This window comes from Saccoglossus kowalevskii, chromosome 22 (assembly GCF_978046115.1).
Source record: "Saccoglossus kowalevskii chromosome 22, keSacKowa6.1, whole genome shotgun sequence".
NCBI classification, from domain to species: domain Eukaryota; kingdom Metazoa; phylum Hemichordata; class Enteropneusta; family Harrimaniidae; genus Saccoglossus; species Saccoglossus kowalevskii.
Window position 1 is genome coordinate 27495904 of NC_140662.1, and position 72089 is coordinate 27567992.

Below are 72089 nucleotides of genomic sequence, written 5' to 3' on the forward strand. Positions count from 1 at the left end.
CTGTCTAATTAATTTATTAATGTTAACTTGGAAAATAGTAACACGTCATCACCTTTACTTCTGTTCAAATGTATGTTGAATTTTATGACCATTTTGCATTTCAGCGTGATGTAAAAAAGGATATGTTTGAAGAGCGATAATTCAGGCTTGCCTAACATTATGAAATTTTCCGTTACATTTTCAATGATATTGTAAAGCCATCTATGGCGGGGATAGTGAGATTTGATGGTTTAAGTTTGCTTTCAAAAATCCTGAATGCTTGCACCATCTGAGTTTAAAATTTCTAGAACATACAAAAGTTGTGAAAACAACTTACCTTGCTTTCCTCTTCAATACTGAAGGTGTTGACTGCACCACTAAGACGAAATATCAAGCTACCGGGAAGTAAATTTTGAAATACAAAGCATTTACAAAGTGATTTATATTAAGTAAATCAATCACTATTTGGTTTACTGCTGGAAATCACTATTCGTCGAGTTGAACGAATCAATGCCCTTTCAACATTCTTCTATGAAATTTCTATAGATATCTATAGACTTTTTTTGATTGTAGAGTTATCGTTTTGTAAAGTTATATGTTTGGGAAGACTACTGGAAATTCTCTGGGTAGATTTTTGGTATTCTTGTTATTTGATTCTACATATTATTGTAAAACCTGACTTTCTTTAATTAATAATAGAAAGATGTTCTGCCATTATTAAAATCTCAGCTGTATGTTTATACTACCGTACAATATCTGTAGATATATGTTATGTTCAAATGTATGAACGGTAAATTTTAGATACTTGATGTATAGTTCAACAAAGTGAATTCAGAAACATATTAACACTAGTTTATATTGCTTTTACTGCTTAATTATTACATTGTATAGAATTATAGAATTTCCATTATGTTGTTTTGATTAAAATACTACAACTTTTAGCCATGACAATTTTAAATGGAATGATGTCTTGAATTTCACTGTATATAGTATCACATAAACAGAAAATACTGGTTATTTATATGTACCCCTCCTTGGAAAGTACTATGATGTGTGACATTTTGGTGGGCTAGGCATATCCATATTAATTTGTTTGATACCTGATTTAACTGAACTGATTTATTTCATTTTTATTTTCATATCTCATTATGATTTGTTGAATGTTAGTGATGTGAATCATACAATACCACTAAAAAATTATCTGCTTGACTGATATATATAGCTAGAAGGTTTTATATTGGAAAACATTGTACAGCTTTAAATCAATACACAAATTTAGATAATTTGGACCCAGTAATTGTAGTAGTATTTCTAACAACAGTACATTACCGCTATATCAGAATTTCTCATTATGTTTATGTGGGCGGTAGATGACTAACACAAGTTTTGTTTCTGGTCCATTTGACTTTATTTTAGAAAAAAATGTCAGATCACAATAAACGGTAGTTATTTTTATATTTTAAATTAGTATTATAATTTAAAACAGTTTAGGCCTTATAAACTGCATAGTCTGGTGAATTAAATATCATATGCGTCCACAAAAGCACATGCATATAACTTAGTAGGAGACAGAATGCTATGGCACAGATGTATACAGGAACAGGAACATCTTCTCTGTCTCTAGGTTGACATCCATACACCAGGCGTCTAAAACAGTTTAGGCCTTATAAACTTGTGAATTAAACATCATATGTGTTCCTATTTTAATGGCCCTGGCTATTTTCTCATATATATATAATCTCTCTATGACACTCTATGATCTTGACATTTTGTCTTCAAATTTATCCCTCAAAGATGACATAAAGAACATTTGGGTCAAGTATGTACCTATTTTTGACCTTCGAGTAATACAGTGGCGGCGCCACAGGGTGGTCTCTCTTCCCGCCCTTTGGAAATGTTTACAAAATTTACTCCTCGCAAAATGCAGGAAATAGCATTTAAACATTTTTAAGGGGAACATGTCCCCCGGACTCTCTAGTAAGGTCGCCCCCTTTGGTGTGAGCACATGCATATAAATTAGTCGGAGAGAATTACTGGAAGATTATCTGACAGAATGCTATGACACAGATGTAAAAAGAAACAGAAACACACTAAATGATACAACATCTTCTCTGCCTCTACGTTGACAACCATACACCAGGCGCGTAACCGACACACAACAATTTCACTGGGCAAAAAAGAGGAAGTGAAAGGCTAAATACCCCTGAATTAAAACCACACTGACCCCGTAAATTGCTTTCAGGTCAGCGGAACAAAAAGCGGCATGTAAGACCGCATGAATGCCTTACACTAATGACAAGCTGACACGCCTAATTACACAAATTCTTTTCTGATACCAGACTGTCAACCTTGCATCAGACACGCAGCCGACACATACTACTAAGAGCATTCAGCAACACGGAAGAAGGAAACAGAAAAGGGAAATGGGCATGGCATAATAAGTCATATGAATTGAAAACAGAGTTCATTGAACGTGTAAGTTTGTTTGAACTAAACATTACATACACTATGTGCACTTTCTTGCTTTTCTGTAAAATACATTGTTTAAATTAAAAACACGTGTACAGTGTATTTAAACAGTTTTTACTGGAAATAAGAACATTATAAATACACAAAGTATTTTAAGTTGATAAAAATGTGTCATTAAACTGTTTATTGATTAGTGACATTAATGGAGTATCTAACCAACTTCATGCAAGTAACACAATAATTAAGTGAAAAAAAAACTAAACTATAGTCAGGATACTAAAAGTGTACTCGTAACTAAACATCATGGTACATATGCAATGACCTAGATAGACGACCACCAAAGGTAACGTATTTCATAATGAGCTGGTCATGATAGCACCTTATTAAGTAATATAACAGAACCAACCCCCACCCCACCCCGTGGCTGTGGTTGCGTATGATTGGTATTTTCATGCGGTGGGTCCTGCGCCCGGTGGGATCACTCTATATTAAAACCTTACACCATGTGAATTCTTGCTAAAAAATAATAGCCCCCTGGGGCTGGCAGCACATTGGTAAACCATACCCCCTGTTGTGGACGCAATGTAAATTTAGTACCCTAGAGCAGCAGAAGAACAAAAATCGTGTTAGAAGTGGCAGGAAAGTCCCGGTGGGAAAGTTCGGGTGGGCGTTTGGAGCCTGGTCGGGCTATGGGTCCGCCAATTCGGGGCCTAGGGCTGTGTATTGTAATGGTGGTTGTTACAGCGGCGCAGCAACCCTGTGAGTTTATTCCTGTGGGCCTATTGCAGACATTAACATTTTAAAGGGGGCCTATTTAGAAAGTGAAAAACATCCCCGTTTCCCGCTAAATTTGGAACGCAATGGGGTAGTGATGGCATTTAGAGTGACTCCCCCACCCCCGGATCCTGTGGTCGCACTATCACGAGCGAAGCATCACGAATGTCAGTGTAGAACATGTGTCACTGTAAAATAATAAAATAATAATAACACATCTAATCTGAGTCACTGTCCAAATGAATAACTCGTGGACTTTTAGTTGGGGTCACAACAGAACTTGAACTGGACGACCGTGATACACAATTTATGTTCAAGTTAAAAGTTCTTCCACAGATCTGTAAATTGGCAATCATTCCGTGCAACTGCGGTACTCTACTGACGGGATGACTTTCGCCGACAGCGGTCGTCGCGTTTGTACTGGTGGTAGATTGAATAAGTCTTGGTCACTGATTACAATGTCGCTCATTTGGCGTTGGTGATCTGTATTTAGTATCGGTTTACACTGCTGAATGCAGTTCATATGTTATAATTATTTTCAAGTTTTAGGATGGCCAACTTTAAAAGTCGGTGGTCGTGCGACATTTGTGTTCACAGACATCGATTTTCCCAAAATCCAATGCGCTTTTCTAATGAATAACATGTACGAGTTTTGCTCCGGGCGTCACAGGCGCTAATTTCCGCCGACGACTCCGTCGATACTTTCCAATCACCAAAAAAGTACTTAATTAAAGCTTGGTAATATCTTGGTAATATGAAACAGCCAACATCGCCATCTTTATTATATGAGAACCATATCTCTCACATATGCGTGGCGCGACTATAGTGTATTTTTCTCCATGAACGAATTTCACAATGTCGAAAACAGAAATGTACCATATTATTTTTATTTAATTAATTCAAACACGTCACAGTTTTTAGTTTCATACAAATCGGGGAAAAACTAAATTTCACAGGTAAACGATTCATTGAGCCAACCGCTAATAAAATTCGGCCGATTCGGTTGTTTTTGGGTGGAAAAATATGAACACCTAATTACTCGAAGAACATAGAATACTTTGCTATTACCACTAGTAAGACACTGACATTGACAATGCGCCGGAAATTGACACACATGAATAAAAACTACTAAATTGTAAGTTGAGTCAAGATGCTCTGATAACAGTTACAGAGGTGTTGTGGTTGATCAACATATGAGGTGAAGATATAATATTAGTTAGTTTTAACTATAAGCTAACTCCTGAATCAGCCAGTGACCGCTCGACTGACATACTATAGTGCTTGCGTATATTCTTCCACAGCTAGATTGTTTCAGTGTGTGATGAATAAGCGATACTAATAAATAGCTTTACACATTGAAGAAACGTGCAATACGTATTATAAGGGAAACCAAATATAATCATTCTACAAAGGATTTGCTTGTTTCATTGTATAATATGCTTCTCCCATATAGAATTAAATATAGCAATTGGTGCTTAGTTTTTACATCTTTAAAGTATCACAGTACATGTCGTAAATGTTTAGATATGTCAATCAGAGCCATAGTTGTTAAAAATAAGGGTGCAGAGGCGTGAAACACGTGCAGAAACTCTTGTTTGTTTTTTTAACTTTGTAATTTGAAACATTATTATTTCTACTGTTTGGTCCTGCACTGCAACAGGTATTTCACTTATTTTTGTATTGTATATTGAATATGTTTTCTTGATAATCCTGTTTGCACCGACCATACATGAAAATATTCACAATTCGTCAAATCAACCATAAGAAAAACATTGCTTTAATATACATCGAGTTATTAACACACATACTACAAATTTAAGATCAGCGTAATCCATGATACAACATGACAGATAGTCATCAACTAATCGACCGTGAACTTAACAATACCCAATACACAAATTGTAGCTAAAATTCTTTCCAACCATATTATTATGCAAGAGTGAAAACGACAATTTATGTTATAATACAAGTATAGAGAAGATGAAACAAACTCTAAATTTCATAACTATACTATCACTGTAGAGGATATATTACATAGGGAAAGCCTATACCCATGGAAAATCACTCACTGAAATTATACATGATTGATCTTTAGAATCATGTTTTAGTTATACTAAGCCTACTGGCAGAACTGAGGCTACTAGCAGAAATAAGGCTACTGACAGAGCTAAGAAACAAGTCCACTGACAGAACTAAGGCTACTGACAGAAATAAGGCTGCTGACAGAACCAATGCACTAAACCTACTGACAGAACAAAGGAACTAAACCTACTGACAGAACTAAGGTACTAAACCTACTGACAAAACTAAGGTTACTGACAGAAATAAGACTACATACAGAACTAAGGCACTAAAACTATTGACAGAACTAAGGGTACTGACAGAACTAAGGCTACTGACAGGACTAAGGCTGCTGACAGAACCAATGCACTAAACCTACTGACAGAACTAAAGCACTAAACCTACTGACAGAACTTAGGCTACTGATAGAACTAATACACAAGCCCACTGACAGAACTAAGATACTAAACCTACTGACATAATTAAGGCTAATGACAGAACTAAGGCTACTGACAGAACTAATGCTACTGGCAGAACTAAACCTACTGACAGAACTAAGGCACTAAACCTACTGACAGAACTGAACCTACTGACAGAACTAAGGCACTAAACCTACTGACAGAACTAAGGCTACTGAGGCTACTAATGCTACTGACAGAACTAAGGCACTAAACCTACTGACAGAACTAAGGCTACTGACAGAACTAAGGCTACTGACAGAACTAAGTCTACTGACAGAACTAAGCCTACTGACAGAACTAAGACACAAGCCCACTGACAGAACTAAAGCACTAAACCTACTGACAGAACTAAGGCTACTGACAGAACTAAGGCGATAAGCCTACTGACAGAACTAATGCACTTAGCCTACTGACAGAACTAAGGTAACTGCCAAACTAGGGCTACTGACAGAACAAAGGCAGTAAACCTACTGACAGAACTAAGGCTACTGACAGAACTAAGGCGATAAGCCTACTGACAGAACTAATGCACTTAGCCTACTGACAGAACTAAGGCAACTGCCAAACTAAGGCTACTGACAGAACTAAGGCACTAAACCTACTGACAGAAATAAGGCTACTGACAGAACTAAGGCACAACCCCACTGACAGAAATAAAGCATTAAAACTACTGACAGAACTAAGGCTACTGGCAGAACTAAGGCACTAAGCCTACTGAGAGAACTAAGGCTACTGGCAAAACCAAGGCTACTGACAGAACTAAGGCACTGGGCCTACTGACAGCCCTAAGGCACTAGGCCTACTGACAGAACTAAGGCTACTGATAAACTAAGGCTACTGACTGAACTAAGGCACTAAGCCTACTGACAGAACTAAGACACTAAGTCTACTGACGGAATTAAGGCGACTGACAGAACTCAGGCTACTGAAAAAACTAAAGCACTAAGCCTACTGATAAAACTAAGGCACTATGTAAACTGACAGAACTAAAACCACTGACAGAACTATGGTGCAGAGCCTATTGATAGAACTAAGGCACCAAGCCTATTGACATAGCTAAGTATACTAACAGAACTAAGGCTACTGACAGAAGTAAGGCTACTGACAGAACTAAGGCACTAAGCCAACTGACAGAACTAAGGTTACTGACATAACCAAGGCTACTGACAGAACTAAGGCACTGAGCCTACTGACAGACCTAAGGCACTAAGCCTACTGACAGAACTAAGGCTACTGATAAAACTAAGGCTACTGACTGAACTAAGGCACTAAGCCTACTGACAGAACTAAGACACAAAGTCTACTGACGGAATTAAGGCGACTGACAGAACTTAGGCTACTGACAAAACTAAAGCACTAAGCCTACTGAAATAACTAAGGCACTAAGTAAACTGACAGAACTAAAACCACTGACAGAACCAAGGTACTAAGCCGACTGACAGAACTATGGTGCTAAGCCTAATGATAGAACTAAGGCACCAAGCCTACTGACATAACTAAGTCCACTAGCAACTAACAAAACTTAGGCTACTGACAGAAATAAAGGCTACTGACAGAACTAAGTATACTAACAGAACTAAGGCTACTGACAGAAGTAAGGCTACTGACAGAACTAAGACTACTGACAAACCTAAGGCTACTGACAGAACTCAGTATAGTAACAGAACTAAAGCTACTGACAGAACTAAGGCTACTGACAACTAACATAACTTAGGCTACTAAGCTTACTAACAGAACTAAGGCACTAAGCCTACTGACAGAACTAAGGCTACTGACAAAACTAAGGCTACTGACAGAACTAAGTATACTAACAGAACTAAGGCTACTGACAGAACTAAGGCTACTGACAGAACTAAGTCTACTGACAGAACTAAGGCGCTAAGCCTACTGACAGAACTAAGACACTAAGTCTACTAACAACTAACATAACTTTGGCTACTGACAGAACTAAGTATACTGACAGAACTAAGGCTACTGACAGAACTAAGTGTACTGACAGAACTAATGCACTAAGCCTACTGACATAACTAAGGCGACTGACAGAACTAAGTGTACTGACAGAACTAAGGCACTAAGCCTACTTACAGAACTAAGTATACTAACAACTAACAGAACTTAGGCTACTGACACAACTAAGTATACCGACAAAACTAAGGATACTGAAAGAACTAAGTATACTGACAAAACTACGGCTAATAACAGAACTAAGGCTACTGATATAACCATGTATACTAACAGAGCTAAGGCTACTGACAGAAATAAGGCTACTGACAGAACTAAGGCTACTGACAGAACTAATGCACTAAGCCTACTTACATAACTAAGTCTACTAACAGCTAACAGAACTTAGGCTACTAACAGAACTAAGTATATCGACAAAGCTGAGGCTATTGACAGAACTAAGTATACCGACTGAACTAAGGATACTGACAGAACTAAGTATACCGATAAAACTAAGGCTACTAACAGAACTAAGTATAGTAACAGAACTAAGGCTATTAAAAAAACTAAGTATACTGACAAAACTAAGTATACTGACAAAACTATGTATACTGACAAAACTATGTATACTTACATAACTTAGGCTACTTACATGACTATAGAGTTGTGACTCGGATTATCATATAATTATTCAAACGAAACATAAAATAGAATTCGAAATACACATCTTTCAATCATAATGTCCTAAAGAATATGCTAATACAACACATTGATGACATGCACATATATGAAATGTTGGGATCATCACATTGTGTATGACTTATGTTTAATTTCATATCATTTCTAAAACTACCTCCTCAACATCATCGTCGTCAGCAAGCCTTAGATAACGCTTATGATGACAAATGTGATTCACTATACGCGATATAAAGCCAACTCTGTGCTGCTCTTGATGTTTTCGAGGCATTGCGGAATATAATTTCTTCCAAAACATCTTCTTCTCTTTTTCAGACCCATCGCTAGGCCATACAAGATAGTTGATTGTGTCTAAAATGGATTTCAACGTAGCAGACATTTCGTCACCCATGTGTGTCACGTCTTTGAATATTATAGGAATCAGCTTATGACGTAATCCGAACATTTCAACTCTAGCTTGATCAACTTCATAATTGCACCAATCACTTTTTATAAACTCAGGTGATAATATCAATATAGTACGTCGACTGTTCTGAATCGCATGTATTATATTATCAACAATAGCTGGAATATAAAAATAAGTATCTAGGTATGTAGAAGTACAAAAAATTATGATTACGCTGTTTTGAAATAACATATTTCATCTGGGCTATAGATTTAGAAAACGTGGATATATACTATAAATTGGTATTTTTACGATCATGATTGGGTTAAGAGCTCTTATTTGTGATTTCTGCTGTTAAGATACGATCATGTCAGTCTGCCGTGTACTTACGCATTCCAGGTGTGAAATTTCTATGATGAATAATCAGTTTATATTCATTAATTTCTTCCAATTCCGGCAATAATACTTTATATACAAATGTTTCGTCTGATGTTTCTCCTTTGACGGCTACAAAGGCATCCCATTCCTTATCATCTGTAAAATTTACTAATAATGACGTTTGACATTGAGGTATAAATATTACACTGATCAGAAACTATGAGACTAATATATACTTACCGTCTTCCTCATATTTACCACATAGTGTTGTATATATGAGTTCAATCTGTCTTCTATACAGGAAACATACAACAGACCCAAGTGTAACTAACACTACCAGAAGTAGTGAAGTCACGATTAATGATACAATAACAGTTTTCTTTGTTCCAATATTGAGAGCTTCCACATTTACACTGAATCTACACAAGGCAGTATTTCCATGAATATCTACTGCTGTGTACAATATGTTGTGTATTCCTACGATAAATCTATCTCCTGATTGATGGTTTGATGTCTGATTAAACAGTCCCGAATTGTCAATGGCTTCAACATTTGGCCACGTGACTCCAGTAGACGATGAACCTTCATCTAATAATGCCGTGATGTTATGTGGACAAAACACAAACTCCGGTGCCCCTACATCTGCATATTGACACAAATTATATTACATATTTGCAAGGCTCTGTGATTAAACTGAATGCAACAACAGTTAGATTTTCATCAGCTGTTCTATAACAATAATATTGACAATGTATTGTTCAGAATGTTAAATATGTGATTGCTATTAACATTTTGCCAACGTTGTTCAGATTCACTTACCTTTTGTGCAATGCACTCCTTCCCAGCCCTCACTACACACACAACCAACTTTACGACTGCAGTTTCCATAATTTTTACAGTCACATATTTTATCACATAACATACCCCAGCGATTAATTTCACATCCTAACAAAAGAATGTTTTAATTGTTTGTATTAGTAATTATGAAATCCATATTATATCTCAGCCAATATTTACCATTACCATTCTCTGCCAACAAGCTTACATTCATTTGTTCCTGCATGTTCATCAGCAACAGAGTATATTTTCATCCCATACTATGATTCCCAAGTTAAGCGAAATCTAGCATATCAAACACAATTATTATTTATGTATCAAACTGGTTTACCTGTCACTGTCAAAGTTAGAGTATCTGTATAAGTATTACCATTTGTATCAACAACCTTACATTCGTATGTTCCTGCATGTTCATCCGCAACAGAGTATATTTCCATTACATATCTGAAAACAGTAGTATAAAACACACAAATCATCCAATTACTATATCTTGTGTAACTTGTTTTAATGAAAAATATTATATCTTTTCTTTATTTGTTATGTCTACACCAAACATGGTTTGGGGCAAAAACTCACCTTTCCTCTCCACTCCATATAACAATCCGAGTATCATTATTAAAATACAAATCATCTGACGTAAGTAAATCACCATTATAATAAAAGCTTCTATTGTATATATCAGAATTGTCTAGGTGATTGAAATTGCAGGCGAATGTTAAAAAGTCACCGACCAAAGCATCATAGGCAGGGAAATTAAAAGTTACTCTTGGAGAGACTGCAAAGAAAAAGAAATATATATATCATCTGATTCGAGAGCAAGTTTGTTCTTGCATTAGTTATTTTGCAATTTTGCAAAGGTATAGGTCACCTATATCACAGGCTATCCCTTTCCATCCTGCTGCGCACTTGCATGCACCATTGAACATGTGACAGGTGGCTCCATTCTGACAATAACAGTCATTTTCACATTTTCCGCCAAACTTCCCATCTGGGCAACCTGCAACAAAATATGACATTGATTTACCAAGTTGGTTAATTTGCATATGAACAGGTGTGCACTATGTTTGACTGATGACGGTTATTCATCATTGTTGTTATTATTGTTGATAGTTACTTTTAACGACAATTAACAAATACATATATATCAAATTATGAAGCGAACTTTGCATCAACCGTGTTATCCTTGAGAATGTCAACTAAAGCAAACATGGTTGGCATGTTCTAGTCATAATATCTATATGCATTATTTTCAGTGTTCGTTATATTGTTTTCTCAGTTGCTTGGTCGCGTGCAAACAGAAAGCATGTAACGCGCTTTGAAGCTCACCAATTACATCTACTTGATAAGTTGCATGAAGTTGCATTAGGTTGTAATCTGGGAATACGCCAAGCAAATTTCTTAAATTACACTCTATACCACTGTGTACTCTCTCTATAGTAGCATGGAAAACGACTTGGAAAACGCCATCCAATTCCCAATATACTATCAAATCATCATCGAATTCAATGTCTTGGTAAATAGAATTCTGGAATTTAATTGTAATGAAAATAAACAAGTGATCTTAACATCGAATTGAGCATTTATTCGTGTATCCTCTTTATTATGTGACAGTAGTAAGATTCTCTGTATTATGTCTATGAGATCGTCTCTGCTGACAACAATGCCTGCGTTTCCTACTATGAATTTATAAATGGGTTTTACTGATACAATGAGTGCATTCATAGCTACATCTGACTGAACATATAAAATTAATAAATATGTTTTATCAGACTCATGTGCCGGTTAACATATTTACATACAGAGTTATGACGCAACATACACAGCCAAATGAAGCACATTCCAAATATGTGTGGAAAAAACAGCAAATCAACAAATACATGAACAAATTGTTACTCACATTACAAACTGTAGGTTTAGTATAGATGTCACCGCCGAATTTACAACCACCGTGCTCTACATCATCAGTGGCTAAAGTGACAAATTTGTCAATTTGTTCAGGATGTAAAGGTTTGATAGTAGAAAATCTACCTGAAGGACAACAGTAAAAATACATTGCCAATTTCATGAGTATTGATGCTTAAATATTTAAATGTAAATATATTATGCGACCAAAGATATATCTATATCTATATATCATATATTTTATGGTCACTGATTGGCCTGTATTCCACCTACAGCTATTTAACGTATTATGCAGAATCAACATAGTTCTATGACTTATTTTTAAAAGCCACGTTAATAATTTTGAATTTGATTTTAGGCATATCTGTGTTTATCATGTATATGTCATACTGACTAAGAATTAAAATAAACTGGATTCCAGTGTCGATGTCCTATTTCTGATAATAATACTCTTTCACTGAAATTTCAAAGAATGTATCATTTAGTAAAGTACTCTACTGGGACACAACAACATTCTCACTATTTGCTTGTTTTTGTACAATGGGTATCTAAACTGTATACCATACCAGACGATATTCGATTAGATCAGCCATCATAGGGTAATTATATGCACGTCGTGTAGATTTGTAGCAGGGTCAAAAAGGAATACATCAACACAACTGCAAAAATAAAGCATATGAGCAACTAAAGCACATTAACCCTTATACCATTACGTAACATATGTATCTACAAGTGAATTTACACTTATTTTAACAAAATTGTAACAAACACGGAATGAGACAGAAATTTATATCACTATTAACAGTTTACAAACACTGCATCTTATGATACACGACGTGAATATGTTGAACAGAGATCGGATTTTAATCCACATTTTTAAAAAGCAATAAAACCAATGTTTCTACACAGTGGAACATATCTGTAGTAAAAACACATATTCAGCCTTTCCCAAATATTATCAATGTGTGAATCACACAGAAACTGGTTGTAGAAATCTAGTCATGTGACTATTTTGTTTCTGCACAATACATCTTAAAGTTGTGATTGCCCCATTGCCAAAAAACAAAACTAAAATAAACAAATATATTTAATGCTACCATACTAGTATGTATAATTTACGTTACACGCGTACATTGACTGTTATTCATCTGTATAAGTATATCATGCCCATCTCCATGCCAATGCCATGGGGCAATTAGTCCATTTACATATCTGAACCTAAATGGTAAAGGCTTGAAAAAAAGAAATTATAATTAATAGTTAATTCCATGAATTTTCAAATTAAAAAAATCAATAATTTTCTGTTGTGGATTATCCTGTGCCAAGTCTTGGGCGTTAAGTAGTGGGAGCGTTTTTAATTGTCATTTTGATTCCTCGTGCATAATCGTTCGTCACGTTTTAGACCGTTGGCAATAAAGGAGCTGCTGAATTCAATTCAATACATTGTGGTGTGGTTCATCTATCACGTGATCACATAGTTAAATACATTGTGATGTGGTCCATCTATCAAGTGATCACATAGTTAAATACCTTGTGATGTGATTCATCTATCACGTGATCACATAGTTAAATACATTGTGATGTGGTTCATCTATCACGTGATCAAATATTAATTACATTGTGATGTTGTTCATCTATTACGTGATTACATAGTTGAATACATTGTATGAGGTTCATCTATCACGTGATAACATTGTTAAATACCTAGTGATGTTATCCATCTATCACGTGATCACATGATTAAATACCTTGTGATGTGATTCATCTATCATGTGATCACATGGTCAAATACCTTGTGATGTCATTCATCTATCACGTGATCTCATGGTTAAATACATTGTGCTGTGGTTCATCTATCACGTGATCCCATAATTTAATATCTTGTGATGTGGCCCGTCTACCACAAGATCATATAGTTAAATACCTTGCGATGCTCTCTGATATAGATGTTGGCATTTCTCAAAAGTGTGTTCCACGTTTGCGTTCAATCACATCAATGTTACTAAAATTGATTTTCAAATGAGTTATATAAATCAATGTAATGCATTGCTGTAGTAGCATTCCGTAAAGCAAAACATCAATCCCACTTGAACAAAATATACTTGTAACATGAGTAAAATAATTGATAGGGCAATGGACGTTAAAATAAAATCTGCAAGAGTGTGACAAAAGCCAGCATTCTAGCCTACATATAATATTTCGCCTTGGTCTCCTAAGTAAAAAGCCACATACTTAGTAATTGGACTTTCAAAATATCTGAGATATATGTGTAATCAATAGTTTATCTTATACGGTGCGTGTGAACGCGAGCTGTGAAATTAAAATCATTACCACAAACAATGGATTTCTCTCCAATGCCCTCCAACTATTTCAACAAATCAATCTATATTTCGGAAAAAGTAATCCCGATCCTTACAATTAAGCAGACTAAAGCTGGGGGTTCTCAATAAGCAAGCTGTGACCATTGATAATATCACAATATAAAGTAATTTATATCAAAGAGTGTAGAGCGATCATGAGAAAAATACACTTTTCATTGCGATTCGTCATTCTTGGGACACAGCTGTGTTCACAATATAGTGTGAATAATCATTATCCGAGTAGGGGAGCCACTCCGAATGTTAATATCAAACGTATTAAATTCTAATATCAAACGTTTTGTGAGCTTGTGTTAAATGCATGAACAATGTGTATGTTTAGAAACCAATTGAATACATCACATTTTGGTTTGATGCACTTTCAATTAGTAAGATGTTTATATATTACTTACTAGATCGTTTTTCGTCCTTGCTTTCAAATCTTGAAACGCACAGCTTTCATTAAACACTGGTGGCCAATCAGCAACGTCTTCGACCATCACATTGAGTACACCAAAATTAGTGAAATTTGCCTAAAATAAACATTATGTGTACAATTAAATTAATCACGACATTCAAACTCACGAGCGCGGCAAAGCGTCATACTACTATAAGAAGACTCACACCTCATTACGCTACATGCACAAGCTGAATTTCTAACGTCACATACAACAACATACATACAAATCCAGGTAGTCATGTTCAGTGTATTAATGAATTTATCACTTCAAACATCATTTCATTTATGTCAACAATCACATTAACTAGGATTTTAACATAATGAACTTATATAGCGAATATTACTTACAGTATTCCATTGCAAGTGGAGAATATATTCATGTTTTTCATCAAAGTTGAGAAATGTTGAGATATATATTTCTGGTTTGTTCGTATCACAGAAAAAATGTGCAACCTGAAAAGATGTTTTGTTTGATTTATAGGTTTCAATTAGTTTGTGATTCGTAAACAGGAAACGTAGACACGGGAAAACAAATACTTCGTATCTAATAAAACTGTTTTCAATGAATTATTGATTTGAGAATCAGAAGATACAGATATATGAGATTTAATAATATATATCTATAAACCGTTTATGTATCAAAGGATAAAGAGATTTATGACTCGATACTTATATGTCTGATTGGTTAATGATTAGTGATTTAGAAGGTTTTAATAATTTAGATAATCCTATGTCTAATTAGTTCAATATTTGTGATTCAGAAAGTATACTGCTTTAAGACGTATAATTCAAGCAAAAGAGAATTAAAATATGTGTACGTGTAAATCGTTACCTTGTCCTCTTCGCTAACACTCAAGTTGTTAACGTCTCCATCTAGGCGAAATATCAAGCTTCCAGGTTGTAAATTCTGATAAAAAAAACAGTGTACTGAGAATGGATTAACCAATCAAGATTAAGTTTGGCGATGAAAATCACGATTCCAATGACGTAACACGAAAAGTCTTGTTCAAAGTAATTATGTGATGATTTATTAAAAATAAAATGGTTCATAACGCCGACACCTACCTCCAATATGCATATACTGTAATATTTAGTTGAACTTTCATTGTTCAATTCACCTGTATGACACGAAAAACACAACTGTGCTGAATAGTTAGATAAAATACAATTCTTAAAGAGTCATTATAACACTGCAATGCATCATTTATGTCATGCAACCTGGCATATCAGGTGTTTGATTTGTGTAAATACACTTGTTATTGTCATGTTTGAAGGTTCACTTGTTCATTTCGCTGCTCTTTTGATTTACGACTGACCCGTCAATGGATCCTTATAAATTCAGTCAATTAATACATGAGTAGAAAGCATGACAAACGTATAGTATTGTGATGTAAAATATGGGCAGGGGCATATGTAGGGCTACTCCGTATCCAGGAGCTGGGAGCATGTCTTGAATACAGGTCTTTGGTAGCGTGCTTATCTTATAAGTCTTCTCCCTTCAGCTCGTTCCCTGTCACCTGGCGGGGAACGTTTATTGAAAGTATATCACCACAACTGAGGCAGTGCAAGGCAGGAAATATACCGGTAACGAATACAATACATCAAAACAATATATAAAATTGTCTTCCCTTAAATAAACAAATATTACGGGTTGCTAGTCACTGGGACCAGCAAAGAGTGATGATATACAGTAAAACAATTAAAACTTGGGACTTGATCGATGCTACAGGGAACACTCCACTGTCATGGGGGATTTCGTCTTGTCTCTCTATACACGTCCGCTTGAGGTACGGGATCGGTAAAGTCACTTAAACCTTACAGTCAAATAGACACACACAACGGAATACGTATCTATAGCTAGTCTTTGGCCACATTGAGAACGCCACGAGGCAAACTGCCTCGTCCAAGACTCTGCCCAGGACTTACTCGTCTGGAAATCTGCCCCGGACTCACCAAGACTCTCTCGTCTCGTGGAGCTCTCTCTCTCTCTCTGACCAAGGACTAGACTGTTTATTACGTATCAAAACTTAACCAATTACAAAAAAAGTAAAGACTCCAAGGCGTAACCTTCACACATTCAATTTACACACAGCCAATCACACTAAAGACTGATTACGTCATATCTACTGATTAATCGTCCGCTATATTAATAAACTACAAATACCAAACTGTCAGAAATAGTAGTCCGGATGGCGACGGTTATATCGTAATTAGTTCCAAATCACTGAGTCAAGTTCCGTCCAGGACCTCGCATAAGCCTAAATGATGACAGATATAACACAGCCATTCACTAGCAATAATCTAACCGAGTCGGTCAACAGATACGCGAAAACTAATTCATAACACCACTCTCCGATGAACAGCAATGTACCATTTTCCGTTTTTTTCGTTTCTGGTACACTGTCAGAGCAGCTGCACTACAATTTAAACTGCACTGCTATCCGCTGCTACTAGTAGCAACGGTACGAGTATTTCGGGCAGTGAACTTCAATGGTTCATGTTGGTTAGCAGGGATTACTAAACAGCACGAGCACGGCTGCATATGTACCGCTGTACAGAGTACAGCTTAACATGATGATACAGGGTCAAATCAGGTCACCTTCCTGACTAAAGGTTTTCACACATGTTTCAACTTAAATACTACAACTAAATTATGGCCATGAAAACAATAGAATACATTCAACAACATGACAACACAATCCAATAATTGTATAATCAGTCTAAATATAAACATGTGCAATTGGTTGTTGACAAGTAACCAAACATGTGTGCTTTTCATTCACACATCAATGGCTCTGTTTTTTAAAAGCACTTTTCACTAACAATTTATGTCACAGTAACCCATGATATATTATAATAAGAAGCCATAGAAATAAGCTAGAAAGTATTACTAAAGGATTACCTGACAGAATGCTATGACACAGGTGTATCCAAGAACAAAGGCACATCAGAAGATAGAACATTCTCACTGCCTCTACGTTGACAACCATATACAAGCCGCGTAACTGACACAGAATGATTTGACTGAACGAGGAAAAGTAAAATTTAAAAGCACGCTGATACAGGGTATTGCTTTCAGGTCAGGGGAACAGAGAGTGGCATGTTAACCCGCATGAATGACTTATACTAATGAAAAGTGGACACGCTCAATTACACAACGTCTTTTCGGATTCCAGACATTGCATCAGACACACAGCTGGTACATATCACTATCTGCAATGAGCAACACGAAAGGAGGAAACAGTAATATTAAATAGAATTGGCATCAGACATAATACGTCATACGAATTGAAAACAGAACTCTAAAATGTCATTGAATATCATTGAACGTGGAAATGAGGACATACTAATCAATAGTTAGTCTGCTTTGTACCGCCACCCAGGGTGTACATTTTCAATATGTAAGTGTATCAGCATTCTATATTCTATGTTTTTTTATATTTTTCTCAAACCCTGCAAATAAAAGTGTGCATGAAATCATAGAAAGACCTTGTATGCAGTGCTGTGTGATAAAGTTGATTGATAGGTCATACTTGTTTACAACTTTGGATAGACAATTTGAATCTACAAGGTGTGCTTCTAATTTACATAAAAAAGGATGATTACGATCTACTGAATTGTCTAGCATGCTAGCATGTCATCGTGAGACAGCTGTTGGCAAGACCACATTCTGATTGGTTCCTGTTGAAACCCAGGTGGTGTACCCGAATCTGGCCCATTTATGCCCTATAAATAGGCTAGACTGAAGACAGTTGGGGAGCATCATTTCAACTGAGTACTCTGTGTGTTCAGCTATGATATTGTGAGACAAATGATACAGGCTTCAATCATCATTCTGCGATTGTTGGTTGTTGCATCAGACTCATTATCGGTACACCCAAGTTCAAATCCTTTGATAAAATAGAATTGCATCTTTATATTTGTTGAAAAGTCGAGTTTTCAACTTCTGCATCTTGTATTGCTAGAGGTGTCGCTTTGTTATTCTTTGTGCCCTCAGGTGATTTTTAAACATTTCTAGAAAAGTGTTCATCTCAGAGGTTCTGCTTTCATGGACGAACATTGATTCAACCTCGTTAACTTTGAAATGCAGCATCATATTCCAAAGATTCGTAGATGTTGTTACAGCTGTGTATCTTCGATATCAACCTCGATGGAATTTTGCCTCAAGTGCATTTAGATCAACATCTAATATTCTTCGAACCATAATGTCATCTGTTCTGTATTGAGCGGCATTTAATAACGTTTTGTAGGCTTGTGTTGTCAAGACCTGTGATGTTTCCCGCTCTTGTTTACATTTTGCCTGTTGACAAACTAGACATAATGGTTTGCAAAACTCTACAGGTTCCAGCCTGATCTAGCTCAACGTAAGTGAGAGACATTTCTACTGCTTGTATAACTAGAATATCAAGCTTTGTGCCATATTACATTCCCCCACTGAGAATAATTTTTTGAAACTCTTAAATAAGCTTACGTAGTCTGTTGGTAACGACAATGTTATATTTATTTTAATCGATATATATACCCTGCTTATGACCTTCAGTTTAACAACACACATGACATATAATGATAAGGTTATACTAGTAACACATTCTAATCAGTCAGATTTAGTCCGTTCATGATAGGGGTCAATGGTTGGTTCTAAGAGGATCTACAGGCAAATGAAAATTAAGTAATAAATCAACTTCGAAATGTATTAATTTATTATTTAATTTTCATTTCTTTACAAATGTTTATTTCAGGGCAACATAAACCAACAACATGAATTTGTAGGTGAGCATTTCAGAAGTTGTGTCATTTAATTTCGTTCTGTACAAATTACAATTCAATGTCTTTCACGTAGTCTTTCACGTGTGTGCTTTCTTTAATGTCGTATAACCCTAAAACATTGTTCGATATCATCGCTAAATGCTATACATAAATTTCAATTTACCTGAAACGTAGATTTAAAATTGTGACGCTTTCAAATCGTTAATTAGTATTTATCAAGATGTTGTTTTTTGGGATACTATGTTGTTATATTATTGTTATAACAACATCTACTTTTTTCTATACGTGAGTAATATTAAATACACTATATTACTGCTGTTAGGGGTCCAGTGTGAAATATCACTCTGTAAAATGATATTGCATGTATAGTCCCGTAATATTGTATTTTGTTTTGTCTACGATTCAGTACAATAAATTTTACTGTGATTGTTGAATGAGCAGCACCCACCATGATTCCATGCTTCCTCATTTCATACACTTTATGAATATCATTACTATGTATCTTTCGAATCGGTACATTTACTATCACACTATATGTAACGTATTCCACTATTCTGTGTGATCATTCCTCATTTATAATATAGTTATTTTCTAATCAACGCTGTATTTTATTTATTATGATTAAATTCAAAATAATAGCAACGCTGGAATCAGCTTTCCCATCATATCTACCTAACGTAATCATATTGGCAATATTAGGTGTAATTTATTGTAAATGTATTTTCATGTTTAATTTGTAAAAAGAAAAAACAAGTTGCACTGTGGACAAGCTCTTCTGACGTATGATTTAGTTTAAAGGTCAACGCACTGTGTTCTCATATTGGATCAAAGGTGACATAGTTCACGCCATACACGAAACACGACTACTCACTTATTCAGTGATTATCACAAATCGGACTGTTGATCACATTTCAGTAATTTTTATCTCAAAATAAATGTGTGTTATAGTCACAATTCACCCATGTGTTCATAATAACTAAGGCCAGTTGGCTGATGTATATTCTCCCATAGGGTATTTTTCTTTTATATACTTTGCACTACTGTCATTTAAGCCAGGTCTAGTGCAGTTAATAGTTTACTCAAAAATATATGTACATGCTTTGTTCAAATGTATTGTGCTTTCGTTGGGGTTATGTGTGAAATTGTATTGACTGTCTCCAAGGCTTCACGTTTGTACCCACTGTTCAAGGGATATGTTAATGGTAAGTAAGCAAAGTCGAATAGTAATCTACCTCTGTATTACACGCATGCGCAATAAACCTAAGAGGTCAAGGTAACTCTGAGGCGTTTCGTTTACTGGGGAGTCTGTCAATATCTTTTCCACGTTCATTTTCCCGTTTCCTACCCAGAGTTCATATACAACAGCAACATCAACTGTGTACGTAGTTCCGCGGTCTACCCAAACCCGCTAAATCGAGGTAGGTGGAGATCTACTGAACGTAAATATGTGTTCTGTACCGATTGTAACACGTACACCATTGAAAGTAAGTGGTCAATGTACATGACGAACATCGCACTACTGACATAGTTTTGCGCTGTTTTATTTGCTTATTCACGGATAAATCTGCTTAATGTGATATATATTATCATAAACGTGAACTGCAGAAATGATTTAGGTCTACCAAAATATGGCGACCATATATGTCCATCATAGCCACGGCCTGTTTTCATTCTGGGCGATCAGAATATATGTCCGGTATAGTGGAGATGATTCACTAGGGTTTATTTATTCATAATACAGTGGGGGAAAGTGTTCAACGTATGTTTGGAACTCAGACATTAAAGAACGATTGATAGTCACTTCAATATCATGTGTGCATATTCTCATTCCCTGGGGCACACAATTAAATAATGACACATGTTTGTGATGGTAATATCACGATTTGTTGACTGCCCAGGGTGTGGTGGTTATGACATGGTCAGAGACGAAAGCAAGGGCTTCATCAATATTATACTCATATTTAACAGTCCGAGAGCAGACGACAAATCGTGGTATTGCCCGAATGACCATGTGTTATTTATTTTATCACCACGAACAGATATCCACCATGCATAATTACATCTACCTACACCCAATCTGATTAAAAACTGATGTAGTGTACGGGCTCTAATTATTTTGGCTATAAACTTATTTTTATTTTTTTGTTGATTACTTTTGTTATTAATGCCTTTTTATTTTATTATTTTACTTTGATTTTGTGATTTTTGTTTTATTCCGCCCCTATATACATCTGAGCCTCTGCCGATGTAACGAGATTTCAATGACACCCACTATCGACGATTTTAGTCAACGAATCACAGACCTCCTTCTATAGCGCACCTGATGACGTACACCGGGCAGAGGCAGGCCGCAAACACACTCAAATAACATGGCAGATTATACCGACGTTAGCGACGAAAAAGATCGGGAAAAACACGGCTTTTCGGTAAGTTTATCATTGTCAAATGCAACGAAAGTCATCTTTTATTTTTATGTTTATATTGTGTCTTGAATGGTTCCAGTTTAGCTCCTTATTTTGCGTACTGCATTGTTATTCCAGGAGTGACGATTTTTTTTCACCGGTTCGACCGAACACCGGTATCTTTTTCCAGTCGCTTGCCCTGGAGACGGGTAATGTTTTGTTGACGATCGGGCCACAATCGTCTACGGTATTGAGGCCGTAGCTGTAAATATTCATCAGAATGTATCAACATTTTGTACATTATACAATAACTCTTTATTAAAGTAATTGAGCTGACCGTTATACAATTTAAAATCAGCATTGTTTACTGTAGCTGTTTACAGTGTTCTAATCATTACGATTTACTTATTTTTTGCTTCCATTCTAGATAATTATGCTCAGTGTTTGATTGAAGCGATGACTGAACAAACGAGTCTTGGTTGACGACGATGCACCAGGAAGTATACACATTTGTTGGAAGTGAACAAAATGTTCAATGTCATGACAAAAATTGTAAAATGGTGTGGAATCTCTTTTGTAACTAAAAAATATATTATTAATTTTCTATTGATGGTTTATTCAAGTAGGCAAAATACAATGTACAGAAAGATTGCCCGTAGAGTATCGCTACACTGAAAAGTAAACAACCGACAGCCTGTATAAAAGGGGCATATGTGACTGGCTGTTACTTACGCGAGATTTGAACGGGATTTACATATAGGCATTGTTGGCTTTCGCAATTACCACAATTTCAAAAAAATAAATACTACATCAAAATAAAATAAAATAAATATACAAAAACAAAGCCAAAACTAAGATCTCATTTTAATCAGAATGGCCATACACCTCTCCCATCAACTCTCGCAAAAAATAACTTATATTTGAATTTTTTTTTTTATCTATTATATCAAATTTCACATTACTCAATAGCATACATACATACATTGTTTGCTGACAAGACTGCAAAATAAACGTTAATACACGTTTTAGTAATTTTGTTTCTGCAGTATGAATCACTAAATTTATCGAGTTTAAAATTATTGGAATGAAATGAGAACATTTCAAACGCTAGTTATTTCACCACCTACTAGATAACAATGTCAAGAATGCCGTGGAAGTGATTGCAATGGCTATTCCACGAACGTACTACTTTTTCTATTCACCAGTCACTCAGCGTTCGCGGTGAGCATCACAGCTTAAAACTTGTCGCAGCGATCCCGGTTGCGACGTTTCAGTGACGGAGGTACCGTACATTTTTGTATATAAAGAATATTCAGCAAAACATAGTATCTTACTTAATATCTATTCTGGCTCTCCGACAGTAACAGCGGCCGGGGCAGCACCAGAGTAGCGAACGACAACTTCATGCGCAGTATCGTTGCGCAGTAGTTTAGTGACGTCATTCATGTGATATACCATGTAATAACCTACTTGACGGGCAATATACCATGTATTGTCATCCAATCACATCATGCGTAACAACCGTGAGATGTGATACAATGTACAGGGCACTGGACGTCACTGCGTGGTAAATATCGACCCAATACCATGTAATAGATCGCCCTTTATTGTAAAATATAACTACATTTAAATAAATGTATACTGCTTCATCATATTCAAACATGTTGCAAGATTGGTGTAGGGGGTATAAGAACAATCAGGACTTTGTTTAATAGATAACAGTCAAGATGGACTACTATTATGACATGTCATATATATTCATTTATCCTTAGATGGACGATGCATTGGTAATATGAACCTTTTTGGACACTCTTCCTTCACATTTTCAGTGGAAACTTGATGATGACGCAAACATTAAGGTGAGATTTTTTGAGAGTATTTTAAGCAATGTGAACGTGTATACGCTATCGTTAACATGTCATTTGTAAGTGTAATTTACACATTTTGATAGTTAGCATAGAGGCTGCGTTATGTGGATTGGGATTTTTTTTATCTCTACAAATGTTATTTTCAGACTGTGATGAGCCATTTGGACCATCACTTACGTGACAACCCTGACTATGTGCCTGTACCATCTAAATCACTTAGAGGTTACCTATACATGTCACCGCTACATAAACCTGGAGAGAGAGACCCACATGAAGCTCTTGAATGGTTTGATAAAGCACTTGATGACACCACAAGAATGACAGACAAAGAAGGACAAATCGGTGATCGAATAGTGGTGCTTGCTGACAAAGCACATGTATTGTTTCTTTTAGGGGAATATGAAGATGTTAAAATAGTCATAACCGAGTTGAAGAAATACATTCATCAGATAAATAGACCCAAAGTTTTTGCTTATATACAAGCCCACCAAGCATTTGCGTTAAGTTGGTTTGGTCAAGCAAACATTGAAAGGGGAATATGGTGCTTTGATAAAGCATTAGATGTTCTCCCGAATCAAGAATCGTGGTTGTTTGGTAAAGCTCGTCTCCACTCTCGACACTCTTCCACTGCTGACTCGGGCCAGGGGGCTTCCCAAGAAGAGATCATATACAACAAGATTCTGCAGATAAACGAGACCCACATTCTTGCCAGGGTATACCTAGCCTTAAACGCGAATCGCAGGCATTCCGATTTTGAGGCGGAGTGGCATTTTGAAAAAGCGCTAGATTATGGTAGAGACCGTGTTACTGTAGTCCAACGAGTGGCTCAATATTATGAATCGAAAAACAATTTGAACAAAGCCATGGAGCTTTACAATACAGCATTGGCCATAGAACCCGAGTCATCATTCATTCATTACCACATTGGGGTAATTTATAGAAAAATGGCACAAAAGCTTAAGGCAATTGACAGGACCCTGGCTTTGCAGGCTGCAATTAGATACTTCGACCTGGCAGTAAATAAATCAAAGTCGACATTTTTCCTCGCAATGCATGGTAAAGCACAGGCATACAAAGAAATCGGTATTATAGAAATATCAAGAGAATTATTCAGTGCTCTACCAGCCCTGGTTGAAACTAATGATAGACCGAATGCTTATTTAGCGTATGCAACTTTTCTTGATGGTCTCCAAAACAAAGATTACGTGCAAGGAAAGAAAGTGAAGGCTTTGAAGCAAAAAGATGAAAAGTTGGCAATTAAGTATTATACAACATGTATAAGTATTCAGTCTTGTGGGTACAGTGGTCAAAAAGCAGCACTATTATACAGTTGAGGGAACATCCAGAAGATGTGAATGCTCTACGATTAGTCGGATTGGTATACGAGCTACTTGACCACAATGTCAGTGCAGGCTTTTACTACGAGAAATCATATGAAATTGACCCTACAGTCGTCGCAGCAGCTAAACTAGTCAGTTTATTTGAAAAAACAAAAAATGTTTCGAAATTACAGGAATACAGAAACAAATGCGGTGATGATGACACTTTTGAACTTGAAGTGGCAGTTACATATGGCATGGAATACGAAAACATTGGGTTGAAACACAAAGCCAGACAAATGTTTTCAGTAGTGGCAGAGCATGGCTCATTAAGTGGCACCATCAACCTTCTCGAAGTTCTAGCTAAATATCCAGACGACCAAAAGTATGAGGAGCAGTGGTTCAGTGATTGTGCAGTAGTGTTATATAATGTTACCCATCCGGAGGTATTGATAGAACGACGATGGACCAACAGTAGGAGGGTCAACAAACGTCTACGAAATATGCGGACAACTCTTGATACTATTCTTACTCCAATACTACCGATTCTACACGATTTATACAAGAAATACACAACACTTCTGAGTGAAGAACTTTGCGATCAGCCAGCCAGCTTTAGTTTGGCTAGTGCAAGCAGTGTACTGAATGAAGTTTCGAAACTTCTTCAGAGGTGCTTGTCCGATTTTCAACTATGCCACTATGGAATTGCTCCGCCAAATCAATATTGTAACTTTGTCTGCCTGGATGAACATGACCCATTACGAGTAAAGAAAAGCTTGTACGCATGGGATAATTTCACCACTGAATTTGGGAAACTCTTCCTGTTCCTAGTCGAAATACAGCCCGGCTATGATATAAGTGGGAATGATTGGTTAACCTCACTGTTCAAGTACGTTGCGAGTAAAAGTATCCCTGAACAACGTTTCTGCAGAGACGTAGACGTGATTAGCCTGGCCAAACTGTCCGCAGTCAAATCAGCTAATATAGTTCGTGAGTTCTATAAGTACATTGATCCTGAAATCTATTCCAAAAGCAGTGCTTCTAGATATTCCGTCGAACACCTGCACTAAACACATGGTCTGTAGATGGTATGTAATAACACATGAATTGCTAAATGATTTATCACTAACACAGAATTGAAAATAAAAACATGTAAAATGAGCACTAAATATTTTGATTTTGATGGACATACACGTTTGTAAGAATTATTATATTGAGTATACTTTTTATATTAATATATCGCATATATGTAATCAATTTGTGGATATCCCAGGCGATGAAAGAGTGTCCAGAATGACCAGCGTCAGTTGCTATAACACTAGTGGTCGTCTTCACGACCATAATCATGGCTTGCTTTACACTGATGGAATCACGATACACGATAAAAGCATGATTTTATCTGCCACATATCACAGGTCCTGTTATATCGACGTACAATCAACAATGCAGATTAGTTTTTTTTCTGGCTGAATTACGTGAAAACTTGCATTAACTGCAAATATATATGACATAATTTAAAGGGCACTTTATCCAAATAAGCCAGAGTATTATTATTATTATTATTATTATTATTATTATACTTAAATTCTGTCATCCCAAAGCATCGGGTGATTTCGGGAGGGTCTATTACTTTCAAATGCATTTAGCAAATGATGTCAACATCACTGCACAAACAAATTAAGTTTACAAACGCTTCATTGATTATTATTTATATAATGATCATTGTGTGATGAAATATAATGCGAGTTCGATTAATTAGTATGGGTTTCCAACTAAAGATAAATTATTGGAGTATACATCATCTTGTGAATTTTCATATATCTGAACATATCTCTGTCATGTGTTTGGTTGATCACGGTTACTAGAATAACTGTTAGGAAACTCTATTGTTAGATATGTTAATTATCCTTTGACTTCACTTTGATGAGTGATCAACCACTATGACGTCATCGCTTATATTGCTATCTCCGTTCGTTTTTCATGTGTGTCCATTAAAATAGAAAAAAAGCTCATTAAGTCGAAAGATCGACGTAGTAGCATCACCGACTTCTGTGCGAATACTGTGTGATACTCGAAGTTTCAATGTTCTCGAACAAAATTAAAATATCGCTAGTTTATTTTGTTGCCAGATTTGCCGTCTGTGAATCAAAATTGACCTTGGCATTTTGTACCGAAAAAAACTGAAAATGTTCTAAAATGTTAGTATTTGTTACTACGTTATTGTTTGGGTATTTTAATGTTGTGCTACGATTATCATAACTTGTTTCAATCGTAACTTTAGACAATGCCGATTTGTTGACATTAGTGACTGTCACAAGGCTTGTTTTCAGTTAATTAATAATGGCAGCCAAATGAGGACCAAAACGACCTTACCTTGTGTTGTTGGTTCTTTACCCATTATTGGGGTGACCAGGTTTGGAAATGTACACGAATTCGACACACACGCTCGCAATGACAACACGAAGATGCATTAACTTTCAACTCAATATTTAATACAACTATAAATGTACGGAACAACTGATATATACACACGGCTTCAAGCTCCAGTCACGAGTGACAAGTGACTGGAGTATGTAGAGCCAAAAGTAAAAAAAATATGTAAAATTCAACAAAACTATTTGGTATTTCAATTAAGTGAACCGTTCATACCAGAGTTGGCAAAAGTATGAAACCCAACAAAGCATTGAACAAAATAACACACTACGACTCTAAAATAATTCTGAAATAATAATTATGCATACCATGTCGACAGTACAGTTCATGTGGAAGCGTAGACCTGCTGTGCACGCTGTCGAAGTGGAGATGGACACGCCCTATTCCAGCTGGCAACGGAGCATTGAACCGGTTAAACTCGACGAACCAAAGGCTTCTTGGCAATGTGGTTTAGAGTAATGCGTCAGTTTCTAGGAAATGTACTCAGCTCGCAGAACCATTGGTGACATCCACTAGAAGACTGCATCCATGGCGATTTCTTAACAAAGGATAATAGAGCCGGGCCTTCCGACCTATGAATGATGTGCACACTCAGCAACTGCTGACAATAGATTTTCCATTCATTAAATACCATGCATGAATTAGCATAACAGACAATTAGCATGTAGATCCTTTTCAGTAAGCAATTAGTTGGTTCGTTGACATTGGTGGCGTCCTTATTACTCCACTTAAAATTAGCAGACGTACGTGCGTTTCACCTTGAGTGGGGAATCGACGTCCCACATACTCAACACAATTCGTTGCTGGGATTATTCTGCCCAGGTTATATTTATCATTGCAAATTTGCATGCTTCATGGAATTAATTTTATAATAATTACATTACTATGATCTGAAATTACATATGTATTTTGGAACCTTGTGACATACCTCCCATTCCTAAGACAAAATCCACCCGTTTCATATCACAACTACTTGGAGTAGATTTGTCTTCAAATATCAGTAAAATACACCTATTTTCATGTCACAACTACTAGGTGGTGATTTTGTCTATCCACAATACAAGCGACAAAATACATTAAATATAATACCAAATACTGCACACAATATTTCAAAAATCAGTTTCTTGGATAGTGCTTCGGCTAAGATAATCTGCTCCTACATTTTGGGAGCCTTTAATCGCCACGATTCTATACCTGAATGATTGTAGGTATAAAGCCCACCTGGTCAGTCTTCCATTTGCCATTCTAGCACGATTCAAGTAAATCGACGACTGGTGATCAGTTTCAATAACAAATTCTCGACCATACAAGTATTGCTGGAATTTACGTAGACCCCAAATTAGTGCAAGACATTCCTTCTCAATTACTGAATAGTTAGCTTCTTGTACAGAAAGCTTTCTACTCGCAAAAGCTACAGGAAAATGATGGTCATCGTGAATTTGCATTAAAACCGCGCCCAGACCGGTATCAGAAGCGTCACTACGTAAAATAAATGGTATATTGAAATCTGGAAGTTTCAAAATGGGTGGATTACTGAGGGCGCTTTTTAGCCCTTCAAATGCTTTTTGATTTGGTTCTTCCCAATTAACCTTCTTTGGTTGGCCTTTCCTGGTTAGATCATGTAGGGGTGCGGCAATTGCCGCAAAATTCGGAACAAACTTTCGATAATTACTCGCAACACCAATGAACGAGCGAACCTGCGTGATTGTATGTGGCCGCTCTGTATCGAGTAATGCCTTAATTTTCCCAGGCATTGTTTGCAGCGTAACTTGACCCACCCGATGACCTACGAACTCTAATTCCCTGAATCCCACGTAGCATTTACTCGGTTTAGCAGTCAAACCTGCTGCTTGAAGTCTAGTCAAAACGTCTGAAAATGTGCGCAGGTGATTTACCCATGACTCTGTATAGATAAGAATGTCATCCACCAAGTTTACCACCTTTCCTTCCATACCATGGAGGACTATTCGCATTATTCTTGAAAATGTGGCTGGACTATTGACCAATCCAAAGGGCATATATCTATATTGGTACAGGCCAAATGGAGTTAAAAAAAAGCAGTTTTTGCTTTTGACTTGGCAGTTAAGGGTATTTGCCAAAACCCTTTGGTTAAATCCATTTTTGTGAAATACCGTCCGCCAGTTAATTGTGCGAATAATTCTTCCGGGTTGTGCATCGGTTCAGCATCAAACACGGTAATTTGGTTCAATTTCCGAAAATCTGTGCAGAACCTTCTTTTTTATTAATACTATGGGGGAGGCATATGGCGAATCTGATGGTTCTATAACCCCCATATCTGACATAGGTTTAACATCTTTAATGATTGATTCTCGAGTGGAAAAAGGAGTTGGGTAAGACTTCAGTCTTACCAGCTGCTCAGATACCAGTTTAATATCATGAGTTCCTACCATTGACCTGCCCGGGATATCCGTTAAAGTAGTACTATATTTTCTCAAAATACGTTTAACTGCATTAATCTGATCGATATCTAAATCAGGACTAATATGTACGTCCTCAATAGTTTCCTCCCCTTCAATAGGGACTACCTCAACTAACCCTATAGGGGGAGAGTCAGAGTTATCTATCCTATAGTCCATATCCTGACTTTCAATTAGCCCCTTGGCTACATACTGAAGTACTCCCAATTGCTCTACCTTCTCTTTTGCACGAACTTCCTGACCTCTCACCTCGTACTTTTTGAGCATGTTAGCATGATAAAGTTTCAACCTCCCCTCTTTTTCAACTCTATAGTCTACCGACCCCACACGTTCTTTGATAATATATGGTCCCTGCCATTGCATTTGTAATTTGTCATTAGATGTAGGCAAAAGTAAATGTACGTGATCCCCCTCTTCAAACTTTCTATACCTGGCTTTCTTATCAAAGTGATGTTTGTATTTACACTGGGATTTCAACAATTCTTTTCGTGCCATTTCGCATGTGTCCTCTAACCTTTCCCTTAAATCCAGTACATACTGATAAGTGGACTTAATTTCGGGTTTTACAGTTTCCGATGTCCACACCTCCCTCAATATGGCCATAGGGCCTCTCACGTTCCTACCATATAAAAGTTCAAATGGAGAAAATCCAAGACTTTCTTGGGGAGCCTCCCGATGTGCAAATAATAATGGGCTGATATACATATCCCAATCTTTGGGCCGTTCTCTACACATACGTTTTAGCATAGCCTTCAATGTCGCATTAAACCTCTCCACAAGCCCATTGCATTGTGGGTGGTAGGGAGTAGTGGTCAATTGTTTGTTGGACAACAAGCGACTCACCTCTTTCATTAATTGTGCCTGGAACTGTGTACCCATGTCTGACAACACTTGCTCGGGGACACTCATCCTACTATAAATATTAACTAATGCTTCTGCAACCACCTCTGTGGTAATGCGTTTAAGAGGGACTGCTTCCGGATAACGGGTCGCATAGTCTACTAATGTTAAGATGTAGCGATTACCTCGGTCAGTTATGGGGTCAATAGGTCCCACAAGGTCAACAGCCACACGTTTAAAGGGAACATCGATTAAGGGCATAGTGCCCAGGGGCATCTTACCCACTTTTCCCTTAGGGGACGTACGTTGGCATGCATCACATGACTGACAATAACGTTTGATGTCATTGTGCATGCCAGGCCAATAAAACTGAGTTAGTATTTTATCTACAGTTTTACGAGTGCCAAGGTGACCTGCCAAGACGGAATCGTAACCTAATCTCATTACTTGTAAACGAAATTCTGAAGGTACTACCAACTGAGTAAATTCTCGACCTAATTCTATCTTAGGGGACCTATATTTCCTATAGATTAACCCATTTTTGACAATGATATAGGCTACATTGTTTTTACCTGTGGTTTTCTGCTTACCAGACTCAGCCAAGTTACGAACAGATTTTAAACTAGGATCCCCGTCTTGTGCTGCTTTAAGCACCACTACTGTAACATTGTTCGTATCATTTTTAAATTCGGGAACAGTCATGGGATGGTTTAGTCTTTTCTCAGACTCAATTTGGGCTCTAGTTTCTACTGGCTGTACTAACTCGATCCTATCTTGAACCGTATTTCTAGTGGGGTTTATGCTACTATCAATGCTATCCCCATCTTTAGTGGGGGTGGCTACGTTACCACCCCTATCTCTAGTCGGGGTGGTTATACCCTCACCTCTACACTGGGCAAGTTCACCTCCACCTCTGCTCTGGGTGGTTACACCCTCACCTCTACACTGGGCGCGTTCACCTCCACCTCTGCTCTGGGTGGTTACACTCTCACCTCTACACTGGGCAAGTTCACCTCCACCTCTGCTCTGGGTGGTATCAGGATCACCGGGCTCTCTGGCCCCGGGAATATTTCCAATTATCAAGTCAAAAACTGGTGCCTTCATGCATACAGCTTTCACTTTGCCTACATAATAGGGCGTTTCAATATCTATTGCTGCTACAGGAGCATATTGTACGACCCATCCATTAATATGCAAGTACGTACCTCACCTGTAAGTTGGCTGGGTTTAACTAAATCAGTTTTAATCACAACCCCGCTACAACCCGAGTCTCGAAGGACTCTAACGACCTTGTCGTTAACCACGCCCTCAACGAACGGCATTTCCGGTTCTACACTACTTAGGTGATTAACACTAGACATGCTAATTACCGGGACTATGCGCCCACACTTCAGTTCTAATTTGTTATTTTGTTCATGGATATATGGTTCTTTGGGCAAATGGAAGCCGTATTAATTATTAATTAATATTTTAAAGTATGTATACGAGCGTTACATATTGTAAGTGCACTATGTAGAGTTGCTATGGTATGGTATGGGCGACATATTTTAAAATACATAAAACCTTACTAAAAATATACTTTGGGAGTCCAACACATAACGAGACACAAGGTTTACCATGAAGTCACATTTCAGAAGCAAACTAGCTTATATATTGCAGTCGTAAGCTTAGCCTGAATCTAGTCTATCGTTATCCACACAGACGTGATTAAACAGTACTATCTGATGTATTATTATGAAAACCTTAGCATCCCGTTGGCAGGCCAGTCACACTGGTTCTCACTGGCTAGGGAAAAACTGAAACTGAAACTGAAACTGGTTCTCACTGGCTAAGGAAAAACTGAAACGTATATATACATATTTACATAAAATATTGTCCATCTATGCGGATCAGTTGATGCAGGATTTTTACGACCGTATGCCCTTACTGACGTCAACCAAACTTATTATGTGGGAAGTTGGCACCCAAGGCTGACAAGTACTACACCTTGCCCAAGGGTGGCTTGAAGGTAGTTGTGGCAAAGGGTAACCTCATCTCCCAAGTACAATACTCCACAACCGGGGCATATAGTACAGATGGATGCATTTATCATAATATCATAGTGCCCCACAGAGACAGAGACAAAGACATTATGTGTTATTATACTCGTACGTTTTCTAAATCAAGAAATGGCGACTTAACGGAATACTTAACGACTATACATACCAAACTACCATTTTATAACTAGCTGGCTTCCCTAAACTTTCAACCAAGATATCTCTTTCAAAACAAAGCAGATTACACATAAAACCTAAAATTTTATATGCATGTGACTCAATTATGGTAATATTTATTATAATTTTGCAGATGGGGTAATTATCCCCTCGTTTATTATTTGCAAATTCACACTTTATTCTGAATACAACACAAAATGCAAACGTTTAAACAAAATTTAACAGAATAAACACATATTTTTACAATATTATATAAAATTCTTAAATATTGACGACACGTTGATGCTATACACATACATGGAATGTTGAGATCATCATGTTGTGTATGACATACATTAACACTCACATTATTTCTAGGTCTATTTCCTCACACTCATCGTCATTAGGAAGCCTGAGATAAAATTTACGATTCCATATGCGATTTACTATGCATGATATAAAACCGAGACATTGTTGTAAATTTTGTTCTTTATGTTTTCGTGGCATTGCCCTAATTAAACTCCTTTTTCTCTTTTTCAGACCCATTTCTGTGCCACTCAAGATAGTTTATAGAGTCTAAAATGGATTTTAACGTAGTCGAAATTTCGTCACAGATATGTCTCGCGTCTTCGAACATTATAGGAATCAGTTTATGACGTAATCCGAACATTTCAAATTTAGCTTGGTCAACTTCATAATTGCACCATTCACTTTGGAAAACTCTGGAGATAATATCAATATCGTCCGTCGACTATTCTTAATCGCGTAAAGTATATTTTCGACGATAGCTGAAATATGCAAATAAGTATCAAGTGCACTAAAATTATTCTGATGTAAATACTATTTTTAAATGAAATCTAGATCACATATGCGGAATGTGTGACACTATCTATTAATATAGATTTGAATGATTATCATTAGGCAAAGTCTGCAATTTACTTACGTAATCCAGGAATGAAATCTCTATGATGACTATTTACTTTATAATCATTATTTTCCTCTAATTCGTGCAATAATTCATTATATACAAATGTTTCAGCTTCCGTACCCCCTCTTACAGCTACAAATGCATCCCATTCCTTATCATCTGTAAACAAATCTACTAATGATGACGTTGAACGAAGGTTATTAAATTATACACCGTTCATCAAAATATAAGACTAAGTATGTACTCACCATCGTCTTTAGATCTACCAAATAGTAATGGATACATTAGTCTATTCTTTCTGTATCGGAGACACACAACAAAACCAAAAGTAACTAACACTACCAGTAGTAGTGATTTCACAATTAATGATACAATAACAGTTTTCTTTGTTCCAATATTGGCAGCTTCCACATTTACCCTGAATCTACACAAGGCAGTATTTCCATGATTATCTACTGCTGTGTACAATATGTTGTGTACTCCTACGATAAATACATCTCCTGCTCGATGGTTTGATGTCAGATTCAACAGCCCTGAATTGTCATTGACTTCAACATTTGACCACGTGATTTCAGTAGACGACGACCCTTCATCTAATAATGCCGTGATGTTCTGTGGACAAAACACAAATTCCGGAGCCCCTACATCTGCATAATGACAACAAATAAAGAGGTTGGATAGTGCATGGACCTGTGATTCGATAAGTTGTGTTCTATTGAGTTTATTTCCTGCAGAACACAAAATCAATCAAAAATTTGCTCTATGACAGTAAAATCGTTGTCTTGATGTTGAATTAAACTTTGATTGCGTTCAGCGAATCAAATATTTCACCAACGTTACTCAGACTCACCTTCTGTGCAGTATGTTCCATTCCATTTCTGGCTACAAATACAACCATCTTTACGACTACAGTTTCCATCATTTTCACAATTACAAGTTTCATCACATATTGCACTCCAACGATTATTTTCGCATCCTAAAAATAAAATGTGTAATTTGTGATACGCATCATGGTAAGTATGAATATCATATCATACACTACAAGACCTCTATTCAGCCCGAAAATGACAAATGTTTTACCTGTCTCTATCAGAGTCGTGTAAACTTTGTACACATCACCATATATGTCAACCACATTACATTCATATGTTCCAGCATGTTGGTCAGCAACGAAGTTAAATTCTACTCCAAATCTGTAGCAAATTGGAGCAAACAGGAAAAACAATCAACGTAATTTAAGCACACTAGAAAATGCTAGTACATTCATGGGCCCTGATGTTATTAGGTAATCTACCACATAAAAGCATTCACAGCATAAGCTTGTATATGGCAGTGATAATAACAACTAATGTAATGATGTACCAACAGTTCATTAAGTGTTTTCGGGATGTGAGCCAGACATTCATTGGATCGGTCCGGTTTAAGAATGGCAAAGCCAATTCTTGTTAAATGCCATGTTATATGACGCACCGAGGAAAAAAGTACAGTTTCAGGACAGATCGAATATGTATATCACATTGTTTGACGACACATACTAATGACCTCTGATTGTCTGAAACTTCTGGGTTTATATATGGATTAGGTAAAATAATTCATTTTGGTAGACAGGCTCATGTATATGTTTTTGGAATTAGTCCTCATTTTTGTTTTAAAAAATCAGGCATTACGGAATAAATATTATGAACCTATACGTTAACTAAAACTGCAGAGGCAAGGATCACTGTCTTATTTACAGTGCAGGTTTACAAAAGATATCACAAGTGTGTAGTGAAGATAATGCCGTTTTACAGGTCATGAACAGTAATAACCACTTTATGGGTCATCGCTTTGTTCTAACAGTCCGCTAACCTTTGATAGGGTCAATTTTGTTTTACTGGGAAAGTACTCTTTCCTAGTTTCAAACATTGCCTATTAGCAAGTTTGTCAACAATATACAAGACTGAGAGAATTTTTTGTCTGAAATGTGATTAGCACAAGGTTCCCCTCACTATTTGATCAATGATTTTCAGATCCATGTGAATGCATAGCCAAACTAATGAATAAGCTAAGCAAAAAAGGTTACGCAACACACGTTCACTGTGAACCCCACACTATGCGTGCAAAACACCTAAACCTTGCCAATATTACAGTTTCACATCGTTTAGACACGCAGTGTCGTTGACCAATCTGATTAAAATAGTAGTGTACGGGCTGTAATTATTTTAGCTATCAATTTATTTTTGTTTTATTTTTTATTACTTTTGTTATCAGTGCCTTTTATTTTATTATTTTACTTTGATTTTGTGATTTTTTTTAATTCCGCCCTACATACATCTGAGCCTCTACCTATGTAACGAGATTTCAATGAGACCCACTATCGATGATTTTATTCAACAAATCACAGACCTCCTTCTATAGCGCACCTGATGACGTCACCGGGCAGAGTCAGGTCGCAAATACACTCAAACGATCGGTCAAAACGCGGCTTTTCGGTAAGTTTATCATTGTCAAATTCAACGAAAGTCGTTTTTTATTTTTATGTTTATATTGTGGCTTGATTGGTTCCATGTTAGCTCGTTATTTCGGGAGTGACGATTTATTATCTACCGGTTCGACCGAACACCGGTATCTGTTTCCAGTCGCTTGCCCTGGAGACGGGTGATGTTTTATTGACGATCGGGCCAGAGTCGTCTACGGTATTGAAGCCGTAGCTGTAAATATTCAATATACTTTATACAATAACTCTTTATTAAAGTAATTGAGCTGATTTGGAATGAAATAAAATATTGTTTATTTGAAACTCATCGCAATTCATCAGGAAATATTGTTTGCTCCAATATTCTGCGTCGATGCTGTGGGCCGGCGACCGTTATCAATTTAAAATCAGTTTGCATTGTTTACTATAGCTGTATACAAGGTTCTAATAATTACGATTTACTTATGTTTTGCTTCCATTCTAGATAATTATGCTCAGGAAACTTGGCTGGCGAAGATGCATCAGGAAGTGTACACATTTGCTGGAAGTGAACAAAATATTCAACGTAATGACAAAAATTGTAAAATCCTGTTGAATCTCTTTTGTAAAAAAATGAAATACTAGTAATTTTCTATTAATGGTTTATTCAAGTGGGTAAAATATATCCCTACACTGAAAAGTAAGCAACCGACAGCCTGTATAAAAGGGGGCTGTGATTGGCTGTTATTTACGCAAGATTTGAACGGTATTTACATAGGCAATGGGTCAGATCCTTGTTGGCTTTCGCAATTAGCAAAACTTCAAAAAATAAATACTAGATCAAAATAGAATAAATTTACAAAAAAGGCCACAATTAGGATCATATGTTAATCAGACTGGGTCGTTGACTATAATAGATGCCCCAAACAGGTCATTCACTATGGTTAGCATTCACATAAGTGTACTTTAACTATCAGTTATCTGCAGATATTACTTTGTAAATACGTTTTAAAACCTATTTACAATCTACTTAATAACAACCATTTTACAGTATTAAACCAACAGCAAGAATAAAGGGTCACTTGACCACGAGTGGTAATCAATCTTACCTGTCATAGTCATTCCAGATACGAATTAGTGTATCATTATTAAAATTCAAAGTATTCTTTGCTAGAATATTGCCATTGCGAAGCAAGCTTCTTTCATAAATATCAGAGGCGTTCAGGTGTTTGAAATCGCAGACGAACGATAAGTCTCGGCCGACATAAGAGTAGAATGTAGGTGCATTGAACGCTACACTAGGTGCAACTACAATAAAGACACATGTCTGGTAAAACAATATATTCGACAGTATTTCTTTAAAAATACATAATCTTTAATTATACATAAATTCATACCTATATCACAGGCTATTCCTTTCCATCCAGTAGTACATTTGCATGCACCGTTGAAGATATGGCATGTTGCTCCGTTCTGACAATAACACTCATATTGACAATTTTCGCCAAATTTCCCTTCAGGACCACCTGTAACAACACAGGACAGAATAGAAAACTATGCAGCATAGACACACATGGAACATGAGTATAGTAGTATTTATTGTGATTTGTATAATACCAAAGTATAGTCTCATTGTCAACAAACCTTATTGCGTATTTTGACGAACTGTTTGAAAACACAAACCGGCCATAGAAAGGCAATTCAAAGATATTTTTTGCAGAATTCTGAAAGATAAGAAAATACATATAAAAATTCTACGATATGTAGAATACGCAATAATAAAATGATATTACTATTATAGAAACTCAATACATTCTGTTTAAAGATTATAATTCTGAATAAAGTAAAGTTAATAAATCCCATGGTATTAACACATATGCTTGTTACTCGATTAGAAATGGAATCTCACCTATCACATCAATATCATAAAATGCGTGCACAGTTGTCAAGTGGATATTTGGGATAACGTCAGGGATATTTATGAAATAGCACTCGATTTCTTTCTTTAGGGGCTTAAATCTTTTGCAGAAACTGAAAGCGAAATGTTTAAAACTACTCAAAAATGAGCCGGAAAGTTTCATTATTAGTGTTACTTACCGTCATGAAGGCATTGTTGGAACTCTTTTAGCAATTAGAAAATCATTTAACCTAACAGTATCTCTTTTCACAACAGTATTTTATTGGAGCCAAACGACTCAGGCCAACACAAATCTCCGTGATTAGTTGAACTAAGATAGAACTGAACATGACCCCGGCCACGTAAACGCAACAAAGCCGAAATCTCTTTTGAGCCCTCTTAAAATGAAGTTTTATTTAAATCTGGACGTCTCATGAGACTACTTTGTTTGTTATTTCTTTTTGGAAAACTGTAGATGGACGAATTGCACCACCCCTATGATCGCAAAAATAAGCGCTGTTAGTCGGCAACACTTGGGGTCTCGAGCTTCTCTGTCGTTCACGCATTTGTCATGTACAAGAACATGCGCATAACAGCCATATTTTCAGGAATGGTGAACACACAGAGTGATTTCGGGCGCTATTCCGTTTTTTTAAACGAACCGGCCGTGCTTATTCATCATTTACAGTGGACAGCTGATCCCTGTAACTATGTGTAGTTCGAGCTGATCAATTATGATCTGTCGTTTAACATAACAGTTAATTAAAGCTAATTCTTACCTAATTTTGGAAATGAAGATAACCATTGTATTGACAAGCACAACACTGTTTTGGTCATAATGTTAATATTTCCAGGAATGTAATATGAGTTCTTATCTCCCAATATTGCTCCAGCAATTCAATATGAAAATAGTTGTTGATGCATAATATGAGGCAACACTTTCACTTCATCAATGTTTATAATAATTTACTATTCAGAAACATTGTAATGACGAGCTCATCAATTGGCAGCAGTATTGGCCTCGAAGAAAGACGGAAACCAGAAAAAGGATGTGGAAAAACATTCAAGGTTAGTTTCAAGTAAAACTATACTAATTACACATTGTTGAAATTATATTTTAATAGAACTATTTGTCATCCATTAGAGTAAATAGCAATAAAGACCACTTTTTATTAAGCAGCAATTAGGTAAACATGAGCTAATGATAATTATGGTTCTGTCATACAATTTAAAGAATTACTTTTATATTGGCAGAATATTATGAGCTACGTCGATCAACTTCTAAAGTTCAGTCCAAATCAGATGCGAGTAACAGCAAAGGCTTTGAAATCGTACCTGTATATGGCAGATCTGAAGGGCAATGACGAAAACTATATGAGAAAGGCATTGAACTTTTTAGATGAGGCACTTAGCGACAATGTTTTTGAGGTAGATGCTGCTGAAGAAGATGGTCCGATTGGGGACAAAGTTATACTATTAGCAAACAAGGCGTGGCTTTTGTATAATATGGGTAAAATGAATGAGGTTGACAGTTTGATAACAGAGATTGAAAGTTTTCGGGAACAGATGTCAGACAAAGCGGGCGCATATAGCTTGGCATATGACGCGTTGACTAAGAATTGGTTTAGTAGAAATAATTACAAATCTGCCATTCAATGTTATAAATTGGCAATGGAATGTGTCCCTGATCATGTAGATTGGTTGTTTGGGTACACTAGATTAATAGCCAAAACAGAAAACCAAGTTGAATTACTGGATAAAATCCCTGCAATTACCGAAGAAGAATCTCAGCTACGAAAGATTTTGAAATTGAAACCTCGCCATGGGCTTGCAAGGGTGCATTAAGGTAAATGCCTTTTGCAGAAAGGCTGTGAAGTCGAAGCTCTTCAAAATGTAGATAGAGCATTGGAAGATGATGGGAACAATCCCATTGTCATACAAAGGGTCGGGGAGATTTACCGCAAAGTGGGGGAAATTTGATGATGCATCTGAAATACTTGAGGAAGTATCAAATGTGATTAGTGATTGAAAAGTCTTTCAAAACGAAGCATGGTAAAAAGACCTCGCACTTTTATTAAAATGTTTCAATTATTTTCATGAATATTCTATGACAAATCCTAGTAACATAACAGCAAAATCACATCTTGCTCAATGTTTGTAAATGCGGAAAACAAGGCCCAGTTAATATGCAGAGTTAATAAAATGCGAGGATGACGATGATAAAGCAAGCGTTCATTGCAATTTTGGAAAATTTCTAAAAATGCAGGGAGAGGAATATAACTCTGTTGAACAGTACAAGTCAGCAATTAGATTTGCTCCATATAGATGGGTGGAAGGGAATCTGCTACGATTTTGAAAGGAAATATGCAAACAAGATTAGTTTATGATAAACACGATTTAGAAGTTCTTGATAGGATGGGTTAATTCTAAAACTGGATATTTGGATAGTGCCTCGTTCTATTATGAGAGAGCACACGAAGTAGACTCGTCAGACCAAAATTTACTACTAAGATTTGTAGAGGTTTGTGTACAAGTAGAAAACATTGTTAAAACAGATAAATACATTGAATGTATGCAACAGAATAAGCTTGGAGAAAGCAGGATTAAATTTTCTAGATCAGTTCAACAACTTGGACGAATGCAAAGCACTAATTATTGTACTTGGAGCAGTTTGAATTCCTTATATTGATAATAATATCTCATCAATGGCTTGGTTTCTATGCTTAACATTTTCTGGAATGACATCTAAAAGACCAATCTATTTCAGTTTTTGCATTAAAGACAATTCCCCATGTGCTATTGTTCCCTATGCTACAATGCATTCTTCGTCAACAAAATCTGGAACTCTATATCCTTTGCAGCTTGATTCCCTTTTGATACATTTTTGTTTTACTCTCCAAAGTTTCAAAGGATTCCCACAGGAAGTCAGTACAGTGCAGTTGATTTGCTTTTGTTTTATAACTACATTTGAAGATGATGTTTTCCCCTATGCTCTCAAGCAGTTTTTTTCAATAAATAACTTATATTGATGAAACTTGTCTGGATTCACAGCTTTTAACCCATAGTAGCCTCTGTTTTTTCTTCATGATATGAAGGTCTGTCATCCCAATCCCCTTTGGCCCACGCCCCCATCATTGTTCTAGTGACGATTTCAAATTCGTTCATATATAAATATAATTTCAACAATGTTTAATTAGCATAGTTTTACTTGAAACTAACCTTGAAAGTTTTTCCACATACTTTTTCTGACTTCCGTCTTTCTTCGAGGCCAATACTGCTGCCAATTGATGAGCTCGCCATTACAATGTTTCTGAATAGTAAATTATTATAAACATTGATGAAGTGAAAGTGTTGCCTCATATTACATTCCTGGAAATATTAACATTATGACCAAAACAGTGTTGTGCTTGTCAATACAATGGTTATCTTCATTTCCAAAATTAGGTAAGAATTAGCTTTAATTAACTGTTATGTTAAATGACAGATCATAATTGATGAGCTCGAACTACACATAGTTACAGGGATCAGCTGACCACTGTAAATGATGAATAAGCACGGCCGGTTCGTTTAACAAAACGGAATAACGCCCGAAATCACTCAGTGTGTTCACCATTCCTGAAAATATGGCTGTTATGCGCATGTTCTTGTACATGACAAATGCGTGAACGACAGAGAAGCTCGAGACCCCAAGTGTTGCCGACGAACAGCGCTTATATTTGCGATCATAGGGGTGGTGCAATTCGTCCATCTACAGTTTTCCAAAAAGAAATAACAAACAAAGTCGTCTCATGAGACGTCCAGATTTAAATAAAACTTCATTTTAAGAGGGCTCAAAAGAGATTTCGGCTTTGTTGCGTTTACATGGCCGGGGTCATGTTCAGTTCTATCTTAGTTCAACTAATCACGGAGATTTGTGTTGGCCTGAGTCGTTTGGCTCCAATAAAATACTGTTGTGAAAAGAGATACTGTTAGGTTAAATGATTTTCTAATTGCTAAAAGAGTTCCAACAATGCCTTCATGACGGTAAGTAACACTAATAATGACACTTTTTTGAGTAGTTTTAATCATTTCGCTTTCAGTTTCTGCAAAAGATTTAAGCCCCTAAGGAAAGAAATCGAGTGCTATTTCATAAATATCCCTGACGTTATCCCAAATATCCACTTGACAACCGTGCACGCATTTTATGATATTGATGTGATAGGTGAGATTCCATTTCTAATCGAGTAACAAGCATATGTGTTAACACCATGGGATTTATTAACTTTACTTTATTCAGAATTATAATCTTTAAACAGAATGTATTGAGTTTCTATAATAGTAATATCATTTTATTATTGCGTATTCTACATATCGTAGAATTTTTATATGTATTTTCTTATCTTTCAGAATTCTGCAAAAAATATCTTTGAATTGCCTTTCTATGGCCGGTTTGTGTTTTCAAACAGTTCGTCAAAATACGCAATAAGGTTTGTTGACAATGAGACTATACTTTGGTATTATACAAATCACAATAAATACTACTATACTCATGTTCCATGTGTGTCTATGCTGCATAGTTTTCTATTCTGTCATGTGTTGTTACAGGTGGTCCTGAAGGGAAATTTGGCGAAAATTGTCAATATGAGTGTTATTGTCAGAACGGAGCAACATGCCATATCTTCAACGGTGCATGCAAATGTACTACTGGATGGAAAGGAATAGCCTGTGATATAGGTATGAATTTATGTATAATTAAAGATTATGTATTTTTAAAGAAATACTGTCGAATATATTGTTTTACCAGACATGTGTCTTTATTGTAGTTGCACCTAGTGTAGCGTTCAATGCACCTACATTCTACTCTTATGTCGGCCGAGACTTATCGTTCGTCTGCGATTTCAAACACCTGAACGCCTCTGATATTTATGAAAGAAGCTTGCTTCGCAATGGCAATATTCTAGCAAAGAATACTTTGAATTTTAATAATGATACACTAATTCGTATCTGGAATGACTATGACAGGTAAGATTGATTACCACTCGTGGTCAAGTGACCCTTTATTCTTGCTGTTGGTTTAATACTGTAAAATGGTTGTTATTAAGTAGATTGTAAATAGGTTTTAAAACGTATTTACAAAGTAATATCTGCAGATAACTGATAGTTAAAGTACACTTATGTGAATGCTAACCATAGTGAATGACCTGTTTGGGGCATCTATTATAGTCAACGACCCAGTCTGATTAACATATGATCCTAATTGTGGCCTTTTTTTGTAAATTTATTCTATTTTGATCTAGTATTTATTTTTTGAAGTTTTGCTAATTGCGAAAGCCAACAAGGATCTGACCCATTGCCTATGTAAATACCGTTCAAATCTTGCGTAAATAACAGCCAATCACAGCCCCCTTTTATACAGGCTGTCGGTTGCTTACTTTTCAGTGTAGCGATATATTTTGCCCACTTGAATAAACCATTAATAGAAAATTACTAGTATTTCATTTTTTTACAAAAGAGATTCAACAGGATTTTACAATTGTTGTCATTACATTGAATATTTTGTTCACTTCCAGCAAATGTGTACACTTCCTGATGCATCTTCGCCAGCCAAGTTTCCTTTATTCAGTCATCGCTTCAATCAAACACTGAGCATAATTATCTAGAATGGAAGCAAAACATAAGTAAATCGTAATTATTAGAACCTTGTATACAGCTATAGTAAACAATGCAAACTGATTTTAAATTGATAACGGTCGCCGGCCCACAGCATCGACCCAGAATATTGGAGCAAACAATATTTCCTGATGAATTGCGATGAGTTTCAAATAAACAATATTTTATTTCATTCCAAATCAGCTCAATTACTTTAATAAAGAGTTATTGTATAAAGTATATTGAATATTTACAGCTACGGCTTCAATACCGTAGACGACTCTGGCCCGATCGTCAATAAAACATCACCCGTCTCCAGGGCAAGCGACTGGAAACAGATACCGGTGTTCGGTCTAACCGGTAGATAATAAATCGTCACTCCCGAAATAACGAGCTAAAATGGAACCAATCAAGCCACAATATAAACATAAAAATAAAAAACGACTTTCGTTGAATTTGACAATGATAAACTTACCGAAAAGCCGCGTTTTGGCCGATCGTTTGAGTGTATTTGCGACCTGACTCTGCCCGGTGACGTCATCAGGTGCGCTATAGAAGGAGGTCTGTGATTTGTTGAATAAAATCATAGCTAGCTTTCCACAATGTGATTGCGGGAACTAAACAAACCACTTTTCAAAAGTGAAATTCTGTGGCCGGCTGATTGGTAGGATAGATAAAATAGCCCTACTTTCAGTATATCGTTATAAGAAGTTTAATTTCAGAGTGGAGCCAGTAATTGATGTAAATTTATTGTCATATAGAGGGTTTCCACGAGTTAAATATATCCTATTTTTTATGTATTTATGTGTTATTCACGTTTGGGGGTAGCTGTGGGTCCATAGCTCTTCTTGTGTCAGTCTTTTTTGACTGAGACGTGAGACGGTATTTTGTCATTCGTGATACATTTGGTTATTATTTTGGGAATTGAAATTATAGACACGGAAAAGATTTTTTCCATAGGCTTATGTAACACAAACGTGCGACGCCAAATGTCTTCGCAAGTGAAAACCGACAAAAGAACATCATTTCTTCATACCACGCAATCGGAACTATTATCCATCGACAGCATTAACACTTACGCAAAAATAACGACAAAAATTAGTTGTTTGAAGTTATTTTCCCGATTTGGTCGCTAAATCGTACTTTTCTTGAGATCGAAAATGACTTGGTTAAATGACGTCACTATAATAGAGCTTCCCTTGGAAGGTAGTGCATGGGTCATGGGTGACGAAATGTCTGCTACGTTGAAATCCATTTTAAAATCTATACACTATCTTACGTGGCACAGAAATGGGTCTGAAAAAGAGCAAAAAGTGTTTTGGAAAAAATTAATTAGCGCAATGCCACAAAAACATCAAAAACAAGATTTACAACAACGTCTCGGCTTTATATCAAGTATAGTAAATCGCATATGTCATCATAAACTTTATCTCAGGCTTCCTAATGACAATGAGTGTGAGGAAATAGACCTAAAAAATAATGTGAGTGTTAATGTATGTCATACATTATGATGATCTCAACATTCCATGTGTGTGTCGTCAAAATTTGAGAATTGTATTTAATACTGTAAGAATATGTGTTATTCTGTTAAATGTTGTTTAAATATTTGCGTTTTGTGTTGTATTCAGAGTAAAGTGTGAATTTGCAAATAATAAACGTGGGTGTAATTACCCCATCTGCTAAATTATAATAAATATAACCATAATTGAGTCACATGCATATGACATTTTAGGTTTCACTCCACAATTAGAATTTGTATGAAGGCTTGTAAGATCACCTACATGTGTAATCTGCTTTGTTTTGAAAGAGATATCTTGGTTGAAAGTTTAGGGAAACCAGCTGGTTATAAAATGGTAGTTTGGTATGAGAGTCGACTGAGTAAACATTTCCAATGATGCCTCAACTAATTTGTGAAAGCTTCAACAAATGTGAAGATATCATTCGTTATGTGATTGTAAAAAAATGAACAAAAGATTTTTTTTAAATCTTGAGTAGTTGCCTCATTGGTTATATGTTTAACAGCCATGCAACTTTTACAAATTCTGTTAAGTCGCCATTTCTTGATTTAGAAAACGTACGAGTATAATAACACATAATGTCTTTGTCTCTGTGGGACACTATGATATTATGATAAATGCATCCATCTGTACTATATGCCCCGGTTGTAGAGTTTTTTGTACTTGGGAGAATGAGGTTACCCTTTGCCATAACTACCTTCAGGTCACCCTTGGGCAAGGTGAAGTACTTGTCAGCCTTGGGTGCCAACCTCCCACATAATAAGTTTCGTTGACGTCAGTAAGGGTATACGGTCGTAAAAATCCTGCACCAACTGATCCGCATAGGTGGACAATATTTTATGTCAATATTTATATATATTTTTCAGTTTTCCTTAGCATTTGTCAGGGAGGAGGGTCGTAACCTCTTGTCGCGAGAACCAGTGTGAATGGCCTGCCAACGGGATGCTAAGGTTTTCATAGTAAAAGTTATCAGTCACACCCGTTAATGTAATTTCGTTTTACTTACCGTAAATAAAAAAATCACTATATAACAAACTAATAATACAACCAGATAGTACTGTTTGATAACTTCTGTGTGGATAACGATAGGCTAGATTTAGGCTAAGCTTACGACTACAGCATTCAGTTCGAATGTATTTGTTATAATATAGAACCCGTACTTTTATATATATTATATATATTATAATTGTGGTAATACATAAGTTAGTTTGCTTCTGAAATGTAGCCTCGTTATTTGCCTCGTTATTTGTTGGACTCGCAAATATATTTTTAGTAAGGTTTCATGTATTTTAAAATATGTCGCCAATACCATATCATAGTAACTCTAAATAGTGTACTTACATTATGTAACGCTCGTATACATATTGCATTCACACATGAAATTGTTAAAGTTAAACGACCACACTTCCGAACATATTCTGCAATGCATACACCTCAAGAAATAATAATTATGCTTGCGAGATATACAAATATACAATATGTATACAAAATAAATAAATTTAGTATTACTTAATAACGCCAATCAAATGCGCAATGGCTATATTGATTTGTGTTAATGTTTCAATCGCATGGAGAGCAGAGTGGTATATGTAACTGCCATGATATGTAGGGTAAACCATATACCTTAGAAAACAGGGACATGCTACTGTGGGTATCCCCTTCATGTAACCTTAGTTATAAACAAGTATTTTTTTATGAAAAAAGTGCTACATTAAATACGCCAAACTTAAAAGGCAGTGGGTGTTGCGTCACGCATATACGAAATCTGTGTTTGATTTTTCCATAATCCAATGCGTTAATGAAAATCACGATTACGACATTTGACCTGGGTGCATTGTGCAAGTAATGACGCCGGTGACTTCTTCGATACCTTACAATCACTAAAGAAATTGCCTAGATAAAGCTTGGTAACTTCTAATTTTGCTTTCGTTGGTATGCCAACTGTTAGGGTAGCCAACATTGTTTATATAAGTCCCATGTCTCACGCATGCGTGGCGCGACGACCACCGACCTTTAATGTTTTGATTTTGAAAGGTGAACATAAAAGCCAGAGGCTTAAACAAGTTCCAAAACCATGCACGCTAGAAATTAGGACACCACTTCCGGGTATAAATAAAACATGTATCCATGCCGATAATATCGCTATTACCATCTAATAATCGCGTTTAAGAACAGCTGCGCTGCGGCTGATACGCAGGGAAACATTTACAGAAGATCTTGTTGACAAAATCTGCAATCACGTAACGTGACGCAATCAAAATTCCCAACTGAAATGATTCTAAATACATGCACTGGTCGATGTAGGGGGATTTCCAGGGGATTCCCCCTATAACTTCAGACCTTGGACTATGTGCAATGCGCATGCCCAGAGAGGCTGACATTCACAAGGCTTTTCATTCTCGCATCAGATCACATGATTATTTTACTACTTTCCCTTCCGTGACAGCTATGTATTGCTGATGTGTCTATGTGGCATCGCTTCAACAAAGTAATTTGGAATCAGTGAAGATGATGTTTTCTTTGGCGTGTTTCTGTACCTTTATTTATTTGTGTCATGGCAATCTGGAAGGTAATGAACAAATAGTTTTAAACATATCATTGTTGATGTTTGGCATCGTACAATAACATGGCACATGTAGCTACACTCGACGATCTGCTGTGAAAGGCGAATCAGATTTTGTCTCATTCCATAAGCACTACGTCTGGTATTGCATTTAAACTACATGTACGTCATTTAAACTGCTGTGTTCACAGTTAATCAACACAAAATACGTAGTGTAATGTAGTGTTTGTTTCCTATAGGTTACCTAGACACTAACTATTCAACCATATATTACAGAATACACATATCTGAGGTGAGTTCATAGTAACATCTATAAAGTACAAATATATCGACTTGTTTTATTACGTAATATTGATGTAATTACGTCATGTTTATTTTGCTTTTGTGCGTGTCTGAATTGAATTTACAGTAATTGATATCGCATATTATTAATATGCATAGACTCGTAAATTTTCGCTTTTTTAATTTAATTGATTGAACATTTTTGTAAACAATTGAATAGTAATATTTTAGACAAAATAGTTTAAACGATGTCTAAATCACCTGTAAGAGTCCTATGTGAGTATTTACAGCACATTTTGAAGAAAACAAGAAAATTTAACATCATGTTTATCGACTAAATTTTACACAACATGGATTATTAACGTATTCAAAAATCTGTGTCTTTTTAGTTTTACAGAATACAAATAAGTAATGTTAATGATAAACATTTGGAATAAAACGCCAGTATTTTCAATTCGTATAAAACAAAACAGGGCTGAGGTATCATAAAAATACATACTTAATGCTCTATATCATTAGCATTACATTGTACAGTGTAATGGGTCAGTTTATTGGGTTGATTATTTTAAAACATCCCTGTACAAAATAAATAGGGCGGTGTGGGGTGGGTCTGAGCTGGGGATCGGTACTATCATTTGGATCCAATACTAGTCTTTTCGACATTTCTGTATATTCATTTATTTCCATAGTGGATATAATATGGCTACTTTTGCATCAAAAGTATATAAATCATATTTCCATTAAAGTGGTAAAAATCATTATTCGTGTTTTTTTTATAATGCAAAATACCTAACCCAGTATTTAAATGGGAGTGTAGATGTATCAATTCTTCATAATAATATATAATATATTTACGTTTAAAATACCTACGTTTAAAATCAAAGCAATCATTAATGTTGATTTTAATGATATGTTGTCACAATAAATGAGATAACAATATTAGTATTAATATAATGTGATCGAGAATTGTTTCCTCACTCCACTATCCATTGACGTTTCATGATATGAGGTCATACAAAGTGTAATTAATAACCCTAATACTTCAATCAAAAGACAATTAATATAGAACAACGGGGATGGGGAAATATACAAAATGTTATCTTAATAAATTGTGGTAAGTAAATGAGTGTAAGATAATTTTATGAAATTAAATGTGTTTCATAACTTTGATATCATTTGTTACTTGCATTTGTATTTCTTTAGAATTTACTTCCGGGTAGCTCGGTATTTAACCTTGGTGGTGAAGTAACGAACTTTATTATTCGAAGTGGAAACGAGGTAAGAATTTATAACTGATCAATTCTTTAACTTTTAGTTATATCATATTTCAGAGAACTCATGATTTTAGCGCTGCTTTTCAGATAACATTTTAAACATTAATTATAGATGAAATGTGGATTAACTGGTGTGATATTGAATATTTGGTTATGATTCATTTTAACATAACAATAACATTTTGGTTTCAAATACATCAGTATGTGTAAACACAATTTTTAATTCTCATTTTCCCAACCAAGCGCAAATTTTGCACGTTCGTCTCCGTTTTTTACTAATTAGGTAATGGCACATCACTAATTTAAGTCTTAATGTAAACACATACTCTTCCTTGAGAAATGACAGAATACGCAGTGAATGTGATCGCTCTGACAACAATCCTACCCTACAAATAGCATTTGTTATCCAGAAAAAGTTAAGACTTAACGTGTGTTGTATTGTATTGTCATGACGTCAAAGTGATCACAACTCATGTGCATTGTGAGATAAACGAGTTCGGTGCAGTGTTCAGCACTACATACATTTCGATTTTACATTTCAGAATGGCCATTTCATTTGTGACACACACATGCAGAAAATATCTCTCTCAACATTTCTTAACTACGATGATAGGCACGAGTATATACTCACTTTGCAATGGGATTCAGTAAGTAAATTTTACTATAATACATCCATGAAAGACGACTACACGTGAATACATTATACAAATTGTAACAAGTTTGTTCCGCAATAACGTTAATCTGTTATTACACTCGACATATTGTTTATATCAGGAAAATATAACTAAATATGGTGTCCTGACTGTTATAGTCGAAAATGAGGCTGATTGGCCTCCAGTATATAATGAAAGTTGTGAGTTTAAGGATCTGCAAGTCAGGGGAGAACATGACCTGGTAAGTCGCAAATGAGAAGCTGAATCACCGATTGTGATTAATATACTAGCGAACGTCATCATTATTCTGCTTATCAGTCAATATGTCTTCAATAAGCTTTGCTTGGCGACACACTCTTCAAAAGTTTTTGTCTAAGTCTGTTTTTGCTCCATATTTGAATAACATTTTTGATCTGCCATTGAACTATCAAGATCTCAGATATACAATACAACTATTACTCGTTCACTCAACAGTACTTTGTATCTACATCATTACATCATGTGTTTGTGGTATCCACAAGTACTGGAAACAAATCGATCACAGATTTATAATAGTTGCATCATAATTTTAAGATCTTGTTGGAACTGTTGTTAAATAATAAATTAAGTGAATAATCAAGCTGAGAGGTTACTGGCCCAGTAACATCGAATTTACAAATACAGTTTTGTAATTGGCAATAAATTGAAAACTACAATAGCACAATTTATATTTGAACGGCAATAATTACAAAAATACTGTAAATGATCTTTTTCCCAAAAACAAATAAAGTTGTGTTGATTAACTAATACATAACAATATACATTGTACTGACCTTTGTATAGCCTTTCCCATTCAGAATTAGAAATTCATACAAGCCACGAGTCGCACCGGATAAACCTCCTAATATAGTTGTTCATGGTCAAATGGACAACAGTGAATGTATGTAACTTTACTTGTATATAGTACAGCTCATAACATATAAACATGTGTATTATTATCGACAGTTTTTTTCATGCAAAATGTCTTGAGAATTAAAGATTACATTTATCGACTAATTTATTTTAAGGTCGATTGACAGTTGTCGTGAATCTACTGTATAACGATTTAGAACTTGATCTATTCAAGCAAGTGCTATCTGACCATAAATTACAAGGCGGTTGTAAATGTGGTGGTGATCACTTTTATATTAAACCGACAATTGATAATGTAAGTATCGATATATCTTTTTTAAATGATTGTGACTTTGTGCAGTGAGCTTCGTTCATATGAATTATATGATAATGTTATTATAATGAAATTAGTATTTACATTCGTGATTATTAGTAAACTATTCACAACACATATGAACATTATCGCAGATTGAAATGATATGAAAAACATTTTCCGTATTTGACGTTTCTTAAAGATGAAATCGTATATTTAATGTACATTGAATTATATTTAATCAAATTTCAGGGTTCTTTTAGCAATGATGCTACAAATGCTACAAGTAATGGCGATGTGACAATTGAATATTCGAGTGTTGAAAATGCCTTTCGAATTGTTTTTAGTCACTTTACTTCTGATAAAGTAGACAAAGGAATGGAGTGCTATTTCACAAATATCCCTGACGTTATCCCAAAATTCCACTTGACAACTGTGCATGCATTTTATGATATAGATGTGTTAGGTGAGATTCCATTTCTTATCAATTAACAAGCATATGTATTAACACCCTGGGATTTATTAACTTTACTTTATTCTAAATTATATAATAAGTAAACAAGTGTTGAGTTCATATAATAGTAATACTATTTTAGAGTCATATTGTGCATTGTACATATCGTAGCATTTTTTGATATGTATCTTCTTATCATTCAGAATTCTGTAAAAATTATCTTTGAATTGCCTTCGCATTTCTGTGGCCGGTTTGTGTATTTAAAACAGTTCGTTAAAATACGCGCTTAGGGTTTGTTGACAATGAGACTATACTATTTATCCTAGCACGCTCGCCAATTGTCATGCAAGCCGCACATGCAATATAAATAACTAGCAGATACAGAATTAGTACGTTTTATTAAGTTAGTAGTGATTTCTATACACAACGGGATGATGCTAATGGAAATATTACTAGTTACATTAATACATGTCACAATCCATAAAACGGCTTACAATTATAAGACAAACTAGACTACACGCTCATCAAAATTACAATAATGCGTAAAGCATACACGTTATAAGTACAGGCAGTAAATTAAGAACTGGTATTATAAGTTGTTAATACAACCGGTTAGACCTAATGAACACGTCACACAATAACAAGTTCAGACTGTCCTAATGTCCGCTAAGTTCAAACGTTCACTTGCTCGACACTTTTACTTCACTCCACACAATCCAGAATTCCACTTCACAGCCTTTCACTCAGACTGCGCTCCATGCTCCATGCGTTACGACGGCTCACCACTAACAGGTCATCTGGGAAAAGGGACAAGTACATTCCAAAATACCTGCCGTTCTAAACACAACTAAAGAAACGTAATATGGATGTATTTAATCGGGCTACCGTACCAAATACAAGTGAATGAACTACCAAGAAACGATTAAACTGAATTCTCAACTTACAGTTTCTATGTGCTGGCGTCATGTCCATCTCCCTCACCAAAAGTTGGAATCTCCAAGTCTCAGGAATATCCCCAAGCTGCAATGTGACAGACCTCTACTCTATATAATTGGCTGACCTAATACAGCGAAGTCACCACTGACGTACACCAGTTTAAAGCCTGAACGCCTTGCCAGTTGATAGTAAAATTACGAGTCACCGGGAGTAGAATTGCAGAAGAAGCTCACTCCTGGACAACTGACCACATCACACTGCAGAATTACCAAGCACGCTGACCTACTTTGCATCACAAAATCAGTTCTATTCATCACTTCAGCCTACTCTAGTAAACTTCCATACACCCACCTGTAAGTGCATACCAATTCACACTCGCATACCAGCACAACTGCAAATTAAACTATGACCTGATTTATGTACACCTGTACACTAGTTACTAAACAACAGACTCAGCAATATTAAGTATATTATGTGATGAGTTTATTCAATTAAGTTACTTTTACAGTACTATAACCTACATACACAAATGACTAGACAATAACAAATAACACCCAAAATAAGTGACAACTTGTCACAGTATTGTACAAATCACAAGAAATACTACTATACTCATGTTGCACATGACTGTGCTGCATATTTTGCTATTCTGTCATGTGTTGTTACAGGTTGCCCTGAAGGGAAATTTGGCGGAAATTGCCAATATGAGTGTTATTGCCAGAACGGAGCAACATGCCATATCTTCAATGGTGCATGCAAATGTACCACTGGATGGAAAGGAATAGCCTGTGATATAGGTATGAATTTATGTATAATTAAGGATTATGTATTTTTAAAGAAATACTGTCGAATATATTGTTTTACCAGACATGTGTTTCATTGTAGTTACCCCTAGTGTAGTGTTCACTGCACCTACATTCTACTCTTATGTTGGCCGAGACTTATCATTCGTCTGCGATTTCAACCACCTGAACGCCTCTGATATTTATGAAAGAAGCTTTCATCACAATGCTAATATTCTAGCAAAAAATACAGTGACTTTCAATAATGATACAAGAATTTATATCTGGAATGAATATGAAAGGTAAGATTGACGATAACGATATTGTCTTGACCCATTATTCTGGCCGTTGGTAAACGTTTTGTTATTAAGTATATTGTGAATTGATTGTAAAACGTATTCATAAAATACAGATAATAATATCTACAGATAACTGATAGTTAGAGTACGCACACGTGAATGCTAACCGTAGTTAATGGCCAGTTTGTGGTGTCGATTCTAGCCGTACCTGGACAAGTAATTCTGTACTTCCAGCAAGATTCAAGTGTTTTGCATGCCTACCGTGGATTATGTGTCACATTGCACGTATGTTGCGTAACTCCCTTTGTAATGAAGGACAATGAAGGACAGTGGGTAAATTATATGTAGAAACCACGCCTGATTCATACATTATATACTGCATATTGCTTTGAAAAGCTAAACACCTGCTAAGATTATTCAGTATATTGCATGCATTCACATGAATCTGAAAATCTTCGATCAATAATTATTTTTTAAATAGTGAAGATAACGCTGTGCTGTTCACAACGTTCACGTGAAAGTAAAACATTTTAGAACGCTCACTCCTGGGTATTGTTGAGAAATAGGCAATGGTTGAAACTAAGAAATAATACTTTCCTAGTAAAATAAAATCGACCCTATCAGACTATTAGAACAATAGCGCCGAACCGGAATGTGCTCATTACTGTGCATAACCTGCAAACGACGTTATCTTGACTAAATACCAGTGGCATATTTTATAAACTGACATTGTAAATCAGACATTGAATCCTGGTTCTGCAGCTTCAATCAATGTACACGTTCGTAATATTTGTATGAATTGTTTTAGAGGACTAATTCCAAAAACATAAATACATATGAGCCATGAATAACTTTCCACAATCCATAGTTATCAAACCATATATAAACCGGAAGGTCAGGGCAATCATAGATCGTTAGTGTGTGTCGTTGAACGACATATCCTCTCTAGAGATACACTAATTACGCGGTTAATACGTTTTATTCTGTGTGTCATTTAATAAAATTTGCCATTTTTAAACAGTACTGATCTAATGAATTTCTGGCTTAAATCCTGAAAACACTTTATGAACGGTGTGTACGTCATTACATCGGTTGCTATTATCACAGCCATATACAATCTTATGTTGTTCATGCTTTTATATGGTAGATTATCTAATAACAAGATTCAGGACCAATGAATGTACTATCCTTGCTATTGGGAAATTAAAACAGCTTTTTATGATCTTCATTATTATTCAATCTTGTGTAGTGTGCTAACTTTCGCTGATTGTTTTTATGTTTGCTCCAATTCGCTACAGATTTGGAGTAGAAATTTACTCTGTTGCTGACCAAGACGCTGGAATATATGAATGTAATGTAGTTGACATATATGGTGAAGTGTACAAAGATTACACGACTCTGATAGTGACAGGTAAAACATTTTTTCAGTTTCGGGCTGAATAGAGGTCTTATAGTGCCTGATATAAGATTCATACTTAACATGATGCGAATCACGAATTACACATTTTATTTTTAGGATGCGAAAATAATCGTTGGGGTGCAACATGTGATAAAACTTGTAATTGTGAAAATAATAGTAACTGTAGTCGTAAAGATGGTTGTATTTGTAGCCAGGGATGGAATGGAACATACTGCACAGAAGGTATGTGAGTTTAAGTAACATTGGAGGAAATTTAATTCGCTGAAAGTTTAATACAACATTCCGATAACAAAACCAAAGATTTTACTGTTGTAGAGCAAATATTGGATTGGTTTTGTGTTCGCACGAAACAAACGCATTAGAACATAACTTACTTAATCACAGGTTCATGAACTATCTAACCCCTTTATTTGTTGTCAATATGCAGATGTAGGGGCACCGGAGTTTGATTTTTGCCCGCACAACATTACGGCATTATTAGATGAAGGGTCATCGTCTACTGAAGTCACGTGGCCAAAGGTTGAAGTCAATGACAATTCAGGACTGTTTAATCTGACATCAAACCATCAAGCACGCGATAAATTTATCATAGGAGTACACAACATATTGTACACAGCAGTAGATAATCATGGAAATACTGCCTTGTGTAGATTCAGTGTAAATGTGCGGGCTGCCAATATTGGAACAAAGAAAACTGTTATTGTATCATCAATTGTGATTTCACTCTTATTGGTAGTGTTAGTTACTTTTAGTTTTGTTGTGTGTCTCCGATACAGAAAGAATAGACTAATGTACCCGTTAATATTTGGTAGATCTGATGACGATGGTGAGTACATACTTAGTCCTATATTTAGATGAACAGTGTATTATTTAATGTCCTCCGATCAACGTCATCATTAGTAGATTTGTTTTACAGATGATAAGGAATGGGATGCATTTGTAGCTGTTAGAGGGGGTACGGAAGATGAAACATTTGTATATAAAGAATTATTGTACGAATTAGAGGAAAATAATGATTATAAAGTAAATATTCATCATAGAGATTTCATTGCTGGAATACGTAAGTAAATGGCATACTTTGTCTCATGATAATCATTCAAATACATATTAATACATATAGTCACGCTTTCCGCATCTACAAAAACATAATATTTTAAAAGGGTATATACATCCGTATAAATGGATTGTACTTACCTTTATACTTATTTGCATATTTCAGCTATCGTTGACAATATACTTTACGCGATTAAGAACAGTCGACGGACGATATTGATATTATCTCCAGAGTTTGTCCGAAGTGAATGGTGCAATTATGAAGTTGATCAAGCTAAATTTGAAATGTTCGGATTACGTCATAAACTGATTCCTATAATGTTCGAAGACGTGACCCACATGGGTGGCGGAATGTCTGCTACGTTGAAATCGATTTTAGACTCTATAAACTATCTCATATGGCCCAGAAATGGGTCTGAAAATGAGAAAAAGGAGTTTTGGAAAAGATTAATTAGGGCAATGCCACGAAATAATCAGAAACAACATTTACAACAACGACTCGGCTTTATATCAAGTATAGTAAATCGCATATTTCATCGTAAACTGTATCTCAGGCTTTCTAATGACAATGGGTGTGAGGAAATAGACCTAGAAATAATGTGAGTGTTAATGTATGTCATACATAACATGATGATCTCAACATTCCATGTATGTGTATAGCATCAATGTGTCGTCAACATTTAAGAATTTTATATAATATTGTAAAAATATGTGTTTATTCTGTTAAATTTTGTTTAAACGTTTGCATTTTGTGTTGTATTCAGAATAAAGTGTGAATTTGCAAATAATAAACGAGGAGGTAATTACCCCATCTGCAAAATTATAATAAATATAACCATAATTGAGTCACATGCATATCAAATTTTAGGTTTCACTCCACAATTAGAATTTGTATGAAAGCTCGGAAGATCACCTATATGTGTAATCTGTTTTGTTTTGAAAGAGATATCTTGGTTGAAAGTTTAGAGAAGCCAGCTGGTTATAAAATGGTAGTTTGGTATGAGTAGTCGACTGGGTAAACATTTCCAATGATGCCGTGGATAATTTGTTAAAGCTTTCAACAAATGTGACAGCCCTGCAACTTTTGCAAATTTAGTTAAGTCGTCATTTCTTTATTTAGAAAACGTTTGAGTATAATAACATGTTGTTGTCTCTGTGGAACATAATGCTATTATGATATATGCAACTGTACTATATAACAGACTAATAATGCAACCAGATAGTACTGTTTGGTCAAGTCTGTCTGTGTGGATAACGATAGGCTAGATTTAGGCTAAGCTTGCGACTGCAATATATCAGCTTGTTTGCTTCTGAAATGTGACTTTATGGTAAACCTTGTGCCTCAATATTTGTTTTGTTGACTCTCATATATATCTTTAGTTTTATGTATTTTAAAATACACAAGTACATACACAAGTAACTCTTCAAATTATTTCCATGTAAACTCCATGATAATAATGTGTTTCAAGAATGTTAGTCCAGTGGTAGTAAAATCGTTAGTGCTCTCTACATTGTTCTCCATTGTTTCTTATTGTGTTTCATAAAACTAGCATATTTACTGGTATCTGTAATTCTCGAATATATACAAGATCTCGACAATAGGCCCACTGGGTGCTCTATCTAAATATATCCACAATAAGTATATAGTGTGCTTACATCATTTAACGCCCGTATATACACTGCATTCTCACAGAAATTGTTAAAGGTAAACGACCACACCTTATAATATAGTCTGGAAATGTATAAACCTCAAGCAATAATAATACTGCTATTGAAATAAAAAAAATATACAATATATGTACAAATAATTCCGTATTTATTATAACATTCCATATGTCGGAGCGTCAAGCATTAAATATTTGTTTAACAACGTCAACCCAAAGCGCAATGTCCATATTGCATTTCTTTAACTTTTCAAACATATAGAGAGCAGAGTGGTATATATAACTACCATGATATGTAGGGTAAACTACAGTTTGCAATTGCGGTATGGGCCATTAACACTCAATTATTCTAGCATAAATAATGCATGACCCCACTTCAGTGTTATTGTGTACTAGAACTTGTTATATCATAGATGAACGTCGTTGATAGAGAGCACGCTTTACAGGGCAGATGAATAACCAAACCAACCATTTAATGAAATAAATATAGTGTTCAATAATACTGTTTATCCAGATTGCACCTGTCAGCAGTCTGGAAAGAAATGAGTCCAAATGTATAAATTTGTTCTTAGGCGTTTGGACACATTCAGCGCATATTTCTCAACCAAGTTAAAATCGTTATGACCATTGTAGCATGACCATTTGCAGCATATTTACATGACATTGACCAAGTTATGTTAGCAGTGATAATGAACCTTAGCTTTCACAATGCGATGCTATCCCCCTTCTCGTACCTTAAAACCATGTCCACATAAATTGCATCACTTCCGGCCACCGCATATAGCTGTATTCTTCTCTATGAAATTATGCCCCAATAATTCCATTGCAAACACATTATTCTTCAATGGATGTTCAAACACATTTCCTTCGTTAAATTAAAAAGTCTCATTTAATGGTTGAATGTTATTGCAATATCAGCCTCATAAAAATATTTTATTATATTTGTTTCCCCTTTGGCTGAAAATGGTTGTTTTCTTAACGCTAGTTTGTTGATTTTAACTGTGACCCTTTTTCCACGTATTTCTTGTAACGCACATGCTCAATCGCCTTTGGGTACTAACCCACCTTAAGAAACATTATTGACTTTAGACTGCAGAAAACATGTTAACGCCGTTAAATAGAAAAATATTTTGCTCACGTACGCAGTGCTCAATTGCAACCTCCGATAGTGTAGCACTGAAATATGTTAAATTATGATTTTAATTATATCGTTGGTTCTTAAACTAGTCAAAACAGAAAATAAATGATACATTAAATACGTTGTCGCGCCACGCATATGCGAAATTTGTGTTGTTATACATTGATTACCCCATAATCCAATGCGTTAATGAATTCAAGAGTACGTAATTTGACCTGGATGCGACATGTAAGCAATTACGTCGGTGACACCTTCGTTACCTTCCAATCACAAAAGAAATTGTTGGTTTCAGTTTTTTCTGGTTGCGCTGTACAACAGCCGAAGTCACCAACTGTGTTTATACGAGTCCCATGTCTCACGCATTGGTGGCACGACGGCCACCGTCCGTTAATGTTTTGTCTTTGAAAGGTGAACACAAAGGTCACTACATATTGTATATTTTCATATATTTCTCGTTTTTTTAATCTAACACCTATTAGAACTCGATACATTTAATACCCGCATATTAGTTTATACATTAAATTACAGATTTGTTTAAAAAATACTAAAAACATGCACGCACGAAATTAACACACACACTTGCATCCACGGCATTGGTGGCGCTAATAACATATAATAATCACTTCTCATAATGACTGCTGCTGCTGATACGCAGGAAATCATTTACGTAAGACCCTGTTGACAATATACGTAATCACGTGACGTGACGCAATCAAACTTCCCACCCGAAATGCTTCTAAATATATACACTGGTAGATGTAGGGGAATTTCCGAGGGATTTCCCCTGTTACTTCAGACAATAGACTAAATGCAATGAGCATGACCAGCGTGGCTCCCATTTATAAGGCTTTTTACTTACGCATCAGATCACATGATTATTTTATTATATTTCCTCTTTCTTGTCAGCCATACACGGCTGATGTCGCGTCGCTTCAACAAGGTAATTTGGAATCAGTGGAAATGATGTTTTCTTTGGCGTGTTCTGTTTCTTTATGTATTTGTGCCATGGCAATCTGGAAGGTAATGGACAAATATCATTTTTATTGTTTGGTATCGTACAATCACATGGTAAAGTGCATGTAGCTTCACTCCACGACGTACTATGAAAGGCAAATAAGATTTTTTCACATTCATACTACATTTACATCATTTATGCTGCTGGGTTCACAGTTAATCAACACATAATACGTAGTGTAATATGGTGTTCGTTTCCTACAGGCTACCTAGACACTAACCGTTCAACCATTCATTACAGAATACACATATCTGAGGTGAGTTCATAGTATCAATTTATTTTAAACATCTATAAAGTACATACATATCGACTTGTGCTGTTACGTTACGTCACTTTGAATACGATAGCTTGTCAAATTGAAACTTATGTTTATTTTGCCTTTATGTGTGTCTGAAATGTTCACAAACTGCTATTTACAGTTTGTATTATATTTTAACAGTCGTTATGAGAAAATTTCCAATACATGTTTATCGACTAAATCCCACACAACATGGATTATTAAATTATTCAAAAATTAGCGTTTTTTAGTTTTACAGAATACAAATAAGTAATGTTAATGATGAACATTTGGTATGAAAAGGTTCGTATAAACAAAACAAGGGCAGAGTGTCATATGAATACATACATAATGCTCTATACAATTAGCATTATATTGTGCAGTGTAATGGGTCAACATGAGTGATTATTTTGAAACATTCCTCTATAAAATGTGACGGTGTGGGTGGGTCGATAAAATCATCTGGATTCAATACTAGTCTTTTCGACATTTCTGTACATTCATTTATTTTCATAACGGATGTAATATGGCTACTTTACATCAAAATTATATGAATGGCATATTTCCATTACAGTGATACAAATAATTATTCGTGTTTTCAATATGCAAAATGTCTGACCCAGTATTTACGTGGGAGAGTAGGTGTACCCATTGTTCACGTTGATGTAGTATTGGATTATCAGAGGCGCGTGTATATAATATATTTACATTTGATTGAAAAATAAATCAAAGCTAACATTAATGTTGGTTTTAATGGTATATTGTCACAATAAATCATAAAACAATATTAGTATTAATGTAATGCGATCAAGAATTGTTTCCTCACTCCACTATTCATTGAAGTTTTACGATTATGAGATCATAGAAAGTGTAATTGCTCACTCCCAGATACATAATCAAATATAGATTAGTTAATATCAACGGGGAAGGGGACAATACAAACAATTATCTTACTAAATTGTGTTAAGTAAATGAGTGTAAGATAATTTTATGATAATTAAATGTTTTTCCAAATTTTAATTTGATGTATTACTTGCATTTGCATTTCTTTAGAATTTAATTCCGGGTAGCTCGGTATTTAACCTTAGTGGTGAGGTAACGAACTTTATTATTCGAAGTGGAAACAAGGTAAGTATTTATAACTAATAACTTTTTTTTAGTTACTTTATATTTCAGAGAATTCAGATAACATTTTCAACATTAATTAAAGATGAAATGTGGATTAATCGGTGTGATATTGAATATTTAGTTATGATTTATATTAACATAACAATAACATTTAGATTTCAAATACATCAGTATGTGTAAATACCATTTTTTAATACCAATTTACCAAACCAAACGCGAATTGGCACGTTCGTCTCCGTTTTTGATTCATTGGGCAATGACACATTACTCATTTAAGTCTTAATGTAAAAACATAGTCTCCCTTGATCGCTATGACAACAATCCTACTCTACAAATAAGATTTGTTATTCAGAAAATGTTAAGACATAACGTGCGTTGTATTGTCATGACGCTAAAGTGATTACAACTCATGTGCATTGTGGCATAAATGAGTTCGGTGCAGTGTTCAGTACTACATACATTTCGATTTTACATTTCAGAATGGCCATTTCATATGTGACACACACATGCAGAAAATATCTCTCTCAAAATGTATTAACTACGATGATAGACATGAGTATATACTCTCTTTGCAATGGGATTCCGTAAGTAAATTTTACTATAATACATATTTTATGAATTGTAACAGGTTTATTAGAACTGTTATATTCTGATGCCAATCTGCTTTTACACTCGATATATTGTTTATATCAGACAAATATAACTAAATATGGTGTCCTGACTGATATTGTCGAAAATGAGGCTGATTGGCCAGCAGTATATAATGAAAGGTGTGAGTTTAAGGATCTGCAAGTCAGAGGAGAATATGACCTGGTAAGTCACAAATGAGAAGGTGAATCACTGATTGTGATTAATATACTAGCGAATGTCATCATTATTCTGCTTATCAGTCAATATGTCTTCAATAAGCTTTGCTTGGCGACACACTCTTCAATAGTTTTTGTTTAGGTCTGTTTTTGCTCCATATTTGAATTACATTGCCATTCAACAATCAAGATATTTATACAATATACATATTAATCGTACACTCAACAGTACTTTGTATCTACATCATTCACAAATGTGTTTGTGGTATCCACAAGTACTAGAAACAAATCGATCACAGATTTATAATAGTTGCATCACAATTTTAAGATCTTGGTGGAACTATTGTTAAATAATAAATTAAGTAAATAATCAAACTGAGAGCTTACTAGCCCAGTAACACCGTCACACAAAAACAGTTCGAATTTACAAATACAGTTTTGTAATTGGCAATAAATTAACAACTACAATAGCACAATTTATATTTGGACTGCAACAATTACAAAAATACAGTAAATGATTTTTCCCAAATACAAATAAAGTTGTGTTGATTAACTAATACATAATAATATACATTGTATTGACCTTTTTTATAGCCCCCCTTTTAGAATTAGAAATGAATGCATACAAGCCACGTGTCGCCACCGTACGAACCTTCTAAAATAGTTTATAATGGTCAAATGGACAACAGTGAATGTATGTAACTTTACTTATATATAGTACAGCTCATAACATATAAACATGTGTATTATTATCAGCAGTTTTTTTCATGCAAAATGTCTTGAGATTTAAAGATTAAATTTATTGACTAATTTATTTTAAGGTCGATTGACAGTTTTAGTGAATGTAATGTTTAGTCATATAGAAATTGATCTATTCAAGCAAGTGCTATCTGATAATAAATTACAAGGCGGTTGTAATGATCGTGGTGATCACTTGATAATGTAAGTATCGATATATCTTTTTTAAATGATTTTGACTTGCAGTGAGCTTCGTTCATATGAATTATATTATAATGTTGTTATTATAATGAAATTAGTATTTACATTCATGATTATTAGTAAACTAGTCACAACACATATATGAACATTATTTAATGTACATTGAATTATATTTAATCAAATTGCAGGGTTCTTTTAGCAATGATGCTACAAGTAATGACGATGTGATAATTGAATATTCGAGAGTTGAACATGTCATTCGAACTGTTTTTATTCACTTTACTTCTGATAAAGTAGACAAAGGAATGGAGTGCTCCTTCATGAATATCCCTGACATTATTCCAAATTTCCACTTGGCAACTGTGCATGCATTTTATGATATAGATGTATTAGGTGAGTATCCATTTTTTATTAATTTACAAGAATATGTGTTAACAGCCTTGGATTTATTAACTTTACTTTATTCAGAAGTATAATAACTAAACAGAATGCGTTGAGTTTATATAATAGTAATAATAATAGTCACATTGCGTAATGTACATATCGTAACACAATAAATACTACTATACTCTTGTTGCATATGTTTGAGCTGCATATTTTGCTAGTCTGTCATGTGTTGTTACAGGCTGCCCTGAAGGGAAATTTGGCGGTAATTGTCAATATGAGTGTTATTGCCAGAACGGAGCAACATGCCATATCTTCAATGGTGCGTGCAAATGTACCACTGGATGGAAAGGAATAGCCTGTGATATAGGTATGAATTTATGTATAATAAAAGATTATGTATTTTTAAAGAAATACTGTCGAATATATTGTTTTAACAGACATATGTATCATTGTAGTTACCCCTAGTGTAGTGTTCACTGCACCTACATTCTACTCTTATGTGGGTCGAGACTTATCATTCACCTGCGATTTGAACCACCTCAACGCCTCTGATATTTATGAAAAAAGGCTTGTATCACAATGGCAATACTCTAGCAATGAATACTGTGAACTTCATTAATGATACACGAATGCACATCTGGAATGAATGGTACAAGTAAGATTGAAGAGAACGATATTATCCTGTATATCTATTAAAATTATACCACTCTTGGTCATGTCACCCATGGTTCTGGCCGTTAGTTTGATACTTTAAACCTTTTGTTATTAAGTAGATTGTGACTTGATTGTAAAACGTATTCATAAAATGCAGAAAATAATCTCTACTGATAGTTGAAGTACGCCCACGTGAATGCTGACGGTAGTTAATTGCCTTTTTGGGGTCTCGATTCTAGCCGTACCTAGTATTTTTGTGCTGCCAGCTAAGTTTAGATGTTGCCCACTGTGGATTGTGCATTACAGTGCATGTATGTTGCTCCTTTTGTAATGAAGGACAATGAAGGACAGTGGGTAAATTATATGTAGAAACCACGCCTGATTCATTCATAATATACTACATATTGCTTACGGTAGCTGAGCAGTGGCGGATCCAGCAAAATGTATTGGGGGGGAGCTTTGCTTAAGATATGAAGTAATATGAAGCTATGCGTAATCCAGATGATATGAATCGTCATGCGTCTGGGGGGGGGGCATGGCCCCCTGGCCCCCCTCTGGATCCGCCACTGTAGCTGAACACCTAATTAGATTATTCAGTATATATTGCATGCATTCAAATGGACCTGAAAATCTTAGATCAATGTAGGACGCAAACAATTACTAAAGTCTATAGCTCGGTTCCTTGTTGGATTATTGGGAGTGTCAATGCCCTCTCCAAAAACACAAGAAACAAATGTCCGAACATAAACTTGACTTATTCCTTTCCACCACTTAGAAACGATTGACTGAAAAGTACACAGAGAAATAAAGCACATAAGTAAACAATACATTTCACGTAATCGATCAATATACGAAGTGCAATAATATAACTATCATCACAGTTACCGACTACCTCACAAAGGGTAAAGATATCACAACGCATCTTAGAAATACATGGAATTACACGCAGTAGATCGTAAAGCGTAAAGACTCACATGTATACAAAGCAATGACCTTAAACAAACATCGCAAACAGTTAGCAATTCGTAACAATATTAGACTCCAACAAACAACAACCTAAACTTCGCTTAGTGTAGCTCATTCGACTGCTATAATCCATGCAAGTGCATCAAAACACCAGCAGGACATGCTGTGATCCGCCACTTTCTCCGATTTTCCCCGGTGCTAAAAATAGCCACCTTACCAAATCCCAACTACAGAGGGAGACATACTGTACAATAGCAAATTTGTATAACGTCATTTAACAATCAATGACTTTTTTTTAAATAAGGAAGAGAACGCTGTGCTAATCACAACGTTCACGTGAAAGTTCAGACCTCTCACTCCGGGGTATTTTTGAGAAACAGGGAATGATTGAAACTTAGAAATAATACTTGCCTAGTAAAACAAAATCGACCCTGTCAGATTGTTAGAACAATAGCGACGAACTGGAATGTGCTTAATACTGTTCATAACCTGTAAACGGCATTATCTTGACCTCATACCTGTGACATATTTTGTAAACTGACATTGTAAATCAGACAGTGAATCTTAGCTCTGCCGCCTTAGTCTAGGTATACGTTCGGAATATTTGTATAAATTGTTTAATAGAACTACTAGTAGTTCCTTGGTTATTAGATCATATATAAACCCGGAAGTGCCGGGCAATCAGAGATCGTTAGTGTGTGTCGTCAAACGACGTATCCTGTCTAGAAATACGCTAATTATGCGGGTGATACGTTTTATTCTGTGTGTCATTTAATCAAATGTGCCTTTTTGAAACTGTACTAATCTAATGAATTTCTGACTAACATCCATAAAATACTTTATGAACGGTTTGCACGTCATTACATCGGTTGTTATTCTCCAACCATAAACAAACTTATGTTGTGCATGCCTTCATAACAATGGTTAGGGCCAATGAATGTACTGTTCTTGCTATTGGGAAATTAAAACAGCTTTTTATGATCTTCAATATTTTTGAATTTTGTGTAGTGTGATAACTTTTGCTGATGGCTTTTAATGCTTGCTCCAATTCGCAACAGATTTGGAGTAGATTTTTTCTCGGTTGCTGACCAACATGCTGGAACATATGAATGTAATGTGGTTGACATATATGGTGAAGTGTACAAAGATTGCACGACTGAGTAACGTTGGTGAAATGTTTGATTCGCTGAAAGCAACGAAAGTTTAATACAACATTCCGATAACAAAACCAAAGAATTTACTGGTTAGAGCAAATATTGGATTGATTTTGTGTTCACACAAAACAAACGCATTAGAACATAACTTACATAATCACAGGTCCATGCACTATCTAACCCCTTTATTTGTTGTCATTATCAGATGTAGGAGCACCGGAATTTGTGTTTTGTCCGCACAACATCACGGCATTATTAGATGAAGGGTCATCGTCTACTGAAGTCACGTGGCCAAAGGTTGAAGTCAATGACAATTCGGGACTGTTGAATCTGACATCAAACCATCAAGCACGCGATGAATTTATCATAGGAATACACAACATATTGTACACAGCAGTAGATATTCATGGAAATACGGCCATATGTAGATTCAGTGTAAATGTGAAAGCGGTCAATATTGAAACAACGAAAACTGTTATTGTATCATCAATTGTGATTTCACTCTTATTGGTAGTGTTAGTTACTTTTGGGTTTGTTGTGTGTCTCCGATACAGAAAGAATAGACTAATGTATCCATTACTATTTGGTAGGTCTAAAGACGATGGTGAGTACATACTTAGTCTTATATTTTGATGAATGGTGTATAATTTAACGTCCTCCGTTCAACGTCATCATTAGTAGATTTGTTTTACAGATAATAAGGAATGGGATGCATTTGTAGCTGTTAAAGGGGGTACGGAAGATGAAACATTTGTATATAAAGAATTATTGCACGAATTAGAGGAAAATAATGATTATAAAATAAATATTCATCATAGAGATTTCACTCCTGGAATACGTAAGTAAACAGCAGACTTTGCCTAATGATAATCATTCAAATCCATATTAAAAAATAGTGTCACGCTTTCCGCATCAATGAAACATAATATTTTAAAAGGGTATATACATCTGAATAAATGGATTGTACTTACCTTTATACTTATTTGCATATTTCAGCTATCGTTGACAATATACTTTACGCGATTAAGAATAGTCGACGGACGATATTGATATTATCTCCAGAGTTTGTCAGAAGTGAATTGTGCAATTATGAAGTTGATCAAGCTAAATTTGAATTGTTTGGATTACGCCATTAACTGATTCCTATAATGTTCGAAGACGTGACACACATGGTTGACGAATTGTCTGCTACGCTGAAATCCATTTTACACTCTGTACAGTATCTTACGTGGCACAGAAATGGGTCTGAAAAAGAGAAAAAGATTAATTTGCGGAATGTCAAGAAAACATCAAGAACAAGATTTACAACAACGATTCGGCTTTTTGTCAAGAATAGTAAATCGCATATGTCATCGTAAATTGTATCTTAGACTTCCTAATGACGATGAGTGTGAGGGAATAGACCTAGAAATAGTGTGAGTGTTAATGTATGTCAACATAACATGATGATCTCAACATTCCATATATGTGTATATCATCAATGTGTCAAAATTTGAGATTTGTATATAATATTGTAAGAATATGTGTTTATTATTCTGTTAAATTTTGTTTAAATATTTGCATTTTGTGTTGTATTGAGAATATGGTTTGAATTTACAACTAATAAACGTGGGTGTAATTACCCCATCCGCAAAATCATAATAAATATAACTACAATTGAGTTGCATGCATATGGAATTTTAGGTTTCACTCTACAATTAGAATTTGTATGAAGGCTTGTAAGATCACATATATGTGTAATCTGCTTTGTTTTGAAAGAGATATCTTGGTTGAAAGTTTAGGAAAGCCAGCTGGTTATAAAATGCTAGTTTGGTATGAGATAGTCGACTGAGTAAACGTTTCCAATGATGCCTCAACTAATTTGTTAAAGCTTCATCAAATTTGATGATGTCATTCGTTATTTGATTGTAAAAAATGAACAAAAGATTTTTTTAAATCATGAGTAGTTGCTTCATTGGTTATATGCATGCAACGTTTACAAATTCTGTTAAGTCGCCATTTCTTGATTTAGAAAACGTACGAGTTTAATAACACATAATGTCTTTGTGTCTGTGGGACACTGTGATACTATGACAAATGCATCCAACTGTACTATATAACATCCGGTGGTGGAGTGTTCGTACTTGGGAGAATGATTTTACCCTTTGCCACAACTACCTGCATTATGTAACGCTAGTATACATACTGCATTCACACAAAAATTGTTAAGATAAACGACCACACCTCCGAACATAATCTGCAATGCGCACACCTCAAGAAATAATAATTATGCTTGCAAGATAAAAATATACAATATGTATACAAAATAAATAAATTTATTATCGCTTAATAACGCCAATCAAATGCGAATGTCTATATTGATTTGTTTTAATGTTTCAATCACATGGAGAGCAGAATGGTATATTTAACTGCCATGATATGTAGGGTAAACTAAAGTTTGCAATTGTGGTATGACCAACAAACAGCTCTATTCAGAGGACACAATTCTACCATGACAGCCTTTGGATGTAAAAGTGTTGTCACATTTGTAAACTTAATCACAACTCGAACGGCAAAGTGGTTGGCAATGTGTGTTTCTGCTTTAAAGCTAATTAATAATATGCAAGGTGTTGTACAGGCTGGATTATAGTCGCCGTAAGTCGACAGTAGCATTTTCGCTGAGCATCTCTGTGAGCTAAATGCCCCTGAGTTGCTTTGACATCATCATTACGCATGTGCAATTTGTTAGCTTTGTTTATTTACCAGTATTTTCAACTGTGAACACTTCGATATATAGATTGCACAGCCACTATTAAAAACAAGATTAGGCTGACCAATTTATGTATTCAACAAAACACATTCTTACTGTTTCGTTTTTTTTATTCAAACAGCACAACAAAGTGCTGTGACGTAAGGGAATATAATTCAACTCAGACAAAATGCTTCTTTATTCATGTTTTAGTTGACGCATTCATCTACCAGACACCTGGGCCATTGACACTTAATTATTATAGCATAAATAATGCATGACCCAACTTCAGTGTTATTGTGAACTACATCTCGTTACATCACAGACAAAAGTGTACGCACTACCGGGAAGATGACAAAAAGACGGCAACCAACCATCGATAAAATGTAATATGAGTTATCATTCTACCGCAATAATCACAGCAACACTTTGAATAACTATATAGTCTGATAATACAACTTATCCAGATTGCACCTGTCAGTAGTCTGGAAGAAATGAGTACAAAATGTATAAATTTGTTCTAAGGCTTGAGGACATCCACTTTACTGTGTTGTTTTTGAAAAGGTAGAAGGACACATCCAGGGCACATTTCTTATTTCTTAAGTTAAAATCATTATGACTCTTGTAGCATGACCAATTGCAGCATATTGGCATGACATTGACCAAATTATAATAGCAGTGATAATGAACCTTAGCATGCAGTCTTTCACGGTAAAGTAAAACGTAACATTGCTTTAACAAATGCGATGCTATCCCGCCTTGTACATTAAAGCCATGCACCACATAAATTGTATCACTTCCGGCAACTGCATATAGTTGCATTATTCTCAGGCATGTTTTTCCGACGAGGTCATCAAATAACCTTTGGACAGTTAATGGCAGCTGTAATCAAATCCCTCGAGTAGAATCACATCCCACTAAAGTCTCCATAATAACCGTCCACCCATAACAGCATGTAATGTACGTGTACTTAAAGTGACGACATTGCCATTCACTAGCTAACAACTTAAACCACTTATTATACACAGACTAAGAGACACATCAAAACAAATTTAATTTTTACACACGCCATCAGTTATTAGGACTCCCAGTTGTCATGTTTAAATATGTTACTTCGCACTTTCCTCAACTTGAATCTTTAGGTGAACATGACGAAGTTGGGCTTTCGGGATGAACATTGTAAGGGGTACGCTGTTCCAGAAAACAATTGTAAATTGTCTAATTCTAACCCTAGGAAGTGGGCACTCAAAATTGTGGTAGCATGGCACACCTAATCACACTTATTATATGTTTTGAAATGATAGCTAAAGAATTTCATTGGAAAAACATTACTCTTCAAAGGGTGTTCAAACACAGTTCTTCCGTGGATTAAAACACCCATTTAATGGTTGAATGTTAATGCAATATCATTCTCATAGAAAAAATATTTCATTATATTTGTATACCCTTTGGCTGAAAATCATTCTTTCCTTTATACTTGGTACTGGATTTTAACCGAGACACGTTTCCCACGTATTTTTTGTAACGTACATGCTCAACCGCATTTTGATGGAGTGCCACTCGGGATAGTTACCCACCTTAAGAAACAATATTGACTTGTCAATGCAGAACACATGCGAACGCTTTAAAGAGAAAGATATTGTTTTGTCACCTATGCAGTGAAAATTTCAAAATTGCATCCTCCGATGACTGAAGCACTAAAAGATTTGTTTTGAATAGAGATTTTAATTATATCTTTCGCCCTAGTCAAAATAAAAAAATAAGCAAGTATTTTTATGTAAAGCTGCTACGTAAAATACGCCAAACTTAAAAAGCAGTGGGTGTCGCGTCACGCATATGCGAAAATGTGTTGATAAACATTTATAATCCAATGCGTTAATGACAATCACGAGTACGAGATTTGACCTGGGTGCGACGTGCAAGTAATAACGCTGGTGACTCCTTCGATACCTTACAATCACAACAGAATTTATCTAGATAAAGTTTGGTAACTTCTAAGTTTGCTCTCGTTGGTCTGGCAACTGTTAGGGTCGCCAACATTGTTTATATGAGTCCCATGTCTCAAGCATGCGTGGCGCGACGACCACCACCCTTTAATGTTTTGACTTTGAAAGGTGAATATAAAGGCCACTGTAGATTGTATATTGTTATACATTTGTCGTTTTGATCCAAAACCTATTAGAACGCGTTACATTTGATATCCGCATATTAGTTTATACATTAAATTACAGATTTTTGCCAGTGACTTAAAAATGTACCAAAACCATGCACGCAAGAAATTAGCACACCACTTCCGGGTATAAAAAAACATGTATCCACGCCGTTAATGGCGCTATTACCATCTAATAATCGCGTTTAATAACGGCTGCGCTGCAGCTGATACGCAGGGAAACATGTACAGAAGATCTTGTTGACAAAATCCGTAATCACGTGACGTGACGCAATCAAAATTCCCAACTGAAATGGTTCTAAATACATGCGCTGGTCGATGTAGGGGGATTTCCAGGGGATTCCCCCTATAACTTGAGACCTTGGACTATGTGCAATGCGCATGCCCAGAGTGGTTGCCATTCATAAGGCTTTTCATTCTCGCATCAGATCACATGATTATTTTACTACTTTCCCTTCCGTGTCAGCCATATACGGATGATGTGTCTATGTCGCGTCGCTTCAACAATGTAATTTGGAATCAGTGAAGATGATGTTTTGTTTGGCGTGTTTCTGTACCTTTATTTATTTGTGTCATGGCAATCAGGAAGGTAATGAACAAATAGTTTTAAACATATCATTGTTAATGTTTGGCATCGTACACTAACATGGCACATGTAGCTGCACTCGACGACCTGCTGTGAAAGGCGAATCAGATTTTGTCACATTCCATAAGCACTACGTCTGGTAATACATTCAAACTACATGTACATCAATTACACTGCTGTGTTTACAGTTAATTAACGCAGAATACGTAGTGTAA

At 35.6% G+C, this 72089-nt stretch overlaps 6 protein-coding genes, 1 long non-coding RNA gene and 1 pseudogene across 12 annotated transcripts in view; 6 read left to right on the forward strand and 2 right to left on the reverse strand.

Annotated features, from left to right (window-relative positions):
• Window positions 1–4978: 4978 nt before the first annotated feature.
• LOC144355185 (uncharacterized) lies at window positions 4979–13510 on the reverse strand. Its single transcript, XM_085495615.1, has 11 exons — window positions 13016–13510; window positions 11879–12009; window positions 11308–11506; window positions 10850–10978; window positions 10558–10756; window positions 10313–10425; window positions 9964–10089; window positions 9385–9786; window positions 9157–9300; window positions 5958–8945; window positions 4979–5377 (listed from the first exon to the last, which is right to left on the reverse strand). Exons 1-10 carry the CDS (start codon window positions 13029–13031, stop codon window positions 8518–8520), a joined length of 1887 nt encoding a protein of 628 aa, XP_085351741.1. The 5' UTR covers window positions 13032–13510; the 3' UTR covers window positions 4979–5377; window positions 5958–8517.
• A 122-nt stretch (window positions 13511–13632) lies between these two features.
• Window positions 13633–17720, reverse strand: LOC102809651 (uncharacterized). Of its 2 annotated transcripts, none has more exons than XM_085495950.1 (5): window positions 17603–17720; window positions 15766–15818; window positions 15533–15607; window positions 15049–15153; window positions 13633–14773 (listed from the first exon to the last, which is right to left on the reverse strand). In XM_085495950.1, exons 1-5 carry the CDS (start codon window positions 17688–17690, stop codon window positions 14639–14641), a joined length of 456 nt encoding a protein of 151 aa, XP_085352076.1. In that variant the 5' UTR covers window positions 17691–17720; the 3' UTR covers window positions 13633–14638. The 2 variants fall into 2 exon arrangements, with proteins under 2 accessions (XP_085352076.1, XP_085352075.1); XM_085495949.1 differs by having other exon boundaries at window positions 15766–15845; window positions 17603–17709.
• Window positions 17721–21836: 4116 nt separating this feature from the next.
• On the forward strand, window positions 21837–26225 carry LOC102810215 (interferon-induced protein with tetratricopeptide repeats 5-like; annotated as a pseudogene). The gene is made up of 3 exons (XR_014928235.1): window positions 21837–21893; window positions 23666–23728; window positions 23884–26225. The product of XR_014928235.1 is annotated as an interferon-induced protein with tetratricopeptide repeats 5-like (transcript).
• Window positions 26226–35006: 8781 nt separating this feature from the next.
• LOC146729478 (uncharacterized) lies at window positions 35007–37660 on the forward strand. The gene is made up of 2 exons (XR_014928214.1): window positions 35007–36358; window positions 36827–37660. It is a non-coding gene; the product is annotated as an uncharacterized LOC146729478 (long non-coding RNA).
• A 1545-nt stretch (window positions 37661–39205) lies between these two features.
• Window positions 39206–40063, forward strand: LOC146729479 (uncharacterized). Its single transcript, XM_085495863.1, has 2 exons — window positions 39206–39286; window positions 39473–40063. Exons 1-2 carry the CDS (start codon window positions 39206–39208, stop codon window positions 40061–40063), a joined length of 672 nt encoding a protein of 223 aa, XP_085351989.1.
• A 7687-nt stretch (window positions 40064–47750) lies between these two features.
• LOC102808837 (uncharacterized) lies at window positions 47751–58070 on the forward strand. The gene is made up of 15 exons (XM_085495568.1): window positions 47751–47932; window positions 48166–48218; window positions 49412–49486; window positions 50025–50129; window positions 50257–50376; window positions 50958–51054; window positions 51182–51321; window positions 51571–51784; window positions 53377–53505; window positions 53594–53792; window positions 55088–55200; window positions 55306–55431; window positions 55637–56035; window positions 56126–56269; window positions 56429–58070. Exons 1-15 carry the CDS (start codon window positions 47872–47874, stop codon window positions 56863–56865), a joined length of 2412 nt encoding a protein of 803 aa, XP_085351694.1. The 5' UTR covers window positions 47751–47871; the 3' UTR covers window positions 56866–58070.
• A 1880-nt stretch (window positions 58071–59950) lies between these two features.
• Window positions 59951–67651, forward strand: LOC102803222 (uncharacterized). Of its 3 annotated transcripts, XR_014928175.1 has the most exons (8): window positions 59951–60084; window positions 60283–60335; window positions 61410–61484; window positions 61964–62068; window positions 62178–62297; window positions 62885–62984; window positions 63112–63232; window positions 63418–63431. XR_014928175.1 is itself a non-coding variant. In XM_085495500.1 (6 exons), exons 2-6 carry the CDS (start codon window positions 63535–63537, stop codon window positions 67524–67526), a joined length of 900 nt encoding a protein of 299 aa, XP_085351626.1. In that variant the 5' UTR covers window positions 62315–63232; window positions 63418–63534; the 3' UTR covers window positions 67527–67651. The 3 variants fall into 3 exon arrangements, 1 of the variants encoding a protein (XP_085351626.1); XR_014928174.1 differs by having other exon boundaries at window positions 62885–63232; window positions 63418–63435; XM_085495500.1 differs by lacking the exons at window positions 59951–60084; window positions 60283–60335; window positions 61410–61484; window positions 61964–62068; window positions 62178–62297 and adding exons at window positions 63855–63983; window positions 66596–66994; window positions 67085–67228; window positions 67387–67651 and having other exon boundaries at window positions 62315–63232; window positions 63418–63622.
• Window positions 67652–71744: 4093 nt separating this feature from the next.
• Window positions 71745–72089, forward strand: part of LOC102803333 (uncharacterized) — a 13999-nt gene continuing 13654 nt past the window's right edge. For both annotated transcript variants that reach the window (XM_085495498.1, XM_085495499.1), the window contains exon 1: window positions 71745–71877. In XM_085495498.1, coding sequence (XP_085351624.1) covers window positions 71817–71877 — 61 coding nt within the window. In that variant the 5' untranslated portion in view covers window positions 71745–71816. The remainder of the gene's footprint in view (window positions 71878–72089) is intronic.

Excerpts from the sequence above, each read along its gene's own strand:
- LOC102808837 (XM_085495568.1), top strand. The coding sequence starts at position 47,872 with ATGATGTTTTCTTTGGCGTGTTTCTGTACCTTTATTTATTTGTGTCAT. Across the intron at positions 53,506-53,593 it reads AGGAATAGCCTGTGATATAG|TTACCCCTAGTGTAGTGTTC; the intron begins GTATGAATTTAT and ends GTTTCATTGTAG. Across the intron at positions 55,432-55,636 it reads TGGAACATACTGCACAGAAG|ATGTAGGGGCACCGGAGTTT; the intron begins GTATGTGAGTTT and ends GTCAATATGCAG.
- LOC102809651 (XM_085495949.1), bottom strand. The coding sequence starts at position 17,690 with ATGGTTGTCAACGTAGAGGCAGTGAGAATGTTCTATCTTCTGATGTGC. Across the intron at positions 15,608-15,765 it reads ACAGTATATGCATATTGGAG|AATTTACAACCTGGAAGCTT; the intron begins GTAGGTGTCGGC and ends TTTTTTTATCAG. Across the intron at positions 14,774-15,048 it reads TCCACTTGCAATGGAATACT|GCAAATTTCACTAATTTTGG; the intron begins GTAAGTAATATT and ends TGTTTATTTTAG.
- LOC144355185 (XM_085495615.1), bottom strand. Across the intron at positions 11,507-11,878 it reads CTAAACCTACAGTTTGTAAT|AATTCTATTTACCAAGACAT; the intron begins GTGAGTAACAAT and ends ATTAAATTCCAG. Across the intron at positions 9,787-9,963 it reads AGGAGTGCATTGCACAAAAG|ATGTAGGGGCACCGGAGTTT; the intron begins GTAAGTGAATCT and ends GTCAATATGCAG.
- LOC146729479 (XM_085495863.1), top strand. The coding sequence starts at position 39,206 with ATGACGAGCTCATCAATTGGCAGCAGTATTGGCCTCGAAGAAAGACGG. Across the intron at positions 39,287-39,472 it reads GATGTGGAAAAACATTCAAG|AATATTATGAGCTACGTCGA; the intron begins GTTAGTTTCAAG and ends TTATATTGGCAG.
- LOC102803222 (XM_085495500.1), top strand. The coding sequence starts at position 63,535 with ATGGAGTGCTCCTTCATGAATATCCCTGACATTATTCCAAATTTCCAC. Across the intron at positions 66,995-67,084 it reads TGGTAGGTCTAAAGACGATG|ATAATAAGGAATGGGATGCA; the intron begins GTGAGTACATAC and ends TTTGTTTTACAG. Across the intron at positions 67,229-67,386 it reads AGATTTCACTCCTGGAATAC|CTATCGTTGACAATATACTT; the intron begins GTAAGTAAACAG and ends TGCATATTTCAG.